This window comes from Motacilla alba, chromosome 9, assembly GCF_015832195.1.
Source record: "Motacilla alba alba isolate MOTALB_02 chromosome 9, Motacilla_alba_V1.0_pri, whole genome shotgun sequence".
NCBI lineage: Eukaryota > Metazoa > Chordata > Aves > Passeriformes > Motacillidae > Motacilla > Motacilla alba.
In genome coordinates, this window is record NC_052024.1 from 14359337 (window position 1) to 14414116 (window position 54780).

Sequence of the window (54780 nt, forward strand, 5' to 3'; positions counted from 1 at the left end):
AGGCAGCCTCTGAATTGACTGCCCAAGAGAACACTTCTTATTAATAACTTTTGTCACAAACCACAGGTCCTTTCTTTTGACTTTGAGAAAACATGTTGGTTTATTTACTGTGTTAAAAACCTCACCCTGTCAGGAGTCAGAAGCTTTGCTTTGGGTTTTCATTGCGTTGTGAGACTGGGAATATTTTAAGTAAGATATTCCCTTTTCTCCAGGAAGGCAAAGCAAACCCCCCAGATTCTACTAGAAAAAAAAAAAAAAAAAAAAAAAAAAAAGAAACACTATAAAAATGCTCTTTTTCCTTCCTTTGTATTTGTGGCCTTTTCTTCCATGCCCCACTCCACAGGAATCCTGATTTCCCTGCATCTCCCTCAATTATTTATCCACAGACATGTTTGCTGACTGGCTGCTGCATTTGGCCCCCAGCCTCTCTACCTGCCATCATCCAGAGGGACACAGCTCCCAGAAGATCCTTGGAATCCTCATATGCACCAACTCCATCCATGTGCTGAAGGTGAGGCTGCCCCAGCACTACACATGCAGCCAGGGCTGAGCTTGGCTCCCCACAGCCTGGACATTCCAGGATTTAATCCAGTGACTGTCAATGCCTGAATCACTGCAGAGGCAGGATTGATCCAGGGCTCCCTTCCTTCCAAGGGACACCAAGGCTCCCCCCCTTGCACCCCTTCCCTTGGTCCGGGAGCTCAGCTCACCAAAAAGCAGCAGGGCCTGGAGAGCCGTGTTAGCCAAGCAATCCTGTGTAGCCAGCACACTCTCCTGGCTCAGTGGAGACATGGCTTTGCGTCTCACCGTGCAGGCAAAGAAAGCCCAGCTTTTCAGCTGGCCAGCCACTCCTTTCTGGATGCAGAATGCTGCTGTGCTGGTGCAGAGGGTGCTGCCTGGAGCGTGTCCAGATCTCCTGGAGCCATGGGAGCTGATGCCAGCCTGAGCCAGGCACATCCCACACACATTTCCTGAGCAGTAGTCCAAAGTGTGTCAATACACTGAACTTCTAAGTCATGCTTCTGAAATCCCAGATTTCCCCAGGAGAGCTCTGCTGTTGGCAATGTGTTTCACATACCTTGCTTGGCACCAGGCACCTCTCACTGGTACCCTCAACCTTGCCAGCACTTCCACTGAACTGGAAGATGGCCCCAGATCTCCCATTTTCTGCTACTACTGTCCTTCCTGTAGAGGAATCCCCAATGTTTCAGGAAATTGGGCTCTTCAGGAGCTACTTTTTACTAGCAGAGGGATACTAATGAATTGAATTGCCTTTAAGTCCCTGCATGTCCTTTATTTCCAGCTTACCCAGCTAAAGCGTATTTGATTTCAAAGATAATCCAATAAGCATCAGTTAATAAAATTAACTTTGCAAGGATTGGATTTCCCTAGTGCATGAGACAGATTAAGGGACAGGCCAAAAGGGAAACAGAGCTCAAACTTCTGTTACAAAAAGGCATTTTTGTGAAATCCTGGACATTTTCCTTCTTGCGAGTGAAGGTTCAAAAGACTCCTGCCCTGCAGAAGGCCAGGCCAACACTGTCTGTGGGGAAATCAATCCCTCCCAGGTGCTGAAACAGGCACTGCACAGGTCCTGAAAAACTAGGCTTGTCCAGGCTGGTCCTGCAGGCCCTGAGGAGCAGGAATGATGCTGCAAAAGATTTACAAACAAGGCAGAGCTGCCAGGTCCCAGCTCGCTGTTGCAGGCTCTGCTGTGCCCAGATTCACTCTGAGCCCTGCCCAGCCCACAGAGGCTGGAGCATCTCCACCACGGGAGCACCAAGATTATCCTGAGGAATGAAACAAATGGAAGGAAGACTCAGGAGCAGAATGGAATATGCAGTGTTCTTCCAAGTGAGGACAGCAGTGTCTGAAAGACCTGTAATAGTGTTCCTTTGCATCCTGTAACATTTGCATTGCTGCTTGCATTACCTGATCACAGCTGGAAGAACTCATTCTCTATTCTCTCTATTAAGACCAAATTGAGCTTTCTATAAGCCCTGGAAACAAGGGTTTGGTAAAAGCTCTGTGCTGTCCAAATACGCTTCTGAATGATTAGCACCAGATTAAGCTCTTTCACTTTTAACCACAGAACCATTTTCTTACCACGGCCAGTGCACTTTTGAGACAGTTAACTCTAAATGGCTGGAGGCAAAACCCATCACAAGGATCTCCTGAGCTGCTGCAGTATTTTCAGAGCAGGTTGGCGTCTGAGCAATGAAACAGGAGTAATCCCTTCAGTGACCCCAAATACATTCTCAGGCACAAAACATACTTTGACACTTCAATTCATATATCATGAAAACACCATTTATGTCAAGGAAAAACAAAAAAGGAGCAAGATGCTTAGTTACAAGGAAATGCCATTTACCAGTAGTCTGGGGTTGCTGCAAGCCTGAGCTCAGCCCATGAAAAATTAAAGGCAACAGAGACCTCTAATGCATCACATATCAGGAGAACCATTAAATAATCAGTTAGCATCCAGTTTTATAGGCATTTTGGGCATAATTCAATCTCCATTCATTTTAGATCATTTCCTTAATGAAGTAATGCACTGGACATAAATATTTCAGTGCAACTCTCCAATGCTCTTTAAGTAGTAAGCAGCTTTCAGTAACACAGAACCCAATTAAGCTGTACAGGATAAAAACTGACATACAAAAAAAGCTAAAGAAGGACTGGATACAGGACTAGTGATGTGCTTAAGTCCACAAGACTCTGGCATATAGATACAGCTGTGCTCCTGAAGAGACATTAAAGACACCAAACAAAATCAGAACAGAAGAAAAATCTGGGGTTATTAAGATGCTATTCTATAGCTAGATTTCCTCTCCCTTACATGTGCACCTCAAGCAATTTGAGGTAAGGATTGCTTTTCTGTTTCAGGTTTGTGCAGCACCAGCACAGTGATGGGTATTTTGAAGGGAATTTCCCAGTGATGCTTTTCCTGCCTTCACACTCACCAAAAAGGGAATGGATGAGTAAGAAACAGGTTTCCTTCAGTGCTTTTTCCTGTCCTTCCAAGCACTAAGTGATAGTTTTGCTACAGAGCAGCTATTTTCCACAGGTTATGGTAGCTCAGTAAGACATTTAAAATGCTTACTAGGATGTTACTACAGCAGCCATGTCCCAGCCCATACCCCATCCAGGCCCTCCTGCACTGCAGGACACCCACTCCTGTCCCCTTTGCAGGGCAGGCCAACTGCTCAGACAGGGTGCTTGGCACATGAGTACCCAGTACAGCCCTACAGAGGTGCCACACATCCAAAAGTCACTGCAAGCTTCAAAGCTGCAGCCACAAGTTTCTCTGGGATTCACACCACAGCATGATAAGAGTCTTCAAAACAGAAGGCACTGCAAGCCCAAGAAAACCTTTTACTGCCTTTGAACCACAGACTGAAGTATTTCACACCAAAAGTTGCAACAAACAGGGGGGAGGTAAGCTAGGGAATAAATTTTAGCAAGAGTCAATTTTGAATCCTCTGAAGAGTAAACCAAAACACTTCACAACAAAAGGAGAGAAAAGTTTAAATCCATCAGAAGGATGGGAAAGAGTCTTTCCAAGTGTGAAAAAGCCTCTTCCCAGGAGAGCAAGCTGGGAAGGGCTGGTGATAAAAGGGAGGAGTCACTTTCTTCAGGGCATTAAGAGCTTATAGGGGAAGGTGCTGGAGAGTCTGGCTCCCAGCTGGAGCTGGGTGTGAGTGGTTGTGTTATTTTGTCGAGCAGAACTCCCTGCTCTTTGGGGAGTTGTGACTTCATGTCATGGTTTAAAACTTGTCAAATTTTCTTTTTTATTGATAGTGAGCAGCGTTCTTGTGGCTGCTGCCCCAAGTCTGAGGTCATGGCATCCCTACTCACAGCTCATCACACTGTGAGCTTGCCCTGGGCCTGAGGCTAGAGCCCAGGGAAAAGCACTGCCCCTGATCTTCCCTGGATTACACTGTGTACTGGCAAACGAGCTTCTATTACTTCAATTCTGCTAGGTTCTTTTTTTATGTTTTTGGGTGCTTGGCTTTGCCATATATTCAACAATACTAAAATCCACATTTTCCTGCACAGTTTCTGTAATGAAATAAACAGAAGGTGTTCAATACTGAAAATAAGAAAATTGTCTAAATACTCCCCTGCAAGCTCTCAATACTTTAGGTACCCATGGCTACTACCACCTACGCTGCCAAATGATGTATATAAAACAAATTTAAAGGAACACAGGACTCCAAAGGCTGCTGCTCAGCCTAGAGGAGGAACCCTCTCAGCTGTCAGCTCCCAGCTGCAGTGTGTTGAAAGGCAGAGTGGCAGCTCAGACTGAGCTCTGGCCGTGAGCAGCCTGGCACAGCCCTGCAGTGAACAGTGAACCCCATCCAGCTGCTCAAGGGATGCTCAGCCCAGCAGTGTTCCACTCCTGGGGGGTTTAAAATTCCTTCATCCAACACACCCCCTTGCATTTGTTTTTTTCCCCCTGAGGACTTTGCAGGACTAAAGCACCATCGACCCGTCTGTTCTGGATTTATTCCTCTCTCTGCACACCCGAAAGTGTGGGCTGCATTTCCCTGAGCCTCTCTGGTCTGATTAGGAGGCACATTCGGGAGAGGGGAGCCTGTGGGGGAGCACACATCCGTGTGCTGGGGCTGTCAGCACCCAAAATCACAGCCCCTGGGTGCTCAAACAGGCGTGTGTCCCTAAATCCACAGACAAGACAGGTGCATGTCCCTGGGTTCAGGTGACTGTCCCTGGAGGCAGGTGCGTGTCCCTAAACCCACAAACAGGAGTGTGTCCCTGGGTTCAGGTGCGTGTCCCTAAACCCACAAACAGGAGTGTGTCCCTGGGTTCAGGTGCGTGTCCCTAAACCCACAAACAGGTGTGTGTCCCTGGGTTCAGGTGCGTGTCCCTAAACCCACAAACGGGTGAGTGTCCCTGGAGGCAGGTGCGTGTCCCTAAACCCACAAACGGGTGAGTGTCCCTGGAGGCAAGTGCGTGTCCCTAAACCACAAACAGGAGCGTGTCCCTGGGTGCAGGGCAGGGCCGCCTCCGCCGAGCTCCTGCCCAGCCTTTCCTTTCTGGCCACTAGAGAGAGCCCTGGGATAGAGCTGGATGCTGCTGGAGCATCCCGGGCACGCGGGCAAAAAGAATCACTTAAAAGAAGAATAAAGCATTTTCCCACCTTCCTATTTTTTTTTCCAAAAAAAAATTGTTGAATTTTATATTTATAAATTCAAGTTAATTTTCAAGCCTTTGTTCTTCATTAGCTCTTAATTTCTCAAAGGAGAGCTGGATTAAACTGACAAATATCCCTTGTTAAGGATATTTGGGAGAAAAAAAATCTCACAAGAAAGACTGGACTGCACACCATGGCTGACACTAAAACTGAGTAAAGTTCACTCATGGGAGAAATGCAAAGGTTGTTAAAACACCCAGTAAGTGTGGGGTAGAGGTATCAAAGCATTTCCATGGGAGTTTGGGAGTGGAGAGGTATCAGTGTGAGCTCTGCTGGAGTTTTATCTGAAGGCAAAAGTGCTTTTTTTTTGGCCACACACTATTTGAATGTTTGCCTTGCTGCCAGGCTGGGTTGGAATGCTGCAGCCCTGAGCTCTGCTCACACAGCTCCCAATTTGGGACTGACTCCAAAGCTGCACAGAGCAATGCTCTGCGCACCTCCAGGCGATCAGCACTAACCTCAGTCTGGGCTGTGTGCTACCAAGGAATACAATTTCAGGAAAAGGCCTCCAGCTTCTTGCCTGGCTCTGTACTGCTTTTATAAATAGTCCAGTAACCCACTAAAATGGTGACTATATGTACTTAAATTTGTTGTTGTTTTATTTCTGCAACAGCTGCCAACACTCTGTTTTTTAGGTTTAGTAGCTCATTTTCTGTTCAAAATTCAGGTGGGCTGGACTGGGTCACAGGGTTTGGCCATCCATACGGTGACATTTTCCCTTGGTCCTGGGGACTTTCTCTCCTCCTCTCCCAGGGAACACGTGCTCTATTTGCACAGCTGAAGTTCATGAAATTAGGAGAATATTTAGAGAAATGAAAGTTTTCAGCTGAGCACAAAGTGACTTCTAAATTAGCTGGTGCTGGGGTCCTGTCAAGCAGGACATCCTGACTTCAAGCAGACACCTTCCCAAGACCAGCTACCACTGTGTCCCACAGAAAAGAAAACCACCCCTTCTTGGCTTACCTGCTTCCAACAGGAGCCACTGCTGTCAGCCTGGGCCCACAGGGGCTCTGGTGTTTCCTCAGCTAAAAGCAGAAAACAGCAGGGCCAGGAGGGGTCAGCTCTGGCTGGCTGTTTCAGCATCCTTGTGGATGAGACAAGCTGGCATTAACATGCACCTTTGCACAGCTGGTTTAACTCCTGACAACAGGAGAGCTGGCCTAGCTTCCCAGGGGAGCAGGGACCTGCAGAACCCGGTTTTCTGTTGCTGTTAGGCCATTCCAGTTTTCTTAGCAGACAGAGACCCACCCACCCCAGAGGCCTACGCTGCTGCTCCTGCTCCCTGTTATCCCCTGGGGATGCTAACAGAACACAGCTGCTGTCAGATCTGCAGTCATGGCCACACTGGAGCAGCCTTGGTTCCTCTCTGCCTCAGCTGTGGCAGCAATGCATCCCTCTCCTCCTGTGGGATGCCTGGCACCAACTCTTCCAGGTTCCTGTGGCAGCAGTGGCAGTCCTGTCTGTGCACAGGACTCACTGCCTGAGGCTGGGGACTCTTTGGTAGGACGGTGTGCCTGGGTTTGCTGGCAGCCTAGAAAAGTCACTTGGAAACCCTTGTTCTTGATGCCTCCCTTTGCCCTTGGAGGAGAGGGCACTGCAAGGAGCCCCTTCCTCCAGACCTGCCTGATGGGAGGGATGTTCCTGGACATTAACAGGCACCTTCAGGCTGGCCTTCAGTGTTTCATCAGTTGTGAGTAATTAACAAGTAAACAAAAATACACAAGTGAGGGGCTTGAGCGGGGTTTATGTGTCCCTTGGCAGGCTGAGCACAGCCTTTTGGGATAATGTGCTGTGTGGCCAGTAACTGGAAGCCAGTGCCAATGGTGGGAATAAACCTTGTGTACATCTCATCCTCTCCCCAAACTCCACCTCCCCTTGGCAAACCTCCTACTGCTGTACCAGCACTCGTTAAAGCTTCTTTTCAGTTTGGCTGGGACAAAGCTCACAGTCCCCAAGCACCCTCTGGTGTCATGCACATGCATGGCCGTGCCATCGCTCTCTGGACACTGTCTGCACCTGGGGAGGATGAAGAGGGGAGGAAGACAGCACTGTAGAGCACTCTTGGGTCAGAACCTGTCCCAGCTCCAAGCTCAGCCCAAGGAGGGGGATGCTGGTGCCCTTCTACTCACCTGGGTATAAACCTCGCTGGTGAGACACACACAGGTTCCTCTGGCTCACAACTAAACCCTGCGTGTGTCAGCCATGTTTGCAGTGAAATGAGAAAACATTCAAATCCAGAACAGCCAGGAAAGGCAAGTCCTGTGAGGTGGCATGACGCTGTTGACACATAAATAGAAATCATGTGTGGCATGGCTTGGAGCCCTCAGAGCCTGCCAGGGGCTGGCTGGGCCTGGGCTGGCCTCCAATGGCCCTGAGGTGGAGCTGGGATCTGCCTGGGGGAGAAGGGCAGGGTGGGAGCTATTACTAAGCAAAAGCAGTGCCAGAGGAGAGGAGACTTTGTGAAAACTGGTGTCAGTACTCAGAGCTGCTGCTCACCAGCAACAACCTGAAACAGGAGCAGGTGTTGGCAGAACTGCTTGGGTGCTTGTCTGGGGCTCTCTGGGGTCAGGGAAGCACTGACATTCAACAAATTCCCAGCTGCCAGACACAAGTTCTGTGCTTGTTTTAAACTTGGTTTGCAGCCCGATCCCAGGCCTCATTTACTGAATCTAATTTTGCCATTAACTGTGACAGGAATTCTGGCCAGAGTGATTCAGGATCGACTCAGGGCACTGTTCAAGGATCACTGTCTCTAAAAGAAGAAATCAGAGTAATGGGCACAGATACCTCAGACCTGAGATAACTGACTGGTGCCAGGAGAATCACTTGCTTGCTAGCAGGATGGTGCAAAGAATGTAGGGATTAGCTTTGCTCAATAGTGAAATTGAGAAGGAATAGTTTCAGGAATAAACCAGGGTTTCACATGGCAGAGGGGATGTTCTCCACCTCCAGCCAAGTTGTAACCTACCAGGTCTCTGGAAAATGAACTGGGAGTGGTACATACCTACCATGTGTATTACAGCAAGTCATTTGTGCCTCAGATACCTCACCTGGTTTAGGTTCTGGGTCTCTGCAGCTGTGATTTGCCTTCTGAACAAAAGGAGCATGGGTTCCAGGTCGGGAACCTCTACTAGCATGGAGCTGGGTGGGAGATGAGGGCCTGGACATGCACACAGGCAGGAGACTGCAGCTGCCACCTGCAACTCCCACCTTGCAGGGCAGTAGAAAGCAGCCAAAGGGGCAGTCAGGCTGCTGGGCACTCAACAGTGGTGACTTTTAGCAATCTCCACTGCCTTAACATTTTTCACAGATGGAGGATACGTGGGAAATCTTGATCCATCACCAGTGGCACACCCACAGCCTGGGAGCTGCATGCAACTTGGAAACTCAGACACCAAATTTTTCTGGTACAGAGAGAAGTCCCCAGGGGCTCTTCAGTGTTCTTTTCATGGTCCCCACACCCAGTTCCATGTGCACAGCACTGCACCAGGTGGAAGATGTTTCTCAGCTGGCCCTGCTCCCACCACAGCCTAGTGCTTCAACAAGAGCCAAGGCTGGCATGAAAGAAGCCTTTCAGAGAAAATAGGCTGACCCAGTCATTCCAGACAAGAGGCTGCAATAGGTTGTAAGTTGGCAGAGCACTTGGCACTCCCAAGAGCCCTGTTTTTACAACCAGGCTCTTCCCCTGCCAGCCATGTGTGTTTTGCTGACTCCTACTTCCACTCACTGATAATACCCAAGGGACTCTGACACGCAGCTGGTGGAAGGTAAGGATGACATCGAGGCACTTGGAAGCACTGGGGTAGTGGTGGGACACAGACCCTAATCCAGCCCAAAAGTGAACTCTGTTGGTGTCAGAGCACTCACTTGTGCAGCCCAAGGCCCATAGAGGGGAAGCCTGCTGCGCCCTGTGCTGGGGTGCCAAAGGTGCTCCCCTGTGCAATGATTATTCTTGGCAAGCAGACAGAAATGAGTAAATAAGCATTTAAGAAAGGTTTACAGTCCAGATGCAAGATCCGGAAATTACATTGTGTAACTTATATTGTGTAAGCTCCTCCCTATTTCAGAATGCTCAGTCACAAGCTGAGTTTGTGACATGACAATGGGATCAGGTCTGCTCATGTTTGAGCTGCATGTGGCTGCATCCTCAGCTGATTTGAAGACAGCAGTCTGTCCCAGGGCATTTGCCATTTTTCCTTCTTACATTCTGTCCCCCCACTGCAGGAACATGTTGGTTAAAGGAATCTTCAAGCAGGGTTTTTGCAAACTTAAAAGTTATGTTAATGAAATAAGAAAGAACATCCTATCCTTGCAAATAATCATACTGCTTTATTTTTCAGTATCACAGTCTCAGGAAATGAAACAGTCCAGATCTTTTCCAAGATATTACATAGCCTTTTTTCCATCTGTCTGTCGACAAAATAATCAAATTAAATACAAATTTGTTTGTTTGCTACATCTATTACAGTGGAAGAACATAATTGTTGCTAGAAGCAGCTAGGTTTCAGGAACAAAGGGTGGAACAAAGTCTTATTTTCCCCTGCTTCTGTGTAACCCACTTAGGTTTCCAGAAAAGCACACGGAGGGACAGAAGGAAGTGGTGAATAACAAAATACAGCAATTTATTGAACAAAATGGGGCAAGGCAATGTTCCCTTTACATTCTATGACAATTCAGGAATATGAAGCAAAACATGCTATACACACACACACAGACATGATACTTTGGTTAAATGTCATTCAGAAGTTCTATGCCAAACCTGGTAAAATTATAGAGTGAACAGTCAAAATGAAACCAAGAATAGGCTTGCATAGACAGATTATTGTCAGTGTGCAATTCATATTTAAGGATTAGCTGTTACAATGCAGGATACACTTGCAGCTCTGAGGAATTTAAGCCTTCTGACTAATCCACCTCATTGCATGGCTAATGTTTAGATTCAACAGGCTGAAAGTTTACCCTGAAGAGCTAAATGAGACAACTGCAGTTATTTATCTGAGGCAATTAACTATATTGCAGTGCACAGATGCAGCTGGAGACAGACCATGGAGTCTACTTAGAGTGAACACTGATACAGTGGAATTTGTTTCCCATGAAGTAGAAAATACTCATTTGTGTGTGCCACTGTCCTCTCTGGGACTCTCCTGAAGAGCCCAAACTGCCCAGCTAAGCCTTGCCCTGTGCTACTGATGGGGAGGAGGTGGCTGAGAGTATCTCCAGCCCAGAAACTGAGGCTTGGGCAGCTCCTGAGCATAAAATCCACGTCCCACCACCTGTCCTGGGCAGGGCAGTCCAAGTGGCACCTGTGTGCAGCACAGCCAGTACCTCCCCAGCAGTGCTGCACAGCCACAAATGTGCTGGAGAGCAGCAAACTGGGATTTCTGTAGCTTCATGCCTGTCCTCTGCAACAAAAAGAAGACAAGCTACCCATGGTGTGCTCCATGAGAGGGATATGTCCCATTCCCACTTCCCAAAGCAACTGCAAAACTAAGCCCTGAACACCTTGGGAGAGTGGGGCAACACCAAGTGTCCTCTGGCTGGGGACAGATAAAGAGCAAAGCTCAGCCACCACCACCCTGCTGGGCATTCCTGCCTGGCACAGGGCAGCACTGAGCTCAGGCACCCGTGCTGGGAGCTGTGCTCCAGTTCCTATTGCATCCCACACAGTCCTGCAGTGTCAGTGCTGCCAGCAGGGACAGCAGGAGCCATCTGCTCAGGGGACAAACACACAGCAGATTGCTCTCTGAAGGAAACAGTGAGTTTCATGGACTGGCTGTGCTCAATTTCAAGAGTGTAAACTAAGTAGGGGAATCCTCACACTGTCTCCAAGTGCTCCCCTTTATATATATATATATAAATTAGCAATCCACAGTTAGTTTGCATACAGGATAATATGAATTAAAATAAAAACCTTGATAATAAAAATATATAATATACACAATGATGAACAGCAATAAACTGAATGAAAACACTAGAATGTAACAGTGGCTGTAATTTGGCACAAAATAAATGCACAGACGTCTAGCACTGTAAAAATAACCCATTTTTTCCATAAGTAGAGAATGTTTCAATCCTGATTCAAATCCTGATAGATGGGAATGCAGATATAAAAATACTGTACATACAAGATCCCTTTTATAGAGAGAGAAGCAGACTGCAGCATCTCTAACTTCTATCCTTCTTCCCCAAGAGGAGAAATTCAATGATGAGAATTCACCTATCCCTTAACAGCTGGTATTTCCTCACCCCACCAAGTTTAAACCCATGAAGTTCTTTTAAAAAAGATGAAATCAACCTGTTGGATCTATCCCTGTGACGAGAACTGCTTCTTGCTGCAGGAAGCTGTACAGTCCACATTAAGACAGTGTTTCATAGCAAGGTGACTCAGGTCAGCCTGCTGAAGACATCGACTATCCCTGTGTGTAAGGCACGGTCCCCTCCAGGTCACCCGACCTCTTTTCTGCAGACCATTGTGCTTTGGACGGAGGTGAGGAGGTGGTGAGAACTCTTGCTGCTGAGATGAGCCTACCAGGAAGGTCAGGAAGTGCCAGGATTTCAAGGAGGTGAATTTTCCATGTGGTGCTGGATGCCTTGATAATGCACAGAGTCAGAAAGGGATGCACGACCCAAACAACCTGGGCAGAGGTTCCACCAGGGGCTCCAACATGATACTAAATCCAGAGCAACCCCATAGGCAAAGCTACTGAAACTTGGCAAGAGTAAACAAGTAATAAAACCAAGATACTTAAACATTTTTCTGTCATAGAAAGAAATATTGCTGAGTGTTTTTTTAAAAAATCAGTTTCATTGTGCCTCTTTCCAGGAACACATGTCCAAGGTGCTGATTTTGCATCTCACCTACACAAGCTGCATCTTCTTGACTCTCAGCAGAACTGTGGCTGCTGAGCCCCAAGGAAAGTGGCTCTTGGTTCATCCACAATCTTACTTCATGTTGACTTCAGTGGGACCATGGAATCCCTTTTCAAAAGTGGTCACTAAAGATGCAAGTCCAGTTGCAACCTCTGCCTCAGGACATCTCTAACCTGTATGGCTGCATGAGGACCCCAACATGCATAAGATGAACAACTGCTCTGTTCTTATCCCATTTACTACCTGCTTTCCTCAGCTGCCATTCCTGCCATTTCTCTCCCTTTTCTAGCAAAGCCTTAGGAACCCCCTTTTCACAAGGACTAGAGAGTAATAAAACAGGAGAAACACTTACAAGGAACAGCAAATGAATAAAAGTAGGCAGAAAGAAAAAAAGGATAAGGACTAAAGGAGGCTACAGAGCAAAACAGCCCATAAAGCATTCAGCACCCCCCAAAGGCATCCAAGGAAGCAGCAACTGCTCCTGGGATCCTTCTCTTGGGCTCTTGTCTTTTGGTGTCTTGGCCAGAGAGCTTGACTGGCCACTAAGGAGATCCTACAGCTCCACAGAGGAGGCACTGAGGTGTTCTTCAGATTATCCAGCTTCCAAACTAAACCTACCAGAGTTTTCCCTCACACTTGTACTCACTACCACTGACACCAACAACTCGGATACTCCCAAGCATCCCTCCTGAATTGATAGGTTCTTCAAATGTCAGAGGGCTCAGGGTCTTCATGACTTCTCTGACTAGGTTAAGACGAAAGCTACAGCAGCCAACTGCAGTGCAAGAAAGTCCATCACAGCCAGACACAGAGGTCCATGGAGGGCTGAATTTCTAGCTGGTGATTTCCCTATGCCTTCTGCAGAGAATCACCAGTTTTCCACAAGCACAGCCAGTACACAGCTCAACCTATTTCTGATTTGGCAGGACTTTTCTCCATCCAGTTTTCACAAGTGCAGAAGCAGCAGTGCCTGGACTAGGGTGTTTGTAGGAAGTATTAATTCTTACAAGCCCACCAGGCATCCATTTCACAACAATAATTACTCTGATGGCAACAGAAGGAAAAAGCCCACAAGAAAAAAAAAAAAAAGGCATTTTCAGCAGTAGAAATTTTGACTGTTACATGAAATACAAAAATAAATTCTTACAAAATAAAACCTTGGTAGATGAGGTTGCCACACTAGGCCAAGTTATCAAATAAGAAAGAAAAAAATATCATCTATGTTGTTTTTTTTTTCTGGATCCTTTTAAACAACATGAACACTTCTGAATGGACAGAGACAGAATGAGAAGCGGGAACAAAGCAAGGACAGTAAAATCTAGCTGCTGACTGGGATATTTCCTGAGAAGCAGCAGCAAGCAAGACCTTGCAAGTCACTTAGGAGCCCATGCAGGCAGATAAGCCACAGTCTGGAAGCAAGGGTATGCAGGTAGCAGGATTCTGCCCATAACCAAGTCCTACATGGCAAGGTTTTTGGTTAGGGTATCCCTGGAGCAGAGATCCATTGGGGTTATGTGGCTCTTCACAGGTACTGAACTGCTGCCAGCGGGCCAGTGGGAGTAGGGGATGGAAGTCCATTGAGTTGTTGGTCAAGGCAAGACAGGCCTCGTTATGTGGTATTAAACCTGCCCCTGCAACTTAGGTGAAAAAGGAGTTACCCTGTCTTCCCAGTGATTTGGCCCAGTAATTATCCTGACCAAGAACAGCCAACGTTAAAGCCTTACAGCTGCCTTGGGGCTTGAGTTGTGCACTAGAGGAACAGCAGACAGCCATGCTCTCTTCCTATTTCCTAGAGGTGCTCCCTCCCCACAAAGCTCCAGAGAGCTGCCAAAGCTCCTTTCCCAGGCAGATCAGTGGTGAGGACAAGTCCGTGTTTCCTGCCCTAGACACACGTGTCTCCCCTCCTCTGCAGAGCCAGAGGCAGAACTGCAACTGCCAGAGCCAACAGAGAGAGTGGTGAGACAGACTCAGTGCTGGCACTAAGGCTGGGCTGCAGGGGCAAGGCAGCCAAGCTCTCTGCCATGAACTGGGCTGGCCCATGAATAACCAGCCTGCCCTGGCTGAACAGACTCCAAGAGAGTGTCTAGATGTTCAGCTTTGTAGTTTAAAAATACACCTGAAAATAATGGCAAAAAACTTATTAAAAAGACTAAAGAATTTGAATGAGAGGAGGCCAGAGGAAAAGGCTACTTTTTGTGCAAGAGAAAAATTATTTTCAAAAAGTGGAGGGAAAACTAGCCAGGACAGAATCACTGCATGGGAAAATATATACAGACAACAAACCTGCAGACCCTGCAGTGCACTAGAGAGCAATGTTTTTATTATTCCTGACTGGAGCTTGCCTGGGGTGCTGGATGGAGCAGTGGAGAGGGAAAGCAGTCAGCACAGACATCGTGTGAACTGATCAGCACTCCATGTCTGGCTCAGGTTGCCTGTAACTGTAGATTTTGATGCTCAATGCCCATATGGCCCTCTCTCCATCAGCCCCATGTTTACAAGACATATCCAAGTTTAGAAACAAGTTACTCAAGTGCATCAGCAACTGAGCTAAGAGTTACAGGAGATCTGACTTGGCTTTAATGAAATTCCTTGGCTTCTACCACACTGAAGCTCAAAGCAGGTGACCACAAAGGTCCCTTCAGACACATAGATCTGTTTATATGAGTCTTCCCAAACCACAGTTCACAGCTTCTTGAACTCCCTGGCAAATCCTAAGTAATAACACAAGGTCTAACTTAGTTGGAATTGTCTCTTCTTTTAACTGTTCCATCCTGTATCCTGGAGCTAAATGCCTATACATGCTCTATTCAGATTGTTGGAAACCCTAGAAAGAAATACAGCAGTTAAATTCTGTTTCATAGGCCATTTCTGCCTCACCAGTCTCAGGGTTTGGCTTTTGCTGGTATATGTTTGACAACGCTGTCTCCTTCCTGAAAGCTCATATGACTGTCAGGTTGGCTCAGCCGTCCTATCCAACACAGGAAGAAACTCAATTCCTCTTATAGCTCTCTTTGCTAAGTCATCCTAATGTAAAAAGGACTTGTACTTCTGATGTTCTGCTGCATTGCCATAAGCCAACTCATTCCTTCAATTTTCCTCTATTGTACATGCATCTCAATTTGTCCTATTCATCAGAGCTCCAGCCAAACTTAAAAATAAAAAGAAAGCGTCAAAAGAATGTATGAGGGAGCTGTTGAGCCAGCTGGTTGATTTGCACAGCTCAGTGGCAGCTAGATTATACTGCACTGCTCAAGTCATCACAGATGAGTAAGAAATTGAAACAAACAATTTTCCTTAATATGACGACACTTAAAGAGATGATCCTGGGAGTGGAGGGTGGGCCTCCCATCAGGTCAGGGATCGAGAAGTTGCCTGGCAATTCCAGTAATGTTTGCTACAGAAGAGTCAGTACCAAAGCAAAGGCTAGCACAGTTTACTGCTTCCTACGGGAACCTGGAAAACAAAATAGAAAGGAAACAGTCTGTGAGGCTAGATCCTGGTGAAAAAATTACTACCTGCAGTCATATTTTACCTGGCCTGCCCTCTTGTCTGTCTGTCTGACTTCTAGGGTACTAGTAAAGTCAAAGGCTTTCTAAGGTACTAGTAAAGTCAAAGGCCAAAATGGGAGCTATATGTTTCATGACTCAGGCAAAATGAAGGATAGATCATGAGACAGGCAGACACGTGCATTTCTTCTAGGGTGTGAATGGTGCTGCAGCCCCATTGCACAGTCTCACTAAAGCAAGCAGATCCTATAAACTGCCATCAACTTTCCAGCTTGCTTGATGAAGACAGAACATAAGTTTACCAAATTAAATTTTGGGAAGTGGCCACATTTAAGTCTCACTAGTGGAGTTGGAAGAAATCTGAGATTGAGTTAAACTCAGACTGCCCCCTTCCTTCCCCAGAGGCTCTACAGATAACTCAGACAATGGGCATTCAGATTTAAAACAACTGCAGGGGCAACCTTACCCACACTGGTCTGTGCCAAGTGATTTCAGGAAAAAAACAACAAAGCAGTGCTGAGGTGCTACAGGAATAAAACCAGCCTTGTCTCAGGACAAGTTTCTGTCTGATCATCCCATCTGCTCGCCAGACAGGTGAGGTTCTGTCTTGTATTGGATTGTTTGAAAATAGTGAGTCACCTAAAATCCATTATAATGTTGTCTTCATGACATTTCTTTGTCATTTGCTACCTGGGTTTACAGTCATTCATCATTAAGAGATCACAGAGGACATACAGACAGCACCTTGAAAAATTCCAGGCAAACCAATTCAGTTTTTTAGTCTCACAGCCTGCAACGTGCTCAGCAAGTGCAACCCAAACACTGCCCAGCATCACCTGCCTGCTGGGCATTAATTCCCCTTCTTTATTGGCATCACTTTTGATCACTCTGTCCCCTGCAGGCTCCTTGTGTGAGGAAAAGAGCTGAGAATAACCCAAGTGCTGGGCAGCCCTGGGGTTGATCCTACCTTTAGGAGAGTGCTCAGCTTTGGGGATCTGGCGCAAGGGGCTGGGCTGGCTCGTGTAATACCGAGAGTGTGCAAAGTCATCGAGGTGAGGCTGTGACCTGCCAAGCACAGTGTCAAAGGAGTGTTGGGAAACAATTCAAAGTCACAACAGTGCAGCAAGAGCGACATCTCAGCTGTCTGGTCTGTTACTGTCAGTTTGATGCAAACCCTGCCTGGCCCAGACCTTCGCCTGCAGAACAGCTCCTCTAAGCACAGCCCACTACTGTTTTTGCAGTGAGAAAAGCAGAGTATGTACTGCTTGTCATGGACCTCTTTCATTTAATAATGGTTTCAGTTATCAGGAAATAATTTCCATTATGAAGTTTACTGCAAACTTCACTCAAAAGGGCAGTGTTTTAAAGTGATTAGTGCTTGCACAGCTTTACCCCCGGAGTATTTTAATATGATCTCTCTCAATCTCCTCCTGCACCTCCATTTGTTTTTTCTTTTGCAAGTTCAACAAGAATTTCTAGGTTCATTTCTGGAATGGAAATCAAAGCCACTGGGGTCATTTTCAGGGTTTAGTACCTCATGAAGAGCACTGAGCCAGAGTATCAAGGGATTCAGGAGCAGCACTGGGCTACAGCATGTTCCCAGTTTGGGATGAGACACCCCAAAGCACAGTGCTCTTGCTTGCAGCATGGTGTTCAAATGCAGCAGTGGGAGCTGTGCACAGGGCTCAACTGGGAGCAAGGACCAAGGGAGCAGCTGTGCAAATGCATGGTGATTACTCCTTCCTGCCCAGAGATGACATTTGGTTTCACATCCCCAGAAGCTGTTTAACCCTCTCAATGTTTCTCTGCCATTTAACAAATGTCACTGCACAAGCTCATCAATCTCCGTCAGCACCGGGCATGAGGACCACGATGGACAAGTGCCACGAGCACAGTGAGTGACGCACGTCACCGAACACCTCACGAGCTCCGTGCCCCCATTGCCCTGCTCTCCACTGTGTCCCTTCTGGGTGGGTCAGGCTGCTCATCCCACACCTCCTCCCTAGGACTCAGCTTCTCAGCAGCTTCCCAACTGCATTCCCCCTCTTGCCAGCCAGTTCAAGCTCACCTTGAAGGCCTGTCACTTCTGTGTCGCTGAGTTTCGGGCCCTTCTCTTGACCTTGAGCGCGTGGACTCGCCTGCGTCGGGCTGGTGGGCAGAAGGGAAATCAGCTCGTCTGTGTGCCTTGCTAGACACCTGCTCTTACACTGGGACTGCCACAATTCCATACAGCCCTTTTGTGCTTGGTTTACACACAAAATTAACTGCATCCAGACATGCAAATGGCAGCATCAGGACTCGTTTTCAGTAAAAACCCAGCCTTGTTGAGCCAAACTTATTTTTTCCACTAAAATGTGACAGCAGTAAGGGACTGTTCTGAAGCTGGGGCTGAACATAGTCTGGGTGTAATGACAGTGCACAAGGCTGGGCTGAGCAGGAAGGACCCGCTGCAGGCAGCTGTGCTCCTGCAACCACTGAAACTCAGGAAGGGGGCTGAAAACACTGGAGCTGCTGCTATCTGGCCCCAAGATTAACACCACATCCCCTTTAACACCTTAGCAGTGCTGACCATAAAATCTGTTTCCTATCCCCTCCCATGCTGACCAGCCAAGTCTCTCTGGTGTTACTCATACCAAAACCAGGCATGACAGACTCAGGACTTTCATTACACAGCCAGTTATGAGGCAGAGTGACAACTGAAGCAGCCACATTGCCCTTACACAAACAGAACCAACTACTGCTTTTATTGCTACAATCAGGATTTCAGCAAAGGGAAGGTCCTGCACCAGGGACTGACAGTGCTTCAGGGAGGCCACAAGGTGCTGTGACATCCAGTGCCATCCTCCAAGGCCAGAGCCCCAAGGACTACCTTGCTTGAGGCTGAAGCCAAATACATCTAAGCAAGGAGGTGGCTCCAAAAGGCTCAGGAAGCAGCTGAGTAACAGACAGCAAGACCCTTTAGATGCATCACCACCTTTTGCTCCCACCATACACTCGCCTCCCTCTGAAAATAGGAATAACGTTATAGCACCTTATCTGTGGTGCCTCCTGAAGCCTGGCATACCTTCCAATCTTGATCATGCCTCCTCCTTTCAAAGGAAGACTTTTCTCTTTCTCTTTCTTTCTCTTTTCTTAAAGCCTTTTTCTCCTCAGCCATCAAGAGACGAGCAATTTCCTAGAAGGGAAACACAGACTCTGTCAGACAATGTTACTGCTCTTGTGGGTTTGAGTTATTCAAACCCTTTCCCATGGACAGATGCTGAATGGGAAGGGTGCAAATCCAGAATTTCATCCATCTGTGATCAGAAATCAAGGGACAGGGCAAAATTAAGACTGGTGACATGTAGCATGTCCAATAGCTCCCTGATCTATCAAAACTGCATTTGCAGAACCTGCCTTCTATCCCATCTCCTTAAAGGGGCTGGTGGTTCATCTCACAGCATCTCAGATAGTCTCCCATGGGGCTGTGTTACAAGAAATGCTCTTACAGAACATGAACTTCCTGCCTTTGTCATGTTCAACAGGCAGTGCAACTCTCTGCATGGCCAGCCTGAGCATATACACAAAACCCATCTGGGAGAAAATCCCACTGGATTTTCCCACTGGAAGCCCCCAGGCTTCCCCTACAAGGAGAGAAATTAACAACTAGAGGGTCAGAGGAAACAAGGGCTGTTTAGCAGCTTCTGCAAGTAAAGGAATTCCACAAGTATTTGACTTGTTGCTCACCTCATCTTGGGCTACTTGAGCTGCCTTCTGATCTGCTTCATTAGCCTGGAGGGAGGTGGGGGGAAAGTGGGGAAGGAAAAACAGAGACAAAAAATTACCATCTCTGAATTAATCATACTCATCAACCTACTGGGCAGGGCACGTGTGTGCCCATACAAATACATCATCATCCTCTCCAAATACACTTAGCTACCCCAATACTTACCTCACACCCAACTCCAATCTGCCACTTCAGCTTTTCTGCTGAATTTAGCCCTCATGTATCTGCCTGGCCACATCACAATGCATTTCCCACTCTGCTGCCTTCTCTCTCAAAGATGGGCAATGGCTTGTCTCCTTGTGAGCTGCTTACACTGACTATATGCCATCTTCACCTGCCTGGAAACATCCATTTAATATCACTTTGCTGCAGTACTTTAATTTTGGGGTGTTTCTTTCAAAAAATAGGGCTAATTAGTTGGAAATCAGCTGTCACTCCATATTTGTGCGTATGGAAGATAAAGGTAATTAGCAGAATGCACAGGAGTAAGACTTAGATCTTATAGTCACTCTTACATATTAAAGGTTTACAAAGTAAAGTTGTCTGTGCTGGTTGCCTTAGTTCCTTTGGGTTGACCAATGCACCCTCTCTACTTACCAGGAGCTCTTCCTCCTGCAGCTTCCGAGCAATCTCTGCATCAGACAGCTCCTGTTCCATCCGGGGTCCATCATACATGGCTTGTGTCCTCCCCCTCAAATTAGTGCCTACAGAATTGAGAGAAAACAATCAACTCAACTATTCTCCAAATCCTTTGGTAAGAAGATCCCCACCATCTCCTCAGCCACCTGCAAACCCCCCACTCAAGAGAACCAGAGATCATCACAGTGTACCTGCCACACCCTGTCTCAGATAACAAATGCAACTGCACGCCAGAACAGGCCATGTCCCTTGAAGCAGTCTTTGGTGACAGCAGTGCTAGCAAAAGAATTATAATTTGTCACTCTCTGCATTGATACAGATACAGTGGCAAAATTGGGCAGCAGAGAGCAGCCCAACATTTGATATGAGCACAGCAGAGTCTGAACACACTGCTGAAGCAGCATGGGCTGCAAGGGTTACCCCAGACAGGCTCACATGTGTTTTCAGACAATTTCTTCCTGGGATTACCCATGAATTTTACAATTCAATGAGGAAACAGAAAAGTAAGCATTTTTGAAGATCATGTAATGTTCAGTTCTTGTTTTGAGTATAGAATTCTGTTATTTTAAAGCTAAACCTGGTTAACACCTTCTATTTCCCTAAGGAAAGTGTTTGTATCATGAGGAAGAAGAATAATTGTCACAGTATCTCCAGAGACAGACACACATTATCTTCCCAGTGTTCACATTATTCATGTGAAGATCACTTAGATGGCTTAAAGCATAAACTGCCCCACACTTTGACAGACATAGATCTCTAAACCCCAACTTTCACTAGGTCACCCCTACCCCACTGTGGGTTTAAAAGTAGAAAGATGGATCTGGATCTTTAAAGCCAAGTGTTTGTTGAGCAAGAACTACACAGGTACACATTTCCCAGAAAATTCCACTTGCACAGAATTTGGCAAGAATCTTGCAAATAAAACCCAGTTGGATGCCCAGTGCCACTACTGAACTTTGCCCAAAATGAATTAAGTTGCCAGCAGGGTTTTCAACAAGAAGTGGATGAAAATTGCTGGGGTTTTTTGTGCTTAAGCAGTGTCCTCACAGTCCTGCATTTCAACTCCACAAAATACAACCATACCCTAACATTCAGGGGTTTGTTCCCTTTTTTCCTTCTGTACAAGGAGGCCACCGCACAAAATGTATCTCAAAAGCAAAAGCTGGGTGTTGGTTGGAGTTTTCTGGGGGGTCTTTCTTTGGGGATGGTGTGGTGTTTTTTTTGGTGGGGAGCAGGAGAAATTTGTTTTCTTAAACAAAAGGATACCAAGGGCACCACCTCCAACAATAACTTCTTACTCATCCTCTCCAATGCTATGGAACATCAGGATATAGAGCAAGAACATTTACGGATAAGAAGAATCCTGCTAAATCAGGAAGAAACCTGGGCAAGATTCCCTGTGTACACATTGCAGGTAGATACTGGAGAGAAGCATCTTCAAGGAAGCCAAGCGTATCTCAGACACCAGTATGGGGCACGCAAAGGTCCATCCCCACACATACGCACACCTTCCCCATCACTTGGTTACCTGGCTCTCGCTGGCAGTCTCCAACCTTCCCCTGGCTCACAGAATGAGGGGAGGGGGAGTGTCTCCTGTGTCCTGCCCTTTTGTAGGCTCTTGCCTCACCCCTGCTATGGTCATCTCTAGATTCAGAATCAGAGGGCTTCTCTTCACGTGCCATCCTGTGTGACGAGCGGCCCTGATGGTGAGATCTGTGTTTCTCAGGGTGCTGTCTACCACCCCGATGCCAGGTCTCCTGCTGTGCCTCCAGTTCCATCTCAAGGAGGGGAAGGTGCTTTTCTCTGTCTTGCCTTGGTGGCTTTCTGCTGTGCCGTGCTTCCTCTGTGAGTCCATGCTCCAACTCCAGGTCAAGATTGAGAAGTCTCCTCTCCTTCTCCCTGCCAGCTGTCCTCCTCTCCTGCAGCTCCCAGCTATTGCTGTGATCATAGGCACGGCGCTCGGTCTCTCTTTCCAGGTCAAGGCTGAGATGTCTCCTGGGCCTTCCCTGGCTGGCTGCCTTCTGCTCCTGCTGATGGCCATCGCTGGCCTCTCTCAGCTGAGGAGACCTTTGACGGCTCTCTGCGGTGCCGTGCCTGTGTTTGGGGGCACGGCTGGGCAAAGGCGAGGGGGGTCCTCGGCGCTCTCTCTGCTGGTGCCTGCACCTGCCATGACTGTGTGCTCTGGGAGGTTCAGAAATCTGCTCTCTGGGGTCACCCCAGGGCTGCTCTGAGCAATGAGGGGACAAACAAGGAGGGGGTTAGTGGTGCAGGGGTTAATGGAGGTTCAAGGCCAGACTCAGGGAGAGGAAGGAGCTTGATACAAGGTGCTGAAAATGCAGGCAAAGCATGATGAAAGAAAGAATTATAGCAGGGATAGATAAAGCTTGCAGAATACAAAAGAGGACACAGTGAAATGGCAGCCTGGCTAGCAGGGCAGCACAGGAGGCAACAAGGTTGGAACAGAAAGCACAGGTCCAACCCAGAAGTGTCTGAGCACTTCCTAGACAAGGACAAGTCAATACAGAGACAAATTACTTTTAATGATGCCACTGGGGCTGAAAAACTGCCAAGAGAGCAGCTCATCTCCTGATGACACATCACTGCTGCAGGATCCTGAAACCACCTGGGAAAGATTTACAAAGAAGGGCACAAGATTCAGGAAAAGTTGGGAGACAATGAGGGGCACAAGGCCAGGAGGGGCCAAGCAGAGTGGTCAGGTTGGACCCTGGTTTATAAGCATGGGTGAGCCTTGCCCTGGCTTCAGGCACAAGGTTTTTCATAAGAATGCAAAGACAGTTATGGATAGAAATTTTAGGGCAGATTAAGACTTCAGAAAACCCAGGTTCCTGACCTCAGCATTGTAGCTAGAAAAGCTGCTTACTTGGCATTTTTGTGGGATTGTTTCCTCTGTGCTTTCCAGAAAGCAGTTAGAATTTTTCTCTGCATTTAGTTTCAGTAATAAACCTGAAACAGCTACGAAGATGCAGCAATCTGCCTGCATACAATCTACTAATTGATTTATTTTTTTCAACTAACCTATTTGCTAAGAAAAATCATTGCACTGAGTGAACTATTATCTCTCTACAGCAGCTTTTCAAAATGAAAAAAAGGCCTTGAAGCAGAGATTGATTTGAAACAGAACTACACACACCACCCCCCATCAGAAAAACCCTGCAGCAGCAGACTTCCCTCAACTGTCCAGAGTTTGTTTTATAGTATCTCAAAATATTTAAAATAGATTTCACTGCACATTGCATTCTGTTTTAATGAATAGCTCTGTCTCACTTACAATCTATCTAGATTTCAGAGGGAGAAAAACAAACCTCACACCAAAACTCAATGTTCCCTTTGAGTCATTCTATTCAGAAAAAAACTTTTTCAGAGCCAGCAAAAATAGAGGCTGCAGAAAATCCACCTTCAAAACAAGTCTGTGTGACTTTTATCCAGAACAGGTGTATTTTTAAAAGTCCAAGAACTGTAACAGGAGCTGCTGTGGTTGCTCTTTAACTGGTTGGATTTATTCTGTTCAGTTTTAGATCATATGTATTATTTACAGAAAACAAATACCCAATCAAACAATCCAAGTGACTTACTGAACAACAGAGCCTGAAAGCAAGAGTAAGTTTTTAAACAATAGTCACAAGGGTCTAAAAATTAATTCAATTTTGTCATTGAGGAAAGCTCAATAAATACAACAGCAGAGAGCAGGAAAACACAAAAGAGCAAAGCCGGGCTGTGCTGGGAAAGGATTGCTGCAGGTAACACAACCATTCCAGACAACCCAAGCACATAATTTGCTTTTGGGGTATCTCAGGGTGATTAATTCATCAACAGATGCTGATTCCTGTGGGGCCATGTAAACACTCCACAGACCCTGGTGTTCCTCTCTGAAGCAGCAAGTGACTGAGTGAATACAAAAATGTTTTTCATGGCACAGGCCCTTCTGGGAGGAACTCTGCCTTTTCTCATGTTTATTTTTCCACTTTTAAAGAGCTCAGGTTGCTTTGGAGCAATGGGCCTAATCCACATTCCACCTGGATGTGGATAAATTTTACCTCAGCCTCAAACAATTTAAAAAAACCCAAAAACACACCCCACCCCCACCAAAACAAAAGAAACTTAAACAAAGCGAGGGCTTTTTATTTGTTTCAATTCACAACTAATGAGGACAACACAAACCAAGGCTGCTGAAGCCTAATCAAATGGTGCTGAAGTAATGGTAATGAAGTAATGGTGCTAAGTTCCCAGAACAACAAGCTAGATGATCCAGGCATAAAATCCACTCCAGTCATTTGCAGCTTTTAAGAAGTGCAGATCAAGAGCACCACTGCCATGACTGGCCAGGCAAACACCTCCTGCCTCACCTTCAAAATTATGGATTATTGCAGGAAGAAAACTTAGACCCACAAGATATCCTGCTCTCCAAATCCAAACCACAGTCTTACTTCAGGAAGTCACGGGCTTTGTCAGCTGATTTGATACAAAAATCCATTCTGTCCTACCATCTCTGCATGCACACTTTTGCCTATGTTGTATTTTTTCAGACTTCTCCCATTTAATTCTGAAAACCTGAAGAGTGGGTTGGCCGTAGGACTCCAAGATCAATTTTTCCCAGCTTTGTACATGTAGAAGGACTTGTGATCATGAAGTTTCCACTAGGTTACTGTTTTGCACTTTTGAACTTTGTGCTTTGTACTTTCTTGGCTATCTTTGAACTTCTTCCAAATTGAAACTAAAATACTTTGTGTAAGTTCAAATAAAGGACTTTAAAACTGCCAGTGGCATTGATGTTAAAATGAGAAATGAGGTTTGATCTTCATCTTCAGAATCCGTTAATCAAAAGCAACCCATCTTTCCCACCACATTTTTGAAGAAAGAACACAGGAACCACCACCAGTGCGCAGCAAAGCCATCCCCAGATTGCTCCATAATTAAATACACCCTGATTCTCTCCTCCCAGTTTAAAGAAGATCTGTATTCAATCACAGAAGCTGACCAAAAAGAAGCAATAGAGCACTGCGGATCAAATAATTTCCACACTGAACAGTCCCAGACGATAATCACAGCAGAGACATTCTGTGGAGATGACCTTGTTCTTCAGTAAGTCATTCAAGGCAGTTGAGCTAATTTTACAGCTTGGGTACATACATACCTGCAAGGAGCTATTTCTGAAACACATCTCCATGAATCAGCATTTATTCCTTCATGTAGCCATGCCAGCATCACAAATGAGCACATGGAACTGTCTCTCTTCAAATGCAAGCATGGAATTACACCAGCATGTCTCCCCCACACCCTTGGTGTCACGCAGCAGTAACTACCTTATCAGCCACTGTCTTTTTCCACAAGCACTTCTAAAACATGCACGTGTGGCTGTATTTGCACGTACACAAACCTCCCTCCCTATCCCTGTCATTTAGGCCACTTTCAAGGACAATAACAACTATTAAACTGTCTTCTCTCGGTTTTCTTTTTTTTTAAACTAAATAATTCCTGATTATAAAATAATCTGATTCTGACCCCAGACACTGATGTAATGCTACAGTGCTAAATGCAGGATAAAGTTGAGTCTGAGAGATAAAGAGTTGTCAGGCCACCAGGTTCACCTACACTGCCATGATCCTGGCCTTTTATCTTGCAGAAACATACCTCCATTTTCTGCATAATAGCTCTCTTCATAGCCTGTGTGTCCCTGGGACTCTGGGTAGTGCTTCTTGCGCTTTTTTTCTTCCTGCAGTTCCTTCTGTTGTAGGAGACGGGCAATATCCTGCAGAGATGGAAGAAAACAGACATTAAATCACCACTAAAAAGTATCTCCAGATTCTTTTGGTCAAATTCTTTACTCAATTATTAAAATCCTTACCAAAAAAAAAGTTTACTTTTTCAGACACAACAACAGTTACTCAAATTCAACCCCTGGACTGGACAAGGCTTTCAAACTAATGGGTGACACAAGGGACCATGTCAGCAGCCAGTAGTCAACCCAGTCAGTAGTCAATCAGTAGTCAGCGCAGCCCAGTATTGAGATTCCAGCACCACGGCAAACTCCCAGGTTCCTGCTCCTCCTGCACACAAGCCTATTAAGCCCTAGTGGCCAAAGCAGGGCAGAAGAGACTGTGTGTGTGACCTCAGGCTTTCCACAAGGATTTGGAAGTCACAGAAGTGCACAGCCACTAATGGGAGTGGGCTGGATCTCCTCCCTGCACTCTGCCAGGGAAAGAAAAGCACAGAGGCCAAGACTGTCCAGCTAAAGGCACTTCTGACTGGAAGGAGTTCCCCAAGCAAACCATGAACTCACTTCACACTGCCTGTAATTTGCAGGGACTACAGGATGCCAGGCAGGGAAATGCATCAGTTTGACAGACAGAGACTTGAAGGAAAAGAAAATCGAAAGGACATTAGGAAGAGCAAACTAGGCACAAGGCAGGTGCACAGTGGGGGCTGCAGCCATTTGTCTTCTGTCACAGTTTCAGTAGATATGCCAAAGAGAAGAGCACTCCATTTTCCTAATTGGTTTTCCTTCGAGATGACTAATGGATCAACAAGGCCTAGGAACTGCAAACAGCTCCCTAGGGCTTGCTCCTCTGAGGCCCATGAGCTTGTGAGTCAGTGAAGCCAGTCTGGAGCCAGGGAGCAAAGCTGGGAGATACCAGCAGGGCATGCTGCCCCTGTGAATGCTATTCATTTACGCTTTCCTAATCCTCAGGACCTTTACGGAGCCATGCATGTCAAGTGGACACAGCAGGCAGGAAAGGCATGGCTGAAATGCAAACTAAGAGTCAACACCCTCCAGAGACAAGCCAGCACTGGAGGACACTGGATGGCTGCTCAAGTACAAACTCTTATTTCGGGATTCAGGTAAGATCTGCTCTGAAACCAGCTTTGTTGAAAATCTGGGGATGCCCCAGGCTTTTTCCAAAAAAAAAAAAAAAATCCGAAAAGAACCCCAAACCCAAAAAAACGAAACCTCCACAAACTCCTTCCCCTCACAAGGTTAACCTTTCTAGCAAGTACTGTAAGTCTATAAATACATGAGCTAAAGCACATTATCTCCAGGACTGAGACAGCTCAGGACTTGCAAATCCACACAAACCACTTCTTACAAACAGGATTCATAAGCAGGCAGGGCAGGCAGGCTTAGTGCTTCATTTAAAATACCTGCACTCCAGAAAGGATTTGCCTCAGTCCTCGCTACATTTCAGACACAGTTGGGAACTTCCCATGTACCAGCAGGAAGAGAGAGAATATTTATAACTTCCCCTTGCGTTAAGGCACAGTCAGCTGAAGCCTGCTCCCAACTGCACAAGATGGTCAGCAGGCAGGTTTGACAGGCTGCAAGGACCTGTTGTCACACCACTGACATCCCTGCAGTTCTCTACACAAAGCAGGAAGGAAAGGTGCAATTCCACAAGTCAACATTAGTTTTGCATCTCCTTCACCTTCCTGATGAAAGTATGACAGATCACTACCTCTTAAGCAAAAATCCTGAAGCCAAAGTGTTGCTCCCACCCTGTTAGCACAAGCTCCTCTTGGAAGCCAAGCCCTTCCCAACTGTTTGGGCAGCCTTTCAGTACTTGCTTGGAATTAATGGTAGAAGAAGAAAATGAAGTCTTGCAAAAAAACCTGATATATCTGTCAGGTAAGGGCAGATTCTTTTTTCAGGCTCTGTATTTCTCAGGAAAAACAGCCTTGTGTTCAAGCTCTTCCTAATATAGAAAATGCCACAAGGTGCCATCTTTAACATCCTGAAACAACTCAGGCTTCTCAGGAAACCATCTGAAATCAAAAAAAGGGGACAAACTCCAGGTTCTCACAGGTGTTCCTCTGCTCTGTGGGTTTCTTGAAAACTCAATCTGACAGGATGATCCATTGGGGTGACCAACAAGCAAAACCCTTTGCACACTATGAACAAACCACACCGCACCCTTTGCACACTACGAACAAACCACACCACCCACTCTCAGGCAAAAGGAGCAGAGAAACACAGTGAAGTCACAAAAGGAATCTGCTTACAGATTCCTTACAGCAAGAAACTGTAAGAGGGTGTTCAGCTGTGAAAGACTAAATTGAAGAATGGAGAAGCCAGAAACAGATGGCTGGGCCGAGAGTCCCACTGAAATCTTTGCATTAAAGACAAAGAAATAATGGCCCAGGATTCTCCCAAGAGCAGTACCTGTCTTCTTGCATTTGAGAAAGCAAGCAGGTCTCAGAGTGTATAAACAATTACAACTTCCTACAACAGGGCAATAAACACCTCAGCAAGACTTGCCTATTACTTGACCTCTTCATTAGCAAGGCCACAGGCATCAACAACCCTTATGACCCTTTAGTGTGAGGACTATGACTGTATCTTATTCCTGTAACAGGACTCCCCAAAATCTCTGTGCATACAGAGATCTGTCATGACAAGGACTGTCACCATGCAAGCCAACTCCTGTGGCTACTGGCCAAGAAATGTCTGCCCTGAAAGGGCTGCTACAAATAGCCCTGCCATCCCTGCAGCTTTAAAGGTTACCTCGTCTTTTTCCTCTTGTCTGCGGCGCTCCTCTGCTTCAAACGCGAGCTTCACTTGGATTTCCTGAGCAATCTCGCAGTCCTGGCGTTCCCTAGAAGGCAAGGAGACAGGGATTATAGGCAGCTGCAGTCACAGGCATCAGTCAGCCTGGAGAAAGGGATAAAAGAGCTAAAAAAAAATCCACCCAATTTACACAAAAGAATTATTACTCAGTGTTAGTGCAGAGCTATGAATCCTCACCAGGGACCAGGACTCCCTGTACTTACTGATGGCCAAATTTAGAAAATGCTTCCCAAAACATCCACGGAGTAAAAAGTGAAAGAGATTCATGGGCAGATTGCTAAGAAAGGAGATAGGTACCACAAAATAGGGCAGGTCAAGGAAGTGCTCAGGAGTCTGCAAACAGCCTAATTCTGCTGAATTTTTGTACATGCAGTATCTAAGGAAAGGTTCAGGAGTATGGTTAATGCAGGCACTTCTGGGAAGTGGCTTTCACGTGTAAGCCAAGGAGAAGGAAGTGCAGGAATATGGTACATAAGCCAAGTGGAGGCTGGAGGTGGCAGTCCAGTAATGAATGAGAAACGCCACTAAGGTGGGACAAGATACAAAAGCAGGACCAGTGCCCAGAGGCAAGGGAGACATGTGTCAAAGGGGACATGTGTCAAAACAAGGGAGAAGGAGCCACTGCCACAGTGCCAGTGTGGATGGAGGAACACAAGACTGCATTAACTGGGGACAGGGAGAGATCAGAGCAATTGAGACATGAGAAGTGTGGCTGTGTAGACAGACCAGGAAGGCTGAAAAGCATCTGCAAGAGCAGTGCCACACTCAGCAGCACGCTCTGATGTCCAGCAAACAGGCTGGAACAATGGCCAAGGATTCCTCAGGGCAATTCATAAATGGGCTGGGGGATCTAAAAAGAAAGACTAAAATTCTCTCAGCACTCTTGAGACTGAACCAAAGACCAGCTCTAAACATGTCAGGAAAGTCAATCCCCACAACTGCAACTACTGAGAGGCAAGGCATGGGAGAACAGCTGTGAGCAGCAACAAGCAGAGCCTGTCTTATTAGAATACAACCTCTCGAAGAATACACTGACAATGATCAGATAGGTGATGAAAACACTACCAAGAGTGAACGACAAGCAAATAACTGAAGCAGACTGAGCTAAGTTCAAGCTGTGCTATGTGGGCTGGAGCAACTAGTTCTAGGTTTGAGCAAGAATCTGGGCATAAACGACCTAGTGAATCTGGAGGCAAAGGACTGGGAGACAATCTAGGACATGAGAAGAGGAAGTTATAACACTCAAGGGCAGACAAGCATGTTTTGTTGCAAAACCAAGAAATGTGGCATGGCTGGAGCAGCCAGTGGCACAACAGAACCTTCTTCTACAGAAATTAAAGAAGAAGGAGAGAAGCAGAAGGGGTGGATATGTGGCAAGGGTGGAGAGGAAGGACATCGCAACAAGAGGGTTTAGAGGACAGATGTCACTAAGAAACAACTCATTTGTCATAGGCAACAAAAAGGCACACACAGCAGGAAGGAAAAGAAGATTATTTCTGTCAACAGCTCCTTGGAAGCAGACCTCTGGACTGGAGTTATCAATAGGTCAAACACTTCAGGACACGAGTTTCTTTCATCCAGGTAATAAAAGCTGGCCATTTTTGCATGTGCCTCTGTGTGTTTCATTTGACTCTGGGGACAGGTCTATTCAAAGCCACAAGAGATCACACAGCAGCAAATCTAGTTCTTGAACTTGCCTTTTAAAAAGAGACTTTGGCAAACCTGGCACCAGCAGAGAACCACAGCTCCCAGGAAAACAATAGCTGAATAAGCAAATCCTAGGGAGCAGGCTGTCAGTGAGCCTGGTAGTGGATCCTTTACAACCCCAGGCTCTGAGGACATGAAACTAGGTAGAAAATAAGTTAGAAAGGTCAGACACATCAAGGCATTGCACGTCTCCAGTTCCCCTGGCACCTGTGAGCAGAGCTAAGGTGCCAAGTTCATCAGCACAAACTGACTTGCTAAATGCTTAAAATACATCCTATTGAAAACAAACAGGACAGAAAAACAACTAATCATCTTTCAGAGCCAAGACAACAAGGTCATTGCCTCTCTGTTACCAGCAAAGAACACCAGAAGTATTGCGAACACAAAAGCATTTTCTTTTTCTGATGACACATCTTGGAATACACCACATCAATTCCTAAGAACAACAGTTACAGAGGATTAGATTTGGGGGTTTACTGCTCAGCAGTAATTAAATACTGAGACTTGATTACTTAGTCAACATAAACTAATGTATTAACTTGTGTGAGCATAAGAAAATAGGTTCAAGAGCTTTGACAGCTCTTCTCTCTTCTTGCCCTTCAGTTTCCTTAATGTGAGCCCAAGTGCCAATCAGACCCCAGAAATCAGCCAGAGCAACATAAACATCACCATTCCTGAACATCCACTCATGTGTCCTTCACTCCTGGGCAGCCAGGAGTGTTAAAAAGGTTGAGAAAACTCTACATCAGTTTACAAAAAAAAGAGAAAAAAACCTAAAAGTTTGTGTGATCAGAAAGCTCCCTCCCATATACAGTGACTGCAGATACTAGTTGTTGCCAGATGAGGAGAAAAAAAAGGGATTGTTGAAGGGAACTGTTCAAAGGAACTGTTCACATCAGTGCAACAGAACTATCACAGCACTGGGAGCAAAACAGGGAAAGAACATATTTTCACACTATTTTATTTTAGTAATCTTGCTACTATGCTTAGCAGTGTGCAGGCTGCTCAGCTAGATGTGAGAGATGCTTTTAAAGAAGCATAAAAATCAGGTTTGATGCTCCCCTGAATTCTTAAAGAGAAATGTTTCTATTCTCTCATTTATCTTCACAAAGTCTTTCTGAGAGAAATTACGATTTGAAAGAAACAAGAAAGCAAATAAATTTGAAGAGCTTTTTTGTTTCCTGTTTCTAAAGACCTCTTAGTTCTGCCCTTCTCCTCCCATCGCCTTTTAGCATCAAACTGTGCTAGATGACACAGAAAGCAACAACAACAGGGATTATTTTGTTGCCAGAACATGCTACTTTTGGACAAGGAAGGGACAGTGGGAATGTACAAACAATTAAGGAAGAAAAAGATCCAATTACAAAAGGATACCTCCAGCTTCTTTTACTATTCTTGCAGAAGAGCTCCTGCTCTCAGAAGCAGAACTGCTGCTGACATAACATTTTACATCAGCAGTTCAGCCTGTGCTTTGGCTCACAAAGTTCGTAAATCCCATTTTAGAGAGTCCTACAACAAGAAAATTGTTTGCAGCTCCCAGCAAGTAACAAAGAAGAATCATGTCTGCCATACAAAATCAATTTTTATGTTGTCATTTACTCACTCACATCTCTAATTGGTAATAAAGACAAAACTATTGAAAAAAAAAAACCACAGACTTGAGAGATACATATGTACACAAGGTCTGTCCCAGTGTGCTGGGAACATTGAAAACAGTGCCTGATCTATCATGCCCTAGCTTCAAAGCTTTCATGAGCTGCTGCTTTGAAGCCAGTCCCGTATCTCCCACATCTGCAACACAGAGCTCTTCTGCTCTGTCACTGGTCCTGTCAGATGAGCCACCCAGGCTCTGTGACCCACCACCAACTGCACCTGGTGGGTGGCATTCCAGAACCAAACAAAAGTCAGGAGGCAGCACAGCTGCTGGGAGATGCATCCGGCCAAGCAGACTCGTATTTGCAGGGACCCCCATCCACCCACATCTCATGAGTGGGATCTGGCTGAGCCATGTTCCATGTTCCATCTGTTACATCCAGTGCTCTGCAAGTCCACTCTGGGCTGAAAAGCACAGCTTATTTTGCCCTGTGCTGCCATGTTTCACTTCTACACCAGCTCCACAGCTGGGAACCATGACACACAGAGAGCCAAACCACAGACCACAGGGTTAAGATGTGGCGTGTGGGGACTGAGCAAACCTGCAGAGCAAACTGGATCAGTCATTAAACACCCTCCCCCAGTTACTGCAGAAGTCAGTGACTGCAAGAGAAGGCCTGTCCCCCAACACCCATCCCCATCGAGCCACCCTGGAGCAGCAATTCCCCTTCCCAGGTCACTTCCTGCTGAATAGCTGCAAGCACACACAGGGGCTGTCAGTGCAGCAGGACACCAAAAGCACCACACACAGCTCCACAAAAGCATTCACCAGGCACAGGGCAAACACACCAATATCTGCAATTTCCACATGAGAGAGACTCCCTGTAGCACTGGGTATTTCTGTGGCACAGTTCCTTCACACTCAAACTTCAGCCAGGGACAAGGTCAACGCAAGTGGCCAAGTTACCACATTTTCATAACAAGCAGTAGAAGGAAAGGCTCCTCATGGACAGGCAACAGTATCTAAGGCAGGATGAGCTCCAACACCACCTGCTCCCACACTGCTCTCATTCTTCTGTGCCAGAGCCCGGTATCACTACTTTTACAGCAGTGGCAGCCAAAGAAAAAAAGAAACAAAAGCAAAAGGCTGATGAACCCCACACACTGTCAACTCAAAGCAGCTGATATTAGTGCTCTGACCAAATGGGACTAGCATTCCCATTCCAAGATCTCCAGCACAAACTCACAAGTCTTTTTGGTGTTTCTGGATTTGAGCACGGGCTTTCTTATCCTCCTCTTCTTGCAGTTGCTTGGCCATCTGCAAGTCATGTTGCACCAGACGATTACGCTGAACATTTGTGGCCAAGTGATGCTCAACTGGAAATAAACACAGACAAGAACCCTCAAATCAGGCTGCAGAACTTCACTGCGTGAACAAGATAAACCAAGTGGGAGGGAGATTCCAGCCCAGAAAGGAAGACGTATCTTGGCAGGGAAACACCAAGCAATCTCTCTAAAGGTGGGAAAGTCCTGAACTGAAATTATGCTAGCAGCTTGAGATTGCCTCTTTTCAGCACTGAGGGGGCTGTGTACGGGTCTGATACCAAAACAAGTTCTGCGTATCTTAAACACATCCAGGTTTATAAGGAGTGGTTTTTAGGCTTTGAATTTCATTTTCTGATTACAGAAAATTGCCATAGACAAATGAAGTGGGTCTGGGAGGGACCACCAGAGGCCAGCGAGGATGAGCTGAACCTAAACCACTTATTATGGATACTTTCCGAATTTGTTCTCAATAACCTCTGCAGAAGAAAACTCCTCTCACTCTCAGCAGAATCAGTTCCAAAAATCTCCCTACCTTTATATTTAGCAACAGAGCAACTTAGTGCTCCAGTGAGTCCTTTACCATACATGGATATAGCCTGCCAGAAAAAATGGCTACATGAGCTGCAGCCCAGAGTCCTCTTTAATTCAATGCTCTCAGGTTCCAGCACCAAGGGCATGAGCAGCTGCACCCTTGGTGGAGCAGCAGGAATGGCATTAGCACCTGGTACTGGCAGATACCAAAACCATGAGAAGCTGATTGGAGAGGCCACCACACCTGAAACTGCAACATAAACATACCCAAACCAACAGATAAGCATGTAAAAAAAAAAAAAAAAAAAAAAGCACCAGTCACTTTGAAGTTTCTGGCTGTTCTTTTTTTCCTCCTTTATAAAATCTTCTAGTGTACAGCTGCCCTGCCTCCAAATATCTGAAAAGGAAGGCTCCTTTCAAAAGGCAGACACTGGAAATTCTGAAATAAACAAACAGACCTCTTCTGGTTGTACTTTAGGTCAGACTATAAAACTTGAAGCTTCCAAAATTGCTAGTCATTTCTAAAAACCTTGCACAGCAACAAAACCCCAAGTGCACTCCTACATGCAATTTTATCATAAACAGCATAAACAAACTCAACTCTAAAGGAGAGCACAAAATTGAAATATAAAATGCAACCATCTCTGGGGTACAATGTGAGCTGGAGCAGAGAGAAGTGTAGTGTTACAGGATAGTGAAGACAGCAATAATAAACTGTATTCCATTAAAAGGAAAAAAATTAAATAAAAGCAGGAAGCATTTTTCTTAGCAAAATCAAATAAAGCCAGATATCTGTTGGGACAAGCTTGCTTCGGTTTGCTCTGAAGATTATTGCTACTTACTCTCTTGTTCCTGTAAATTATGGGCCAAGGTATGATCTTCCAGAATAGCGAAGTCTCGACATACTGAACAGGGAAACAAAGTGAAGAGAATTAGCACCAGAAAAACCAAAAGCAAACAAAAAAAGCATCAAATGAGCTGTGGCAGTCAGGGAAGCATATGAACTTCTGACAGTTTCTACTAGCCAAGGTCTGGAATTGTGTTTTTTCCCCCTCCTGCCATCATATCTATTTTTGTGTGTGTTTATTTCTTTGTCCTTGTTGCCATAAAATGCCTTCTCCGCTCTACCCTCGACCTCCACTTCAAGAACAGAACAGTCCATGCTACTGCTGGATCCGACCTTATGCACAAACCCCTGCATTCCATTCAAACAGAATATATATTACCTATTTCTACCAATGCCCCCACTGACTGCATTCAGCTAAAACCAAGGGCAAGCTTTTGTGTTTACTGTGACTTTCTGTGCCAGGTTAAAGAGTCTGAGAATAGTGTTTTCATGGCACAAAGGGTAGGTGCACACTGGCACCTCTCCAAAGCTGAGCAGACTGAGCTCCATGGCTCTCTCTGCAAGGCATTTCTACCAGCTCAGGAATCATTTTCAGTTGTTTCTTGTAAGCTTCACTGACTGTCTAAAAGCAGATGTTGGACTTGCACCTTGCACCCAGATATGGGATCAATCACAGCATTATGGGCAGGGACAACTACAGCTTCTTCAAAAGATGCTGAAAATGACCTTGAGACAAGTGAAATGGGAAACAGACAAACTCCCTTTGGCACCAGTTGAAAAGCAGCAGATTTTTGCCAATGCCTATCACTTTCCCACTTGAACTTTCAAAGGAATGCTTTACCTACACTGTAGAAAAACACCAGAGTATATTTTTAACTTGTTATGATAGGCAGTAGGGCAACAAAACACAAGCCACATACATACTGGGACGGGGACAGACACACAGCATCAGGCTCAGCCTTTTGGTGGCAGGTTCACATCAGCTTCTCTGTGAATCAAAGACAGACAGTGACCTTCCTCCCAGACTGTAGAATGGGGCCCCTTTTCAGAGATCTGCCAGACCTGGGGTTTCTGCCTGCTTTGAGGGGAGTTTTAGGCAGTGGCACAAAAAAAAAAAAATTACACTAGAGAGGTCTGTCATTTATTTTTCCCTCAATGTGACAAGCTAAGAAGCTTAACAGCACCTACAGAGGGGAATATCTCCCACTTGAAGCACATCACAAAGCAGAGTGCTTTGTGCAAGGTGCTTCTGAAGCCACAGAGGGAAGTACAAACTCCTCCGGCTGCACTCCACTGGCAAAACCTCTGGGGAAGACCAAGATTTCTCTTCAGCAGAGCACAGGCACAGCCTAAAAGATAAACTGAAAATAACCCCAAAACCCCCAGAATGCATCAAAAGTACAAGGGGAATTTATGGGGATTCTGTTTGTTAAAGGGTTCAGAGTCAGAAAAGATAAAACATTTCCACTGCCACAAAGGAAATGAGAAAGTAGCTGCATTTCCTAAGCCACGATCCCACAAGCCTTCCCTTTTCTCACAGATGCACATGCTCCACTAGAGAAGCATCAAGACATTACTCTACACCCAAGTATCCTCACAAAATATCTGGAGGAGTTTCTAGTTGTCTGTACCAAGAGATCAGACAATGCTTTACCATATTCAATGGAGTTTTTGGCTCAGTCTGCATTGTAAGGTGTTTTAAGATGACAAAAGCTCCTAACAGCCAGAGCAACACTTCAGGGAAGGACAGTGACACGAAGTAGGGTGGAGATGAGGACAAAGGTTACAGTTATAGGATCCCACAGTGGCCCACTTCAAGCATGAATAAATCTGGATGGTGTAATTAAGGTTTTGCCATTGTTTTTTTCTTTGCAACTTCTTTTAAAAAAGGAAAGATGATATGAAACTCAATAGCATTGAAATGCTTCCAGTGGCCATTTCTGTACAAAGAAAGAAATGTTGCCTTGAGCCACAGATCTGGAAAAGCCACAGCTGAGTCACAGGCGGCAGTGCTATTCACAGGTGACAAACCCAGAGTGCTTGTTGGTCACCAACACATGCTTTTTACAGGACAGGGCAAGGGAATCTTGCCCTAGAGACAAATTCTGTGATCCCTAATACTACTTCAGCTTCCTAGAACAATTCTGGAACAACCACCTTCTGCTACAAGCATTATCTGGCTTGTTGGAAGAGCCATCCAACACATCCAACTCAGAGGTTTGAGCCTTACCACGAGTTCAGAGCTGATCAAAGACACCTCAGCACCGAGCCAGTCTGCCCAAATCTAGGGCTATTATTACTGCCATGTATTCAAGAAGCAGCACTTGCTCTTGACCGTTTAAAAAACAAACAAACAAAAAAGAGAATGGGAGGATGGGAGGCAAGTGTTCCTTTTAACTGCAATAGATCTCTGAGCAAGTCCACAGCACAGCTGCCTGAACAGCTGTACCAGCAAGACAAGGCATGCAACACAAGAGCAAGGATGAACATTTCAGAGCTACACATTTTTTTGCATAAGGATCACTGTGACAAGAAATGCTTCCGAAAGCACATCCTAGCCCTTCCCAAAGCTATCCTGCACAGGCTCACACACTGCTCTGATCCCTGTGGTATTCAAGAGCTCTGACTTGTCAGTCAGTCCCGGTGCTGACAGCACTGGCAGACCTTTGCTCCATCCTCCCCAGAGAGGCACACAAACATAGGAGGACTTTAGCTTTGTTTTTGGTTTTTTTTTATTCCATTCTACCCACACCCAGACACACTTCTCTGTTTGGAAAAATACACCTTACAGAAACATGCTTGGCACATGGGCAAGAATGTGGGAGGGCCACGATAGCAGACAAGACTGCTCTTTGTCTTTTGACAGTCTTGCACCAACCCCAGAAAAGTCTCACCTCTATCACTGAACTTTAATCCTACGATGCAGCAATGACTGTTTAACCATTTTGGATTGACAGGCCACTAAAGACTTCCTAAAGAAAGCATGGGCTCAAAATAAAAAGGTAAAGACCACACAGACTTCTGTTGGATAGACAGGCCTGCTTCTTCTAGCTGCTCCTCCAGAGAAGTGCTGGAAGTAGTTCCATGGGTTTCCAAACAAACAAGCAAAAGAAACTCCTCAAATTCTCAGTTCTTACAGGCTACAGCTGAAAGCTGCTGGATGTCCCAGACAAAGCAGGGACAAAGGCTCCTGTTTAGGTTGTTTTGAAGCTCAGTGACTGGGCCAAGAAGCACATACAGGCCAGAGTAGCACATTCCCTGGTGCAACTTCCAGCTCCTGACCCAAAGCCATCTAGGTCCAGTGCCATCCCCAACATGGCCACACAGCGCCCAGAGCTGGGACTGTGCCCTGCCACTGGCCTGTCCCACATCCACACAACACTGACAAAGCAAGTGGGAATGTGGCCCTGGGATGAGCACCAAGTTGCAGAGCTTAGACATTAATAAAGGGCCTGGGTCTTAAACCAGTGATATTGACCCACCAGTACAGAGAGAGGGAAGCTGGACAGTTACGGGTGATATGCACACTGGGAACTTCTCAATGTCTGGGTTCCCTGGTGCTCCCATCTCACAGAGGACAGACTCAGCATGGAGCAGACTGGTGGGACAGCAGAAAGCCTTGGGTTTGTTCACACATTTGGAATTATTTGAGCATTGCTGCAGAAGCCATTTGGCTGCACACACTCTCCTGTTACAAACCCAAGCAGACAGCTTGAGCACACAGCCCTCTCTTTGTGCTGCTGTGGCTGCTGGCAGGGCAGGCAGCACAAGAAGACCTTTCGTCACTGTCAGAAACTTGGCTGGGCTGGCTGCCTCCAACTCATCTGAGCACATTATCCTCAAGTCCCATCAGCCTGAGAACAACATGCTAAGGAAGATGAGAACATCCCATTACAAACACAACGAAGCACTGTCAGACAGCCAGGTGGCAAAAGATGGGGACACCTGCACCTCCCTAGTAGATCTGGGGCTGATGGCAGTGCAAAACATTCCCTCACAATTAGACCCAGTACCCATGGCACTGAGCCAGGCATGACAGCAGCTGCAAGTGAGGCCAAGGAAACCAATCCTTGAAGACTCACATCCAACAATGAGGCAACTATGAAATTACTGGAGACGTGGACCAGCCAGGCATGGTCTGAAATGAAGTTTCGTCAGCACTAGTTCTCATTCCCTGCCCAGTCTCAGCAGGGTACAGCACAATCATTACTAGGTATTAAGTACACTGGGTTTGTGCTGAGAAATAGGATGGCCCCAAGGACAACAGACTAAATTTCTCCTCTCTGAGAGGCTTTGTATTTAAGGGAAAATAAATCCATTTCCTTGCTCCCTAACTGTATGTCTAAAAAATGAAAGGTGAGATTAATATTACCTTCACTGTTGCAAATTAACTTGACTTCCCATCCCTGGGCCCTGGCTGGGAGCCACCAGGCAGTCAAACAAGCAGCAGGGGTGCAATCAGAGCAGCTGCAATTGGCAAGTCCAGCGAAGCGTGGAACATTCACAACAGGCTTACCAAGTCTGATTGAGCCAATCTACCTTGGCACAGCAGGGAGCAGACCAGGAGTACACTCTGGCACAGCTGTCAATAAAGAAATGCCTGCCCAGGAATCCCAGTGGCTGCTATAGCCAGCAGAGGTGCCAGCTGGGGAGCATGAGGGCAGAAGCATCACCCTTAACAGTGATAGGATCCAAAATCCATGCATGGAAGAGGGAGCTCACTTGTCTTGAGGAATCCCTGAGAGCCCCTCTGCAAGCTCCAAGCACAGATCTTCTCCTCTGGTAGTTCTCACTGGAAATATGCATTTTTGTGCATTGGTGCATCTGAGGCTCATGGAAATGTGGCTGCAGCCCTTCCTTTATGGTTGACATAAAGTCCCTAGGTACAACAGCTCAGCAAAATTTTATGAAACAACCTCTTCCATTTTATATTCTGCCACCCATCTCACTAACTTTCTCCAGCATTACCTCAGCTCCACAGCTCAGCACTTTTAACACCCCAAACTGCTTCAAACAGATCGAGATAACCACAAGAGAGGAGCAAAGGCACCCTTAGATGTTGCTAGTGATAGTCAGGTGTGTGACAAAGAGGTAGGTAACACCCAGGAATGGGTGCTGTGGGGCACTGTCTCAACAAGAGGTCAGCCCCTACTGGCTTTTCAAGCAAGGTTCACAGCAAAACACCCCCCTCCCTTCTGGCTGAAGTCTTAGATCATGTTTTGACATCCACTGTGGGTCCCAAGGGCCCCCTTGGTTCACGTGGCCCACATAACGTGTCCGGGACACATGCCAGTTCAATGACCCAGGGACCACAGATGCATGTTCCAAGCATTTCCTTTTGGGTCTTAAAAACCATCTCTTGCTCCCCACCCCCTCCACTCCCAGCACTTTCCTGACAGCACTGTGTGCTGGGTAATTCACAAAATAAACTAGGTGTGAGTCATGCTTAGTTTAGAGCATCTGCAGTTCTTGAATTCTATTCTAAAGGACAGGAGGGAGATGAAGACAAAAGTAACACGAAAAAGCAGTATCATCAGCTAAAAATCAGTTTTAGGGCCTACAGAGATAATAAATTAATGGCAAGTATCAAATGCAGCCTTTTACAAGCTAGCAGTCTCAGGAGGATGCCTGAGTTATGTAGATTCCTGCAGATTAGAAAGCAACTTGGGATCTCTTAGAGATTCTTAACAGTAGGAACTGGTCAGGCCACCCCAAGCCAGATAAACCTTCAAAATCTGGGAATTATTTCCTTGAAACAAAGCCAACCTGACGAAGTAGCCACCCAGCTGGAGGTGGAGGGCTGCCCTGAGGGCAGCTTCCACATAAAACATGCAACTGGGATGTTTTCTTCCCAGCCCCAGCAAAGCTGCTCTGTGAGATACATGGCCCAGCCTCAGCAAGTCCCATTTCTGCCCTGCCTCTCCCATCACACCAGGAGCTCCTGCTACCACACACGGGTGCTGACAGAGGCTGGCTAGGACACGTCTGGCTGCTGCAGTTACACAGATGACATTGCTAGGGCCTTGCTCACCAGGCCTCGTCATGCCAAGGAAATCAGAAAATCATGCAGGAAGAAGGTGGGTCCCAGACAGAGGGCAGGTCTGGGCAGTCTGAGAAAGGGAACAATTTCTGCTCCTCAGCCACAGCACCAGAGCATCACACACAGCTGGGAGCTATGAGGCAGCACAGGGAGACTGACTCTGTGGGGAACCAAACAGAGGGGTCTCAGCCTAATTCTCAAAAACGTAAACATGCAAAATAATAATATTTAAAAATAAATAAATCACCACCACAATGTTTTTTTTACTAGCAGTCTTGGGCTGGAAGCTAAGAACATCTTGGGATTTGGGAAGGAGGTTGTCCTCTCTGCTCTAAGCCTAAATGCCTTGAAGTCAAGGCCATGAGATTTTTGTGCTCTGTCTGTACCATTTTCCAACATTAAGCACTCACCTGCCTAACAATGCTTTAAGAAGGAAGACTGTGCATTTTGGAATCAAACCCTCAGAACTTCATATTTTTCTAACCTGCCTTGGGACAGAAATCATCAACATTCACGAAGTGCCTTCTCCGAGGCTACTAGTTTGGCAATATCACTTCTGTAAAGAAGTCTGCACACTGTACCACAGACCAGTCCTAAAGCTGAGAGAGTATCTGCTGAAGACCTCAAAGCAGAAGGTGATGTGCTTGCAGTGTAAACAGGAAGCTGGAGATACTCAAGATAGTGGAAAAATAGCACAAGGCACCTCAAAAGGTTATCCTTTCAGCAAGCCTCAGCCACAAAATTTGATAAGATTTACCATTCTGCTTTTCTACAGAAGGCTGCCATGTTTTTCATCACTGGATAATTCCACCCTACCTGGTTTCATCTGCAATGTTTCTAAATAAGAGCAAGTCTTCTTATTCCCAAAGTTTAAAACACAACCCATAGGCTGAGAATATTAAAGACCATCTCTTTGACTTCCAGAAGAAAATGCTGAGTTGGTGCATTTCAATCACAAAATCCTAGAACAACTTTGATTGAAAATAACATTAAGTCATCAAGTACAACACTGATCTGGCACTGCCAAGCTCACCACTAAAGCATACTCCTTAGTGCCACATATGCACATCTTTTTAGTATCTCCTAGAATGGTGACCCAAATACTTTCCTGTTTCAACCACTGGTCATCCTTATGCTGAAGATGGATTTTTTAACATCCCATATAAACTTCCCCTGACAGAACTTGGGCCAATTCCTCTTGTTCCATCACTTGGTACTTGGAAGAAGAGGCCAATGGCCACTTGGCTGCAACCTCCTGCCAGGGACTTGTAGAGAGCAATAAGGTCAACCTTAAGCCTCCTCTTCTCCAGGCCAAACACCCCCAGCTCCTCAAGGACTTGTGCTCCAGGTCCTTCCCAGCTTCACTGCCCCCCTCTGGACTCATTCAGCAGCTCAGTGTCTGTGCTGTAGTGAGGGGCCCAGAACCGAGCACAGGATTCGAGGTGTGGCCTCACCAGTGCCCAGAACAGGGTGACAGTCACTGGCCACACCATTGCTGATCCAGGCTAGGATGGCACTGGCCTTCTTGGCCACCTGGGCACACACACTGGCTCATGTTTAGCAGGCTACTGACCAGCACCCCCAGATCCCTTTCCACTGGGCAGCTTTCCAGCCACTCTGTGCCAAGACTTTCAGATGTACCTAAAAATGGCATTGAGCCTTAAGAAGTAATGACATCCATGCTTTGAAAATTCACCCTTTTCAGCCATGTCCAGCTGGGTCTCCAGACACAGAGTACCCTGAGTCACAAGAACTGTCCAATACTCCCGAGTCCTACAACCAACATTGCTGTTACAGCTGCTGCTTTCTGTTGCAGGGGCTCAACACACAGACTATATTAACACTTTAAAGCAGACAGATAATACGATATGTGTTAATGTCTGCAAGTCATTACCTGCCAGGCTCTGAACACTCATCTCTGTAGAAATTTCTTGATTGTCCCAATGTCCATTTGCCTGTCCAGGACTGTCTACACCAAAAGACCACCAGTGAGCTCAGCCATTGCACTGTGGACGAACCAGTAACACCCAGGTGGGTCTCTACTACAAAAACTTCAAGGTAGGTATACTTGTCAGGGATGGCTTGGCTGGTTTGACACCACAGTCAAACAGCAGGCCTCAGGCAGCCAAACACTTCACTCACAACATCTGAGATTGTAACTGAGTCTGTGTATGGAAGAAGATAATCTCAACCATCAGCAAGAACAAAAGCTGTTTGTGTAGTTCATCCTGTCCAGCATTTGACACAGCTTCAGTTGACTCAGCTAATACCACATGAGCAAAAGGAACAACCAACAATAAAGGCAGGGAGTTTTCCTAGAAGTCAGTTTTAACCACTACGTCCCAGCCATGGACCACAGCAAAACAAACAACACTTGACTCCAACAGGTGTGCTTTACCCTTTACCCCAAAGGCAAACTACCATACACATCACTGGAGAGCAGGGCAGGAGTTGCCTTCACCAGGAGAGGTCAAAATCCCTGGCCCTACAGGCCCCAGGAACACCACTGTGGCTGTAAGAAATGTCTTTAGCAGTGCCCCATGGGTCACACGATACCCCCTTTCTGGAAGGTTTTTTGGTTTCTTTTACAGACAGAATGTCACGGTACCTGTAGCTTTAAACCCAACACCACTCATTTAAATTGATGTAAGGGAGAGGTAATAGAAAAACAGTCTCTTATCAAGTGCAACTCAAAACAGCTACCCACTCAGAAAACTGCTGGGGCATGGAGTTTGCATCTCAAGAGATTTGCACTGTATGTACACCCCCTTACCCCACACCCATCTCCAATAGCAATCACTGTATTCTGTTGCTTTATCTGTTTAATTCAGCTTTTATTTCAGCACCTTAACTAATTTTACACCAAACAAAACTCGGAAGGACACATTGAGTTTCCCAGATAAGCAAAATTTCTGTTCTCTTACACACACTAAGTTTCCCAGATAGGCAAAACTTCCATTCTCTGATGAATGCACAGCTAAACCCCTTGTTCAATTCAGCAGTTTCTCTGCAGAGAGCTGCCAGGCCCACTTTGTCGTTCAGGATGGCTTTCAGGAGCCATGGTGCCCTGGATTGCAGATATTTCACCAGCATTTCTCAGCCCTCAGGCTGTGGTGAATAACCTCACATAGCAGCTCCAAAGAGGCAGCTGGGAGCAGAGATAATGCAAAGTGTCAGCTCTCACAGGGTGCTCTTCTAGCTTAATCCTGAAAGAAAAATACAAGGGAGACAGGATGCAAAAAGGGAGGTTTGAACACCCCTCTGGTACAGCTTCATGCCCTGACTCAGTTTGGCGACTGCTTACAAAAGGCTGACTGCTGGAAACCTCACACCCACACAGAAGCTGCCAAGTGCCAAAAAAAGGTTCAAGTTCCTCTCTTAACCTCACAGTGTGGTTTTACATGACAGTGACCTGCAGCTGTACAGAGAAACAATAACCTCTGGAAAAAACAAGCAGAATAAATAGTCCCCAGAGATGCCACCTTCTCTCCAGCCTTTGGATGACTACAGCCAACCCTGAGACTGCTCCATGGCTTGTAGCTAAACCAGAGCTGCAGCTGAAAGGACACACCACAGTGGCAGTGCACATTCAAACCAGCCAGGTTTTATTCCTCCAGATCAGATACTAAGAGAAGCAAAGCTCCAACAGGATGGGCCTCTGAGCAGCCTCCCAGCCTTGATGGAAACCTTGCCAGCTGCTGCATTTGAAACAGAAGGTATCTGAACTAACCCTGCAGACAGCTCCAATTCTTGCGCAGATTCCCATCAGCTTCCTTTTCCCTAGAAAGGTGGCTGCTAGGATGCAAGCAAAGGCTCCTGTCAGCCACCCGCTCAGCTGCTGCCAGCACTGCGAAGCTGCTCTGCAAGAACAACTATCCTCTACCCAAACAACCCAGGTTGTTGGTTTGTTTCAAAACCCCTTTCCTTTGCTCCGCTAGCTCCTCACAGGTACTCTCCCCTCTCCCCCCCTTGCTTCCTGTGTTTATGTTCTCCAAGTTTATTAGTCAGCTCTGGGGAACACAAAGTACCAAAGCTGGCCCCAGATCAGTCAAAATTCCACATCCATCTACAAGCCACAAATCAGTAAGGCTGCAGCACTAACAATACATGTTCCCTTTCCCGTCACAACCTTGTGTTGGCACACTGCCCTAAGTGCAACTACAGATTTACAACACTGGCATACAAGGGTAAGAATAAGTCTCTGGCTTCTCACACCTGACGGACAGGGAGGCACAGCTCCCTGCATCATTTTGAAGCAAACTGCTTTGTGGCATCTGAGCCCACAGTTCATACACATTGCAAATCATGATAAAGATGCAGGCTGGCAGCCTTTTCTCCTCTCTGAGAGCACTAAATGAGCTCCAGGTCAGTAAAGGTATATTTTTTTGCTTTGGGAACTTTCATCTTCAGGTGATTTTGCATACTCACAGCTTCTTAAAAATGAGAAAAAGTAAAAAAAAACAAACAGTTAAATCAGGACCAAGTTAAGTTCACCTGTTACACAGCCAGAGTTGATGCTGTGGGCAATGCCAGCTGCCTGGAATACCAGGTAACTGAGCACTGAGCTGGAGACAAACCTGCTTTTTCCACCTTGCATCAGAGATGTGCAGAATCCAGGCAGGGCTGTGCAGCCCTAGCCAAGGACTCAGTCCTTCCAGCACTGCAATTAAGGTCAGGAGAGCCCAGCCTCTTCCCAACATCAACTTCCTTTGGAAACCTGGCGCCAGGCAGATGGCCTGCAGGAGAGCACAGCCCTGTGAACGGCAGAGCTCTCTGCCTGCCATGAAAACAGCCAACACCCTGGTGCCTTGGAAAATACCCAGGCCTTCTCTGTGCTGTGCTCCACCACCTCCCCTCAGCAGCACTGCCAAAGGCTCCAAGAGCTGCTGGTGAATTTAGGTCATAAATCCTTCCCATCCCACCAGCCAGCACCTCAACAATAAAACTAATACCAGAGCAGAAGGAGAGGCCATTTCTGTGCACCAGGATGCTACAAGTAATGCTTGCTGTAACCAGAACAGATAGATATAATAAGCTGCTTTTGCAGTGCAAAGTCATTGTGCTGTGCAGAGATGGAGAAGCTTTCCATCCACACCAGGGGAGGCTTCCCTGAGCCAGACCAGCATTACCCCAATCCATGTGCCAAGGCAGTGGCAACAGTCCCTCTGCAAGGAGCATTTCCAGCCAGAGAACACTCCAGCCTCTTGTCCTGTCTGGATGTAAAGAGCCAATGCTACACAAATAATGCAGAAAGGAATTAAAACCCCTGCCTTCTCACTGTCAGGAAATACTTCTGTTTGCATAAACTTCCTTCCTCCCTTTTGCCCCATTACTTCTCGTGTCACTTCTGTCAGTGTCCTTATGGAATGTCTGTGTCTCAGTGTTTTCAAATATTTCCTCACTGATGTCCTTTTCCCTTTTGTCATCACTTATTGAACACCACATACTGAGCCCACACAACATTTCCCCTTAGAGTTGACTCCTCTAGTTACCAAGTTCTGGTTCAGCAAAAGGGCTCAGGAAAGGATGAACGAAAATGCACACAGGAACTCAGTTTCACTGCACATGGCTTGTTACACCTCTTTTGAAAAGAGAAGTGAAGAAAAGTGACTCACTCACAAACCCACTTTGACTTTCTGTCCTGAAGAGCACATAATGCAGGGTAGAGCTACCAAGTGCACACAAACCAAACCTCTACCAAGCCAGGCCGAAGACAAAAAGATCTCACTATTCTAGTTTGGCTGACAGAGCATTGTGGCTGTGACATTGTGGGTTGGTGTGCAATTAAAATAACCATCAGCTGAGCTTCAGGAGCCTGACACAAAATAATTGGGCAGGTGCAGATGGGCTGTGCTAGGCTCTGAGCAGGCTTTCATCTACACCTTTCTCCCCAGGAAGAGTAACACTTCTGGCAAGCTTAATTTACAGGATGCCTGGGGTTACAGGGTAAATTTTATGAGCACTAAGACCTGACTGATCCTCTTTGCTCAAGGTAAGGTTCACAACAGCACTGCCTTGCACCCCTTACACAGCCAGCCTGATGCTGCACTCCCCTGTTCTCTTCCCAGCCCAGCTAAAAGTCCATCCCACACAGCCATACAGTCAAGGCCACACAACACTCAGTGAGCTGTGTGGTATCTTTTCAAGTACTGAGAAAGAAAACAGCAGGAAGGCTCCAATTTGTACTTCTCAAAAAAGAAGTATAAATGAAGTGTCAAGGGACCTTCACAAAGTCCTATACGTGTTCTGTGGAAAAGCCAGTGCTGTTAGGTGAACAGAGAGCATTGCTGACACAGATCAGCCTCCAGGGACACTGCAGCTTTCCCGGTGGAAACGTCCAGCAAACATGCCCTTTGCTCCCTGCAATGCAGCCAACCAGCAGAAGAAACCAGCTGTCGTTACCACCTCCTTGGAGAACAGCTGAAGGTCAAGCCAGCAGTGAGTGTCACGCCAGAAAATGGACCTAAAGCTCCTCAAGCTTTAAGGCAGTTTCACCAACAGATCAACCTCGTCCCTCAGCCCTTCAGCCTTCAAACCAGCACTACACAGGGGTAGCAGTGAAGCAGCAGGAAGCAAACCAGCTGGGAACACTCTGGAAAAGGGAGAAGGAAGCAGGCAGGGAACTTGTTGCTTTGTCCTAAAAATCAGCACATTCATGTAAACTGGATGACTCTGAACAAGAAAAAGAAAGCTTAATCCAGCAAAACAGAAGTTTCACACAGCTCCAAGGCATATCCCATTGTTTTTCCAAATGGGGTTTTTCTTGCACCAGAGAGCAGAACTGGCCTTTCCTGCTCCTTGCAGCAGCCATCTCCAACTCCTGCCTGGCATCCTCTGACGTTTCCCATGGCCACAGGAAATGGAAGATTAAACAGAGGCCCGTGGTGACCACAAGCACACTGCTCAGTTGGGAGCATTCCTCAGAGACCAGCAATGGGTGATGGATGAAGCCATGATGTCGTAAACTGGAGAAAACCCACCCGTTGCTATCCCTGTATCCCCAGGAATCAGTGCAAAAATAGGCTGTGTCCCCTCTTACTCCCATCCAAAAATCTGTCAGGAGCCAAGGAATCATCTCTGCAAAAAGCATCAATGGGAGTCTTGGGGTGTCTTTCTGCCAAAGCTTTTCGAGCAATCTTTTTGCATCAGTACAACCTCCACAGCAGCTCACAGAAGACAAGTGTTAAGGATTTAGGGATGGGAGGAGGCAGACCTGCTTGTTCAGCTGCCTTTCAGAGCCTAGAGCATGAAATATGCTAATCCTGCCCATATCTGCCAAGCACTGCAGACCCAGAACCACTGAATGCAAAATAAAACTTTCACCCAGCTTTAACCAGAAGTGAAATGAGTGCCACAGCCTCAGCTACCAAATTCACGCATGCTGGAAAAACAAATCTCCTGTTACCCAGAAGAGCTGGACGTGAGCCAGTGACCTGTGTCTATGTCTCATCACTCTCCACCTCCCCACTGCCCTCAAGCTATCCATCTTGCCTGAATTTCTCAGAGCCCTTAAACCCTTAAAGGAAGTCAAAAAGCAGAAAATCATGATGCTGCAAGGAAAAATCCCAGCTGGAGCCAAAGGGCATGGGGCAGGTGGCTTCACAATGACCCGTTTGACCCTCAGCTGCTCTCAAAATTGTTGCCCTGATTATACTAATCCAGTTAAAGGCCAATGCTTCCTTCAGATGCATACAGCTGACAGCTCATCCCTCAAAACCATTCCCCTGAAAAACCCCTAAGCAGAATCTTTCCTCATCAGACACTGTGCCAGCCATTCACACTTCCTCAATCCTCTTCCACCTCAGACATCAAATTTCTCCTGTCCACACTCACGTTGCTGAGCACAGACAGGACCAAAGGCCTCATTATAAGCCAATAACCTCAGTCTGCTCCATGGAAGCCTGACACATTGTACCTCAGACCCATGCCCCTCCCCAGGCACTTGGAGGGTCAGGGGATTTTTATTGCAGGAGTCTCAGCAGAGATCATGCTAAACTGCAGAGGTCAGCAGAAAGGTCTGTAGCTGGGAGGAAGAGGAAGACTGATGCTAACAGCAAACTTTTATTCAATTTATGCTAAGGCAAAAGAGAGCCAGCCAGACTGCCTGCCCCAGAGAATACCTTGCCAAGACAGAAAATATTCCAGCTCTTCCTGTTTCCCCAAGGTCACAGTCAGAGCTGTATCTTTTACAACCACGTTTTGGATACTGGCCTCTCAGGCAGCAGATTAAGACCAGCAGCATTTGAATGTACAGCTCCCAAAAGTCAAATCAGGTGCTGAACAAAGGGTAGAAAGCAGTGTGAGCATTGTTGTACCTCTCCGTGCACAGGTGCCACAATCAGCCTTTGTCGAGGCTGGAGCTCCAGACAGTAGTGGCAGGGTCAGTTCTAATCATCAGCCCAGACATAAGGCCCTTGCATTTCTTTACAGTACTACTAAAAATAAAATTCAATAAAAACACTTCACCCACTGCAAATTTCCACAGTTCCCCAGAGCTGCACGCTACTGGGGCAGAGTTTAGAGTCCTCCCCCACCCCCCTCTCCCTTTTCTCTCCTCACAGAGCATTCAAACTAGCAGGAAGATGAGGAGCCCCTGGGAGAATGCCCAGACCTGGGTTTTTTCTGCTGCTGCCAACAACTCTTGGAGACTGCAGTGGGTGAAGGACTGAGGCTCTTGGAGACTGCAGTGGGTGAAGGACTGAGCCTCAGCCTGAGCAGACAGGCATTCCCTTCACAAAGACGTCGCCTCAGACCTTTGGAAAGACAATAGCAGACAGGACCACACGTACATCCTCCAGAGAGGGGTATGGTTTGCACAGCTCCAAAACACCTCCCTTGCAGCTCAGTCTGCCTGCATGCAGCCAGAAATGCCTCTCAAGTCCAAGGGCTCACTCACAGCAGGCAGCCAAAAGAAGGTGGAGCCCTTCCCAAACACAGCTCCTAGGAATGCATCAGGTCACAAGAGATGAGAGGCAGTTAGAGATCAAGCAGAGCACAAGACAGTTTTATTTGCTTTATAAGTAGCTAATCAAAATAATGTTTCTAAGATGTTTTTATCACCAAAAGGCTCACAAATGAGACCTCTAGTAAAAAAGATCTACACACACAAAGCTGAGCTATCTCCTGAGGTAGGCCAAAGGAGCAAACAGCAAAGGCTGCTTTGTGAAAAGCAAATATGTCACAGACACTTGGGAGACGAACAGAAATGCAGGCAGAGAAGCACAGGCCACAGATTGCAACTAACACCAAAACCTTCAACAAATAACTTACAAGAGGTTTACTGACCACAGAGGTCAGATCCACTCTACTACTCACCGAAAAATGGGTCTGTAACCCCAAGATGCAGCAGCAAGGTGTAGTTTATTCTAGGAAAAGTGTGTTTTGAGGGTGTATTTTACACCAGTAAACCCCTGCCCACAAAATAAACTGGACCAGCTGAAGTGGTTTTCACCAGCAAAATGCCATCCGCATCAGGCCTTGAGCTGATATAAATATCTTTTAGAGATAAAAGAGGAAAGTAAACACAGGAAGCAAGACTTCCTGCAGCACCTAGCTACAGTTATCAGATTTTCACTGCCATCACTGCACTGAAATGATCCCACTTTTAGAAGAGCTTTTGAGATCACTCCAGAAGAAGAGGATGACACTGTCTTTCAGCAGTCCTGAAAGACAGGGAGAATCTGGACACAACAACTCCTCTCCTGGAGCAGAGCTGGTGAAGAACAAAGTACTCAAACCAAAAGGTTCTTCATTGTTAATGAATCACTAAGCCGACCTTTACCCTAGACAAAGAAAGGGAATGCTTTTTCCAGAAAGATCAACGGTGATTTCTCTATCAGGAACAATAAATATTTCCCTCGGTATGGCAGACAATGCTTTTCTTTCCTTGGCTGGCATTGACACAGAGCACGAAAAGACCTAATCCAAACCATAGCTCAGTCTCAACACTTTCCAAAACAAAAACAAGTGATGCCATTAAACTAAAAGCGCGACACATGCCTGAGGCTTTGCAGAGCATGGCTCAAACCTCCTCTACTTTGCACGTTGCTCTGGCACACTAATCCCATTGCTATCAAGTAACAACAGATCGTAGTAACAGGACACTCTTGAAGATTAATCCACACTATACCATAGGTGCAAATTTCCCAGGGACTGGTTGAGTTACACTGTAACGCTGTAAATGTACTTTCATTCAGCATGTAAACGACCTTAGCTCAGCCCAGTTAGTCCAATTCAAAAACTAATAAAGGAAAATCAAATCCAGCCTACTTAAATTGTGAATATGAGCATCTACACGGGGATTTAATTCACTTTAATCAACCCACTGGAAAGGTTAATTGGATTCATTTTCTTGAGTTACCAACCATGTGCGGACAGACTCTAAGGATGAGATCTCGACCACACTAAAATGACCAATAACAGTTCTGCTAATGACTTAACAGGACGAACATTAACCCCTAAAACGACAGCTTCAGCTTTTGTTCCAGTAACACTGGGTGAAGCATTAAAGGATGACAGGAGGTCAAAGGAACCTCCAGCTGCCTGCACAGAAATAGGTTTTCTACTCTTGGCCGACTAAATCATCAAATTCCCAACTGCTATTTTGTAAGAATTGAAATTTGAAAAAAAAAAAAAATGACCCGTGGCAAGAGAAACAAGTTTAAGGAAGTTTGGTTTCTTTTAGGCAGGAAACCATTGCTCTCTATTACTAGAGAGTAAATCTAAACTAACTTGATTATGACAGAGCTTCCACTGGTTTATATCACAAATCACTGTCAGAAAGAACAAACTATCTCCTACAAAGCTTTCTAAACCCAAAGCAGCTCCAGGGCACATTTAATGGAGCTCAAAGGCACACGTGCGAGGCAGGCACTGTGCTAACAGTGAAGCCGATCCAGTCCGGCCCAGCAGAAGGTGAATCCGTGCTCTGAGCACAGGCCAAGCCAGCGGGACTCCTGAAAGCGAGGGGGGCACGGGGAGGTCTGCAGGACGGGAGCGGCTGCTTGGCGCTCCCAAGCTCAATGCAGGCCAGTCTTCATAAAAACCAGTACGATAAGTGTTTCTAACCGGGGCCTCAAAATCACCAGTTCCCCTCAAATCGCCAAATCTGTGGATATTCACAGTTCTGATGCCATTTTTCCAACGGCCCCAAGCAGAGCCTCCGACCCCGGCCGAGCCCTAACTGCCAGGGACAGACGGACAGAGAGACAGACAGACAGACATCCCTGCTCGTCCATCTCCCGCAGGGTGCCCCGGCTGCCTCATCCCCCGCGGGAGCGCAGCCCCGGCCGGCGCCCCCAGCCCGGCTGCCCGGGCGCGGCGGAGGCGCCGGCGGCAGCCTCGGCCCCGGCGCAGACAAAGGGCTGCGCCTCCCCCAGCGCCGCTCCTCGTCTCCTCCCGGGGAGAAGCGGCGCTGCCAGCCCGACCCCCGCCGCTCGCCCGGGAAGGGGAGCCGGAAGCGAGGCCAGCAGAGCGGCCACGGCTCTCTGTCCGGCGACTGCGGCTCTGTCCAGAGGCTGCCGCTGCTCCGCCGCCGGCCTGCACCTCTCGTCCCCTCCCGCGGCCGCCGGGCACCCCGCACGGGCAGCGGGACAGCCCCGGGAGCCCCGGGGCCACGGCCGGAGCACGGAGCGCCCCGTCCCCTCCCGCTGACCCGGCTCCCCGCCAGCGCCGCGAACCGCAGCGGCGCCTGGAAATTGTAAAATGATAATGATTAAGAAAAACCACCCCAAACCAACAGTTTCTCTCCTGCCTCGCTCCCATCTCCCCCACACCGCCCCGTCCCGTCCAGCGCCCCCTCCTCCCCGCGCCGGGGCGAGCCGCACCTTCCTTGACTCCGGGCAGCTTGGAGTGGTCGATGCCGATGCCGGCCATGGCCGGGCCCGCGCCCCGCTGAGGGCGGCCCCGCTGAGGGCAGCGCGGCGGTGCCGCCCGCGCCCCGCACCGCAAAGTTGGGAGCGGATGGAGCCGGCGCGGCCGGGCCGTACGGCGCGGGAGAGCGGACAGAAAGCGCCGGGCGGGGCGGAGCGGGGCCGCCTCGCCGCCCCTCGCCCCCCTTCCGGGGAGGCGGACGGGGGCGTCCCGGGCTGCTTCCCCCTCCCCTTCGCCGGCGGGGCTCGGGCAGCAGCTCGGCGGGACGGGCAGCTTCCGAGGGCAGTTATTTATACATTTGGGGGTTTAAAATTATCCTTGTTATTATTGTTATTGTTGTTGTTGTTTTATTGCTTGGCGGGGGATGTTGGCTGCTTTGAGGCTGCGGCCGGGAGGCCGGGGCGGCTGTCAGACCGCTCGGACTGCTGCCGCCCCCCGGCGCTCTCCCGTACCGGCTCCGGCTGCCTGTGCCCCCTCATCCCCAAACCAGCCCACCCCCGTGCCCGCACTGTTCCGCCGGCCTGGGAGAAGCAGACGTGTCCCGGGGGAGCCTCGGAGCCGCTGCCCTGCGGTGCCACGGCCCCCGCTCCTTGTCCCTCGGGGCGGGGGCGGTGACGGTGTTGGGACGGGCGCCTCTGAGGAGAGGCGAGAGATCCCGGCCCCGGAGCGCTGTGAGAGGCCTGCGCAGCCCGGCAGTGCTCTGCCACACACGGGTTGGTGCCAGCTCTCGGCGGAGACGGGAGGACTTACAGCTGCTACCCACCTTGGTTTGCCGGCAGCAAAGAAACAGAACGAGACGATGTTCCGTGGGCAAAGGGGAGAAGATCAGAGGAAGAGGATTTGGGGTTTAGGGATGTCTGAGCTTCTCTGGGCTGTGCTCAGCACAACCAGTCACTCATGTCAGCTGTTATGTGTGATCATAATGTGTGATGCTGAGGACTGTGCAAGCAGAAGAAGAAGTTAATATTGCCACATTCAAAATGAGTTACTCCCAGCATCTGTTCCAATGACCCATGGCTGCTGTGCCACTGGTGAGCAGGGGATACAGAGGCTGAGCCCATTTCCTGCTCCCCTCTCCAACAGGCTCTGGGAAGCTCTGCCCTGTGGGTACTGGGATGCGAGCTGAGAGGAAGACAGAGTAGGATGTCAGATGTCAGAAAAAACATAAAGGGAGTAATATTTCCATTTTATTAAAAAGCAAAAACATTGAAGAAAATGACAAAAAAAAATATTTCCAGAGGGTTAGCCTTGTGTTACTCCTGAATTTTCTAGTCCTGTTTCCTGAAACTCAGGAACTGTCTGTCCCAAATTCTGCCCCTTTCAAACAATACTTCACCAACCCCAATGTGGGTATGCATAGAATTCAATCTGACTGCTTTCACTTTCCCTTCAACTTCTTAGCCTCCTGCACAGAAGAAGCCATGGAGTTGTGTGTATTTGTGATCCCTTCTCACACTGCACACACCTAGTACACCTCTCCTGTGTGCTGGCACACTCCCAGAGCTGATGGGCCTCCTGCCTAGAGGGATGTGGGACCCACTTACAGAGAGCTGAGCAGTGCACAGCTGAGCCCCACTCCACAGGTTCTCCATATGATCACACAGATGGGGATTAGTCCAGAGGCTTGCCCCTCCAAGGGGCAGCTCACACTGATTATCTCTTGTCCCAGCTCTGCCCAGCTCTTCTTTCTAATCCCCCTGCCATCCACACAAGCAGTACAACTGGACTTCTTGCAAATAATCCCCATGGTTACAGCCAGCTCTGGGATAATGACAGGTCTAAAATCCATTTCTAGTTTCTCCTAAATTAGAGTTGTTCTGAACTCAGATATTCCTCTGGACATCTTTCACCTCTTTCATGATCAAGCTTTTTGATCACTTAATAAGATTTTTTATTGGACAAAAGTGAGGACAAAAGAAGAGGCCAAGCAACCAGGACTATACAGGAGAAGTGGTAATAAATGTACTGATCTGACACAGGTCACACCTTTCCAAGCCCAGAGTATGGTTTTCTCCTGTCCTTCTCTCATTATAAAGTATTCAAGTCAGAGCAGCAGAAGCTGAAATCCTGGAGCGTTCACATTTACACAGCAGCTTTAATGCAACAGAGCCACTTATGGCCCTACATTTATGAACAAAGCTTTAGAGCTGTCCGTCCCAATGGTCATGCACTTTACTCCACACACACAGCTCTTTGCTCTAGTCTTCAGTAATGAATTTATATCAAATTGTCTGTCTAGGGCCAAAACCAGCAACATAAATTAGTCATAAATCTGCACTGTATTCAAGAGA

The 54780-nt window shown here is 46.9% G+C and overlaps 1 protein-coding gene across 2 annotated transcripts; it reads right to left on the minus strand.

Annotated features, from left to right (window-relative positions):
* Positions 1–9521: 9521 nt before the first annotated feature.
* On the minus strand, positions 9522–52754 carry CCDC50 (coiled-coil domain containing 50). Of its 2 annotated transcripts, XM_038145603.1 has the most exons (12): positions 52444–52754; positions 34574–34636; positions 33122–33251; positions 28512–28602; positions 25646–25763; positions 21525–22223; positions 19955–20061; positions 19318–19362; positions 18656–18766; positions 17660–17739; positions 16559–16656; positions 9522–15538 (listed from the first exon to the last, which is right to left on the minus strand). In XM_038145603.1, the coding sequence occupies exons 1-12, from the start codon at positions 52490–52492 to the stop codon at positions 15519–15521; spliced, it is 1611 nt and encodes a 536-aa protein (XP_038001531.1). In that variant the 5' UTR covers positions 52493–52754; the 3' UTR covers positions 9522–15518. The 2 variants fall into 2 exon arrangements, with proteins under 2 accessions (XP_038001531.1, XP_038001532.1); XM_038145604.1 differs by lacking the exon at positions 21525–22223 and having other exon boundaries at positions 52444–52711.
* Between the last annotated feature and the right edge of the window lie 2026 nt (positions 52755–54780).

Bases quoted from the DNA above. Each gene is read 5' to 3' on its own strand.
- CCDC50 (XM_038145603.1), bottom strand. From the start codon at position 52,492: ATGGCCGGCATCGGCATCGACCACTCCAAGCTGCCCGGAGTCAAGGAA. The intron at 28,603-33,121 runs GTGAGTTTGTGC...CTTGCCTTCTAG, and splicing joins CAGAAACACCAAAAAGACTT to GGAACGCCAGGACTGCGAGA. The intron at 20,062-21,524 runs GTAACCAAGTGA...TCAATTCTGTAG, and splicing joins AGACTGCCAGCGAGAGCCAG to GCACTAATTTGAGGGGGAGG.